The following is a 72,089-nucleotide window of genomic DNA, read 5'->3' as shown; positions in this document are numbered from 1 at the left end:
AAAATACAACGTCTGTCCAACGTTGGGTTCTGACGTCAATCTGACGTTGGGTTCTGACGTCAACCCGATTTTCATTTTCAACCAAAATACAACGTCTGTCCAACGTCGGAGATTGACGTCAATCTGACGTTGGGTTCTGACATCAATCTGACGTTGGGTTCTGACGTCAACCTGATTTTCATTTTCAACCAAAATACAACGTCTGTCCAACGTTGGGTTCTGACGTCAATCTGACGTTGGGTTCTGACGTCAACCCGATTTTCATTTTCAACCAAAATACAACGTCTGTCCAACGTCGGAGATTGACGTCAATTTGACGTTGGGTTTTGACATCAGTCTGACGTTGGATTCTGACGTCAACCCGATTTTCATTTTCAACCAAAATACAACGTCGGAGATTGACGTCAATCTGACGTTGGGTTCTGACATCATTCTGACGTTGGGTTCTGACGTCAACCCGATTTTCATTTTCAACCAAAATGCAATGTCTGTCCAACGTCGGAGATTGACGTCAATCTGACGTTGGGTTCTGACGTCAATATGACGTTGGGTTCTGACGTCAACCCGATTTTCTTTTTCAACCAAAATGCAACGTCTGTCCAACGTCGGAGATTGACGTCAACATGACGTTGGGTTCTGACGTCAACCCGATTTTCATTTTCAACCAAAATACAACGTCTGTCCAACGTTGGTTTCTGACGTCAATCTGACGTTGGGTTCTGACGTCAATCTGACGTTGGGTTCTGACGTCAATCTGACGTTGGGTTCTGACGTCAATCTGACGTTGGGTTCTGACGTCAACCCGATTTTCACTTTCAACCAAAATACAACGTCTCTCCGACGTTGGGGTCCAACGTCAATCTGACGTCATATTGACGTCCGGTGCCTGCTGGGAGGAAACAGAAATATGCTAATTAGAACTCCATTAAGACTCTTGCTACTTCTGAGCATTAACGTTATAAGTTATTTAATTATATCAGTTATAATTCAACAGATCAGATCAATAAACCTATTTAAACAACAAAGTGTTTGATGTAAAGAGTTTGTGTCCATGACAACCTCAGATAAATTGTTGCCAGGCTCTGTCACCATGGTTATGCTTCTCGGACACCGTACTAATTAAATGGGAAAGTTTTACACTGCTACAGCTTGTACACACACACGCACACATTTCATTAGACACAATACAAACAGTTTTTTATTCTGTTGATTCAAACGTTCCTTCTGTTTCAACTTGGATTCCATCCAGAGCAGCTGCTACACATGCGTTTACTTATCTGAAAGAGTGCATTCTGATATAATTAAATAACTTAGACTTCTATTGTTTTACTTACAGCTGATTATGACGACTGAGTGTCCCAAACCTTCTAAAGAAACATTAAAAAAAACTGAGTTAGGGAGAATGACTGCATGAACGATTGGAAGAGTGTGCAATGACGCAAGAGAAAATCAGCTTAACTTTCCAAACATGCCATTTAAAACCTAATCATTAATGATTGCTTCCGTGTGTTTAACAGAACCCCTCTTGATATTAGTGCAATTATTTATTTAATTTACACATTTAAATGGCACATTTTACAGCATTTTGGAAATGCATCATTGACTCCTAATGACTCTGAATTAGTCTGTGTTTCACACATCCAGACAGGCTCATTTAAAGTCATTATGGCTTCACTAAACGACACTGAAGCACTAATGTCTCTCAGCAGACTATTGTGTCGTACACACTGCATACTGTGCATCATGTTTATCATTCTACAACCATGATTACTAAGAATATTCACGGACAGTCAGCTGAAGCGACTGAAGGCTGCTGGGATACTCGTCCTGACCGCATTGCGGCTATCTATCTATATATCTATCGGCTCATTACCATTTTAATAGCTGCTCCACGGATACCAGCCTGCTTGTCTCCTTTTTCCCAGTCTGTCGTTTAAAAACTGCTAATTACTGCTGACCTCCGCCCGTCGGGGTCACGGGAGGGGGTTGGGAGCAGGCCGGGTGTCGGGCAGGGGGTTTTATTCTGATAGTTAGTGAGCAGTGAGGCGAAACAGAGGGAGGAGACGCATCAATCTAACGCTTGTAATCTGGGTTCAGACCCCCAAATCTCTGTCCAAAAGAGAAGTTTCTTCACACGGATCACTTTAATCAGAGTCTGGATCCCTGCTGCACTAAACTCAATAACTAGCTTTAAGAAAAAAAAAACATCTAACAGGGAATGTTCTCAATGTTCCGGCAAGGTCTTCTCTCAAAGTTTTGCTACACTTTAAATGTTAAATGTTGCTACTTGTTTCAGAGAACATTCAAAAGTAACATTCCCATAATGTTTGCAAAATTCTAAATTTGAACGTTCCCTATTAACGTTCGCATAACCAGGAAAAAACCTTTGCAAATCATTTAAAAAACTGGACGTTTCGAACACTGGAAGAACTTTCACAAATACACGTTTTCATAACTTAATGGCAACATTAGTAAAGCATTCTTAAAACCTTTTTTTTTTTTTTTTTTGCTGGGTACCTGCTTTTTATTACAACAAAGTAAAGCAATTGTTTAAATCTACATACAGGGCAATATTATTTAAAAAACGCTTTGGAAATGAAATTATTTGTGCTTGAAATTTAAGATATTATCATGGATTGTATTTCAAAATTCTGAATAAGACTTTAAAATTATAATTAATATTAAATATACATATCAAGGTTTCATTTCCAGTTGTTTTAATGTACATCTACTAATTGTCTATTAAGTCTTATAATATATATATATATGACCATCTCACTTTCTCTGTTTTATTGTTGTGGCCACTCTAAGCCCCGCCCCCACTCTGGAGCTGACGCTCTGATTGGCTGACGGGGCAGCTGTCCCGTCTCCGTCTAGACCTCAACCGGGCAGAACCCGCGCGACTGCGCCTCGGACGCACCGGAGCACGCAGAAGACACGGATCGTCACTTGTAGACAGGACTTTACGGAAGCTCGTTAGGTTTATTCCGGAACGGGACTAACGGAACACGGGGCAGTTTCACACTTTAACGGACCCTCTCGCTGTGGCACGAGACTGCGTCTGAACTCCGGGGAAAGCTCGCGCTGGATTTCCACCGATAGCGTCATGGCTCGGTTCGGTTTCGGGCTCGCGCTGCTGGCGCTCGCGGTGGGGCTCGCGCACGCGTTTGGGGACGAGGAGGAGATGAGCTGCGATCCGATCCGCATCTCCATGTGTCAGGATCTGGGGTACAATGTGACCAAGATGCCGAACCTGGTGGGAAACGTGCTGCAGTCCGACGCCGAGCTGCAACTGACCACATTCACACCGTTAATACAGTACGGCTGCTCGAGCCAGCTGAAGGTGAGAGTGCACACACACACACATCACACACACATTTTTAAATCTTGACATGATATGAAAGCAACAACATAAGAAAAACAGTAACATTATGATATTGTATTAACATTACATTATAAAAACAATAAATTACTATATATACACACTATAAATTATTATAATAAATAACTATACGTATACTATAAATTACTACAAAATAATTATTAATCATTATTGTCACAAAGGAACAATTAATTAAAATAATGATTTATAGTAGTGTGAATAATCACAATAAAATTATGATTAATCATAAATTACAAAAATGTTTTAATATTTAAAATAAATATGAAAAATTAAATTGTATCAGTTATTAGTGATTATGACGACAAGGGAAAGATTCAAATAATGATTTATAATCATATTAATCATATATATATATTTTTTTTTGTATTATTATATGTTTATGATAATAGTAATAATTATTATTATTGTTAATATTAAGGTGTCAGTAATGTTTACAAACAATAATGTAAAAGTTGATTCCAATCAAATACTTCTAATTCTGAACTTTACACACATACAGAGTACTCAGGCTCTACTTGTGACGAGCAGATTCCTGGAATTGTCCTCATAAATGCCTTAAAACGAACTTGTGCTGGTCTGCAGTCTCTGCATTAGTGAAAGGTGTTCATAAACAGGTCAAATGATCTCTTAATACACTAGCAGCTTTCTGTAAGTCTATAAATATATGAATTATCTGAAGCATAATTCCAAGTTGATTAATTCGAGGACAGTATGAAGTCCTTGTATGTGTGTGTGTGTGCGCATGTGTGTGTGTGTGTGTGTGTGTGTGTGTGTGTGTGTGTGTGTGTGTGTATATATGTGTATGTGTGTGAGCATTGAAGACAGAGGCAGTTGTTGTTTTATTGATTCAGCGCGGAGAAGAAACCTCCCACTCAGATTCCCGTGTGTATTTGCTGGAGAATCTCGTGATTAAAGCTGCCCGGTTATCACAAACATCTTAAAGCGAGAGCACTTCTGCACAAAGCTGCTCTTGAATATGAAAATGACATATTGATGCATGCTCTTCAGTCCACAATTGCTGATTTCTTGAAGTGTATGTGACCACCACAGCACAAGTCTGTAGCTTCCTCTGATGAGAGCAGTCCTGCATCACAGAATTTGCCTACTCATATACACAGCAGGCAACAGACATGCAACACATACCGTCTGCACATGCATAATGCAACAAAACAATGTTTTCTTCTCCTTTAGAGCTTCAGAAATCACGCCATACTAGAAAACAAAGTTGAAAAGCCCAAATTTGTGCTGTTTAGACATGCAACGCATGCCACCTGCACACATATAATGTGACAAACCAGTGTTTTTCTCCTTGACAGCCTCAGAAAATGTGCAATACTAGAATCATACAACAAACCAATGTTTTCTTCTCCTTTAGAGCTTCAGAAAACACGCCATACTAGAAAATAAAGTTGAAAAGCACTAAATTGTGACCCTGACATACAACACATGCCACCAGCACACATATAATGTGACAAATTGATGATTTTTCTCATTTACACCTTTGAAAAACATGCAGTACAAGAAAACACATAGAAAAGCACAAATTTGTGCCAATTAGACATGCAACACGTGTCGTCTGCAAACATAATGTGACAAAGGCAAAGCAATGTTTTTTCTCATTTAAGACTTTAGAAAACATGCAATTCTACAAAACACATTTGATGCTGCACACATGATGTGCCAAAGGCAATGTTTTTCTCCATTAGAGCGTAACAGACTCGGTTTGTTACATATGTGTAACAGTAGCTGCCTATTACAGCTACATAATTACAAACTGTAATTACAGGCTGTTCCATAACTTAGTTACATGGTAAGTACATTAACTAGGTAATTACTCTGTATTATGGACACCTTAAAATAAAGTGTTACCAAATGGGATACTCATTTGATGCTGCAAACGATTCCACAAAAGCAATGTTTTTCTCCTGTGGAGCTTCTGAAAACATGCAATACTAGAAAAACTGCAGATGGCATGTGTTGCATGTCTATAATGCGACAAACTAATGTTCTTCTCATTTAGGCCTACAGCTTCTAAAAACATGCATTACTAGAAAACAAATCTGATGCTGCACACGTGATTCAACCAACCAATGTTTTTCTCCTGTAGAGTTTCTAAAAACATGCATTACTAGAAAACACATCTGAAAAGCACAAATTCATGCACGTCTCAGACTTGAGCTGCTTATGAGGATTTAGAAGCCCTCCTGATTTTCCAAGAAAAATTTTGTGTGTTTGCAAATATCTAATCCTCTCCCTGGCTTTGCTTTCTTGCAGTTCTTCCTATGCTCTGTCTACGTTCCCATGTGTACGGAGAAGGTTCCCATCCCGATCGGCCCGTGTGGCAGCATGTGCTTATCTGTAAAGAGGAAGTGTCTTCCGGTCCTGCAGGAGTTTGGTTTTGTGTGGCCAGAGCTCTTGAACTGCAGCCTGTTCCCACCCACCAACGACCAGAACCACATGTGCATGGAGGGTCCGGGCGACGAGGACCCACTGTTTCACGCCGTCCGGCCAATGCCGCCGCAGGAGGAGGAGTGCATGGCGCTGGGAGACGGCGTGGAGAAGTATGTATGGGTGAAGCGCAGCGGCAGCTGCTCGCTGCAGTGTGGATACGACACGGGATTGTACCGGCGACAGTCCAAAGTCTTTACCGATGTGTGGATGGCGGTGTGGGCGGTTCTCTGCTTCATCTCCACCACGTTCACCGTCCTGACCTTCCTGGTGGACTCCTCACGGTTTTCCTATCCGGAACGACCTATTATTTTCCTTAGCATGTGCTGCAATATTTACAGCGTGGGCTACATCGTCCGGCTGACTGTCGGTCGCGAGCGCATCTCCTGTGACTTGGAAGAAGCAGCTGTACCTGTCCTAGTGCACGAGGGGTTGAAAAACACAGGCTGCGCCATCGTCTTCCTCCTCACGTATTTCTTCGGCATGGCGAGTTCAATCTGGTGGGTGATCCTGACGCTCACGTGGTTCCTGGCGGCTGGGCTGAAGTGGGGTCACGAGGCCATCGAAATGCACAGTTCGTACTTCCACATCGCGGCTTGGGCCATTCCCGCCGTCAAGACCATCGTCATCCTCATCATGCGGTTGGTGGACGCTGATGACCTTTCTGGGATGTGTTACGTGGGCAACCAGAACCTAGATGCACTCACTGGATTCGTAGTTGCTCCGCTATTTACGTACTTGGTAATCGGGACGCTGTTTATTGCCGCCGGGTTGGTTGCGCTGTTCAAGATCCGCTCGAATTTGCAAAAGGACGGGACGAAGACGGACAAGCTAGAGCGGCTGATGGTAAAAATCGGTGTGTTTTCAGTGCTCTACACGGTGCCGGCCACTTGCGTCATTGCATGCTACTTTTACGAAATCTCCAATTGGGCTGACTTTCGCCAGTCAGTGAGGGATTCGTACATGGCGGCGGAGATGCTGCGGATTTTTATGTCTCTGCTGGTGGGAATCACGTCAGGAATGTGGGTTTGGTCCGCCAAAACGCTTCACACGTGGCAGCGATGTTCCCACCGACTCGTGCACACTGGGCGAAACAATCGCGTCAAACGGACCGCCAACGGCTGGGTCAAACCGAGCAAAGGCAATGAGACGGTTGTGTGATAAAGAGACAGAGGCACCCATGCCCATGTAGCACTATCGTTCGTTCACTTTTTCGCGAAATGGTCTTAAGATGATCTTACACTGGACGGACCTGGTGCAGCAGTTTTTCCGTGTAAATATGCACTACGTCAAACTCTCACTGAAGTGCCTTCGTTTTTGTGGACGAGCTACTCAACCGATTCTGGGAAACGTAGTTCTTTACTCCTCGGCGTTCAGCGCCGTTTACCTCGCAACACATCACAGCTGCCGGAATGCTTATGAGACTCGTTAATGCTACGTTCACGTTGTGTTGGGAATGCAAAATATTGAAGCAGAAAGCAAATGTGCAATGGCATGTCAGAATTATGTGTAGAGGTTGCTAACTAACTTTAACTGTTGACATTTTGCTGTTGTTGTACGTCTTGCACGACGTCACAATGCTCAAGCGAGTTTCCGTGAATGGTTTTTACAGGTCAAACTCAACAGAACGTGAACGCATTATAAGTTATTGTGCAGAGATTACCTTCACTATTTAGTTACTGTCTATTTTTGATATGACAAAGCTATGATGGGACTTTTGTTTTGTTTTTTGCTCTCTCAGACACAAATTCACTCTGAATATGACATGTGACAATCACTGACCGTGCCATACGGGCCTCCCGTAGGGTCGATGAATGTATTGACCGATGATAAACTCTTAAACCTTTAAAAAGTGCCTCAAAAACTCACATGCAGGTGGTACAGTCCTGGATTTCATGAAGGACTTCTGGATCGATTTGTACATAAACTGATGTTTGTAGCTGTAATGTGTTATTTTTGTGTTATGAAATGCTAATTTATCTTTGTAAAAACTAAGAAACTGAACAAAAATGAATTTATTTAAGAATGCTTTTGTAACAAATGAAAAATTAAACTTTGAAAGTCAATTCCAGACTCAATGTGCATCTTTTGTTTATAGACGTATAGTTCACTATTAAAACTCCCTCTGTAGGTTTACAACTTCAGACGCCTTGTGACTCTAGTAAATCTGCACTATGTGACCAGGAATTAAAGGATTGTTTTGGGCATTAAGTAGCAAATCTCTCTTCGCAGAATTAGAGGCTTGACTCTTTTTTTTAGATCGTTTTAAAATTCCTCCACCCCGAAATGATTTGGACAAAGACTTATCCTCCAGTCCAACTTTCCCCCTCGGGGTCACCACACCCGGCTCAGGGTTTCTTGTAAGACAATGTCAGATGGTTATAGCTCTTTCGTGGGCTATTAGTCTTGAAATGCTTTAATATGCTGAGTAAATTAAATATAGATATGCATTATCAATATAGGAATTTTAAATGACCACATTTCACAGCCCAAAACAGTTGCATAGTCGGGTAAATGGCCAGTTTAGAATTAATACCTGTTTTTATCTAATGATTGTGGATTAAAAGGTTTTACAAAATATTTAGTCACATCAGCTAGTTTTCTAATATGATGCTGCTCCCTAAAGGTCATTTGAAGCACTACAGATGAACCCATCAGAGGACCTTTACAGTGATATGCAATCAAAATATTTTTTATATTTGTGTTGCATCCCATTAAAAATCATCAGATTTCGTTTTCAAATTTGTCTCTTTATATAATAAACAGCAATAAAGCTTTGAAATTTTGAGACCCTTAATAGTTGTGGTGATGGTTGTCTGATGATCAGATGCATAAATTCCAGGAAATATGCTTCAATAACAGTAAATGCTACTTTTGAAATAAAGTCAAAATGAAGTGGCATTCGCAACCTGTTTACTGTCATAATGTGAAACAAAACAAAAAGTGGGACTTATTATGTCAAACAGAGCAAAGTTTCCAAAACTGGCCCGTGATGACCTTTAATTTGACCCATCATTTCCACTTTCTTGTGGGGGGAAAATAGAAGGGAAAAACACACAATTGAAGCATATCTCTAATTTTTCATTTTGTTTATGATATAGTTGTATTTAGTAGTTCAGCCCACAGCCCTCTGTCAAGTTTGATTTTTGGCACTTTGTAGTAAAACTTATAAAAATAGAAAGTTGGCATATTACTTGCATCATACGACATGTAATGATGTTCAATCCATACATAACCATTTAGCCTAACAACCAACCAATCAAGGTTATAAACTCTTTAAATTCAACTACTACGGGGTCATTCCTGGGATTCGGTAATATTTCAGTCCCCCAGAGACTCTAAAGAGATGGTACACCAAAATGAATTGTTAGAAGCTTTTCACAATACTTCGGTATGCCCATTGTAATGTATACAAATATTTAATTTTCATATTTTTTATCTTTCTTAAACCAAGCAGTTTGTCATGTCCCTGAGGTACTTCACTGAGTTTGTACTTGGAAAATTCTTAAAATGTGCATAGCGTCTGTGATTTTTGGCAATAATTTAAGGAATTATTTGTGTTCCTTTCTTGTGAAAAATATTTAAAGTTGGGCAAAAAAGTATTTAGTCAGACACCAATTGTGCAAGTTCTCCCTCTTCAAAAGATGAGAGAGGCCTGTAATTTTCATCATAGGTTCTGGGATTTTTGCTCACCGTTCTTGTGATCATTTTGACCCCACGGGGTGAGATCTTGCGTGGAGCCCCAGATCGAGGGAGATTATCAGTGGTCTTGTATGTCTTCCATTTTCTAATAATTGCTCCCACAGTTGATTTCTTCACACCAAGCTGCTTGCCTATTGCAGAGTCAGTCTTCCCGGCCTGGTGCAGGGCTACAATTTTGTTTCTGGTGTCCTTCGACAGCTCTTTGGTCTTGGCCATAGTGGAGTTTGGAGTTCTTTTATACTGATAACGAGTTCAAACAGGTGCCATTAATACAGGTAACGAGTGGAGGACAGAGGAGCCTCTTAAAGAAGAAGTTACAGGTCTGTGAGAGCCACAAATCTTGCTTGTTTATAGGTGACCAAATACTTATTTTACAGAGGAATTTACCAATTAATTCATTAAAAATCCTACAATGTGATTTCCTGGATTCTTTCCCCCCATTCTATCTCTCATAGTTGAAGTGTACCTATGATGAAAATTACAGGCCTCTCTCATCTCTTTAAGTGGGAGAACTTGCACAATTGGTGGCTGACTAAATACTTTTTTGCCCAACTGTATCTTAAAATTTGTAAGGTATTTTATTAAAAAAACAGACTTTAAAGTCTGTTTTGAACTCAAACCCGTCACACTAACCATTGTATGCCCATAATAATTTGGACTCCACTCATATATAACATCATTTACCAGAAATTACATCATTCAGATCTCTTTAATAGTGGTGCAGAAAATGGTTAGTATTATCATACTTTTTATTCATGTTTTTGAGGCAATACTCATGGAGGGTACTGTCAAGCCTAACAACCCCATCACATAAAATTAACATGGAAAACGGTTATGTTTCAACATAGTATTTTAACTCATAAGTATATGCAATGTGTTTATTTTATTGCTCCCATATATGGTCTACTCACCTACACTACAAGAGAAGCAGTGGCTATTTTGAATGAAAAACCACAACCCCGTCACAAATACATGTATTACTTATTGTTACGGGGTTGTAACTTGTGACAGGGTTGAGATATTTACATCATTTATTAATAATTTTAATGAAATAGATATAAAATAGTCATGGTTTCAGTAAATACTTACCAAAATCATGACAACTCATATTTGTGTTATAGAGTATTTAATGTAATATGTCCACTTAAACGTTGACAAAAATCAACTGCACCCACAGATGCAGATATGTTGACCCAGAAACAAGGGGACAATATGAGAGAGAAACAAAACCATAAAATGTCCGGTCTTCAACCCCGGCACACCTTGTCACATTAATATTTTTGGATAAATATAGGGAAGACAATTAAGAATGAAAGCATTTCTTGCTGATAACCATCTGACATATTAAGAACTAAAACAATAAAATTGTGGTTTTGGTTAAATATCTAAATTAAAACTATTTTTTGCAAAAATAAAGATGGGCACAATTTGTATTTTTAGCTTCATTCCTATACAAATGTGAAAATTATGATACATTTTACATTTGTTCTCATTAAATTGCTATGAGGGACACATGAGCAGTAGGTAGATGTTTGTTTTATAACAAGTTCTGTGTAAAATCCTTTTTAAGCCAATCCCATTTTGTCTAAATCTGGAAGAAAAACAAAAACTGAAAATAATAAAAGGTCTTTAATGCCTGAGGTGCCACACAAAATATTAGCGATATGCTAATTTAAGCGTAAAAGTAGCTATACTTTGGGCTGTATACAATTGTCTTTTGAATCTTAACTAACTGAATCATAAACTAAACATCAAGAATCGTTTCTGAAAAGCTAATTTCTGAAAATTTTTAATTTGCGATGCTATTTAGGAAATCAGAGTCAGGGAACATTAACAAACAGATTTTTATTTAGTATGTTTTTTATTTCATCTTTTTTTTGAGAAATGCACAGAATAATTTAGTCATAAATTACAGCCCTCTCAAGCAGTCAAATCAAAGTGCATAATTTCCACACGGAAACAGATTCATTTGAATTGAAAATTAAATATCCTATTATTGTCACCTTGAGAACAATTTTACAGTAAAAAAAAATAAAATAAAAATTCAGCATGTCAGTAAATGTCAGTGCGTTGCTGTAGAAAAGTAAAAAGTCTGTACACATGAACAAACAGGTGCGGACATATTGGCGTACAGTAATGCGACGGTAAACATTGCATTTTGGGGAATGACCAGCAAAATCATAACAGTATTTGATTTTTAGGTATTATGTTTCTTTAGCTCATCTGAGAACTGGCTTTAAAAAATAAAGCTTCAAATAAATCAGCTTCTAGAAGCAAATGAAATGTGCCAGCGTAAGACCATTTCAACATCATATTCTTAAATGAACATAGACTACAGTCATCAAGACTGTCTCTGTTATTTAATCAACCATACAACTGGCCCAAATCAGAATATTTACTCCAGTTCAGTCTTTAAAAACGTTCTGAACTTTAAAATCCCCACTCCTTGGAATAAAGACGCACATTTTGAAACACTATATGGGATTGTGAAGTATATAGAGCAATTAAAACTTTAAATCTTTTCATAAGCACCATTACAAATCCCTCTTCCAGCAACATAAACCTAAAATGTCTGTTAATTTGCCCACCGCATCTTCAGGATGCCAAAGAAAAGATGCTCTTCCAAATGAATGACAAGGGAAAGGAAGGGAACGTTCTCAAAAGCTTGTGCCAGGACAGTCCAGCATCGCTCCGTGAAAGCATCCGTCAGGGCCTGCTTCTATACAGAAGTGAAGCCCCTTTAAAGAAACAATGTTCAGCTGGACAATCTGCCTTATTTGTCCGTCTGTAGCCAGAGCTCTGGGTGCTGAAGCACTTCCGCTTGACAGAACGGAGAAAATCTCGTCGCATGTCCTCAGCGCTTCGTCGTCACCTCTAAGACGTGCTGACGCTGTGAATGGCAGTCGCTGGTTAGAAATACAGGAATTCCATTGGTTATTCTTGGCATCAACGTTACATGACATCACTTGTGTATGAAAGGAACAGTTCACCCAAAAATCAACCAAACATAATTTTTTTAAATTACTTTTACTTGCAAATTCAAATGTCTTAGTGGCTATTTTCCAAGCAAAAACAATGCCACGACTTTCAGTGAGTCTGTCTGCATCTCACACAAAGTTATCAAATGACTTGTGGAATATAGTGCATTTAAGCTGTATGGACTAGTTGAGATACTTGTTTTTTTATATTTTGAATTTATTTTTATATTCTCATTTTAAATTTTGATTACATTTTTTGTCATTTTGTCATGTCTATATAATTATTTTTTTTTTTTCAGTATTAGTTATTTTATTACATCAAGTTAAACAAAATGAAAATGAGAAATATTGCCTTGTCAGTGAGCTGAAATAAATATGCTTAATTGTTTTCTCAGTTAAGGTCTATTTTATTTTTGATTTAGCTATAATTATCCTGGTGTGGATGATTTCTATGGTGCTTTTATGAGTTTCAGAACATGTTCATTGTAATTGCAGCAATAGAGCATGTATTTGCCAGATTTCGAAGATGAGAGTAAATGTAAAGTAATTTTTGGGTGAACTACTGCTTTGGTGATATGAGAACGTAGTGAGAAGATACCTACGCTAAAGGAATGTCAACTCCGTCAGCTCGATCTTCTGTGGAAGAGAGAAATGCAAAACATATTCAGATGTTTGATGAAGATTTGAAGGGTTACTAATAACTCATGTAGTGTGGTGTCTCCTGATTATTCAGTGTGTGTGTTCTTGTGTACCTGAGGTTGGTGGTCTTCTACAGCAGCACTTCATCACCACGACAAGAATAAGTAACAGGACAAACACGAGCACGATGATGATAGCTGTGATCACTACACGTGGGAAAGATTCTGTTTCACCTGCAAAAAACAACAAAAAAACATTTGTTCATTTAACTTTTCCTTTTTAAAGAAATATTTGTGACACACTTGTTACTGGGGTTTCCAAAATGTGAAAAGTAAAAAAAAAACAGTAGAAAAACAATTAAAAATTGGATTAAAATAAATAAGAAATAAATTAGATGAAAAAAAAGAGATGCAAACAAATAAATAACAAAACCTGGTTTAAAATAAATAAGTAAACAATACAAATTAGATAAATAATAATACATAAATATATAATAGAAAATAAATAATACATCTAACAGTACAGTACTACAGTGAGTAGGAGAACAAAATTATATGTATTCTCCGAATAATAGTTTAAATTGGTATAGTATAAATGATACTAATTAAATTCGAATACTAATAATTGGGTTTTTTATACAGGAAAATGTATAGCCTTTTCAATTTTAGGATGGGGTCCCTCGCATGAGGATGGCACCGGAACAGTTTGCCCAAAAATGTCCACTATTTATTCACCCACACATATGTATAACCTCATTAATATTCACGAGGTAAATTTTAGAGCAGCAAAGGGAAGGATTACAAGTGAACAACTACTTCAAATTCAGTCTGTTCAATTGCAAAACCTCAAAAGACTTGGAATATAGCGTATAGACTACTTGTTTGTGCTTTTTGGAGATGTGGCCACTATAAATCATTATTTTATGCAATAATGAGATTCAACAACTTAACAACACACTTACATATGCTGATGGTGTCTGAAACAGCGCCCCCTACAGCACAGCTGATATTAGTAGGCTGGTCGCAGATGTACATGATGGTTTGGTTGATGGTCCAGGTTTTGGACTCGTTATCTGTTGAACTCCAGTTGTAAAAGATGTTAGTCAGACTTTGATTAAGCCCAGGCCATCTGACAGTGCTCTGCGGGTATCCACCCGCCGCCGAGCAGCTTAACTGACAGCTCATTACTGCGCCTCCATAGCCGTGTTTACGCTCACTGCAGTCTGTCGTGATTGTGGGAACGCTGTACTCAGCTGTTAAAAGGAGAGAACAGTGGAATAAGTGACATTTTAGAGATCCGGAGAGGTTCCCCCCTTCGGTGTTTCACTTCCCCAAAACCCACGTCAGTGCAAGTATCCCAGAATCCTTAGTCAGCAGTGAGTTTCCAATGCGTACAAGCATGAGCGCCTCCGCAGACAGACTTACATACGCAAATAAACCAACAGACGTATACACACACACACACACACAAATAGCCTACATACGCATATTCAAATGATATTTCACAGAATGGCTTCATTACACACAAACACACTGTGGGAGTTTATCAAGGTTATGCATCATACTGAATTGAAATGAGAAGGCCTCAAAAACCGAATTGCATTTGAATTTAAGTACCTAATGGGGTACACCAAAATTCAGGATGTAAAAGAAAATTAAAAGTGTCGTTTTTAAGAATGCATTTCATATTTCAGTATGAATTATATATAAACATATTCTCATACATAGCATTTTGAGGAATTTACAGAAATAAATTTACTAATTTGCAAAAATCCTCTAATTTCCTCAATATACATTCAACTTTTACATTAATATAATTTTTTATAAAATGATCTGGAAATTTGTGTGGCCAAAAAAAAGATTAATTAAAAATAATTTTCTACTGACTGCTGTAATTGTTTTTGAACTCTAAAAAAAACGGTGGTTCTTGGCTCGTAATCATAGGGGAACCTCTTTTGGTGCTATACAGCACCATATCTTTAAAGGTGCTATACAGCACCTTTGTCAAATGGTGCTATGTAGAACATAAGAGGTGCCATATTGCATTGCATTTCTTCAACAAAAAGGGTGCTAAACAGCACCAGCAGTGGTTCTTTGGCTAGTAAATAACCTTTAAAGGGGCTTAACAGGTTCTTTGTACGACAGTGGTGCTATATAGTGCTTTAATCACCCCAAAGAACCACTGAAGAACCATACAGGAACTTAACAGGTTCTGTATATGGTAGCGGTGCTGAAGCACCTAGATATACAGCACCAAAAGTGGTTCCCCTATGATTACGAGCCAAAGAACCACTTTTAGTGCTATATAGTACCGTTTTTTTTAGAGTGATAGAACTTAGTTTAAAGGAATATCTGATTATTTGAGATAAAATATAATCTACATATCAGGTAATAAATAGGCATAGTTAGCCAAAATTAATAATGTAATTATTTTTGTATTGTCTTTTTGAAATTACTGTTATTTTGAATTTCTTTTAATTGCATTAAAATGTATCTTTCTTTCATTCTGATTCAAATTCTAATTCAATTCCTGTCTGGTCGATTTGATTCAAATTAACTCTCATAAACTGAATATGAGCCGATTCTTCAAATCTGAATTTAACTCAAACTATTTGTCTGTATCTTGTGTCATACCTGTGACTTTGAGGAGAATCTGTGAGATTTCATGTTTGCCGTTGACGAAAACAACACAATTATACAGTCCTTCATCAGAGACTGAGATGTTTCTCATCTCCATGCTGAGGTCTGTTTCATTCACTTTGGTTCTGTCCTGGTACTCAGGCGACACGTCCATCACACGGCCTTTATAAAACCCATTGATGAACTCAACCACTTTATCATTTTTATCTCTCTGTATGTACAAGCCTTCAACAGAACTGCTGTGTGTCGAAGGACATCTGAATGTAATGCTGTGACCCAAAACAGCCGTGATGGTCGTCACTACATCGCTGTCACCTACACAAACACACAACAACAGAAACAACATTTCAGTCGACACTGATTATTATAGCTGATTATAATATGGCAGGTATACTTCAGTCTAAATAGTAGCATGTTCTGTGGAAATTGTTTACAAAAACAAATTAGCATTATATTCTTTTTGCACTGTGAATAGCATTTTGCTACTATGTGGATAATTACACAATTGATCATTTCCAAGCAAAAGCAGTAAAACTCTATAAGACCTGTAATTCAACAGTTGCTAAAATATATATATTATTTTTCACATTTTATTTTTGCTTCCCTTTTAAACAAGGAAAACTTTGATAGCAGTGACAATGTGTTTATTTTTTAAGTTTTAAGTTTATTTAGATTTAATCAAAGTCTCTGGTATATTACCATGTAGCTAAACATGTGTGTTTGTTTCAATCAGGGTGATTCTCTATGACTTATTTCAGTGGTTTATGAGTCCTTTTCTTACTGTCCGAGTTTTGCTTCCTTGTTCTTTTAACTTAGTGTGGAGGTGCATTCCCCAACTCCTACGGCTTCTACTAATTCATCCCTACATCCAAACTTATCCAACCTCCCATAACATTTCTCTTTCAATCTCTACATGTAGCACATTATTTTGATCGCTAGTCCTGTTCAAATCACTAGTAGCTGTTTACAAAGGTGGCTGGTTGTTTGGCCTTTCAGACAAATTACCATAAAACACTGACAGGTGAAAATGTGAAATTCTGCTAAATGTCATTCTTACCAGATGTAGCTGTTAACAGCAGCAAGGTCACGACCAAGGCCAAGCTAAAAAAAACACACAAGCAAGAGCAACGATCACAAACATGAACACTCACAATCATGTGAATTTGTATATTCCTCAAAAAAAATTCCCATGACTCACTTCACAATGCTTAAACAAAAATAACTGCAGCATCGGGCCTTAATCACCAAACAACAGACTTGTCCGTTGGGTCGATTACTGATCTCCACTCTTAAAATAGCATTCTTTATTTGCATCGATGGTTTCATGAAGAACCTTTAACATTCATGAAATCATTCTAAGTTCTTTGGAATGTTCTTCAAACCAATAAAAAAGAACTGCTCATAGAAATGTTCTTTTTGGAACCCAAAATGTCTCTGCAAAAAAAAACATTTTGGAAGCTTTATATTTAAGAGTGCATGTGTGCAACTCTTGCCGCGTGCGGTCAGGTTTATAAAAACTAAGCAAATGGTTCAGCATCTCACTTCCTCATAAGTAAGCATACTTTGTCGCATAAACTAATACTGTGAGTAATTGAAAGAGGCTCATATCTCGTGCAGCAGAGATGGATTAACTGTTTCTGGTCTGTGGACTTTGCGGATGCAACATTATTAAATGACGTATAAATCAACGTCAGTATGGCTGAATGTTGAACTGAAACAGGAGATCTGAATATCTGGCAGTAGTTTGGCAAAAATATTTAATCATTTAGACTGATGTGTTCACGAACCTGAAAGCACCTGAGCGCATTTTTAAGATACAATGACCAGGAACAAAATCCCTCTAAAACAAAAAACTGCAGCACAATGCAATGCAAGCAGGGAAAAAAAAGAAAAATGATTTCCTGGTGTTCTTGGACTGATCTAATTATGCAAATGCAAACACATCAGACACACAAGCTGCCACACTCTGAAGTGTACTTCCCTCTTAGTTCAATAAATAAGCAACCCATAAACAGCTAACACACTCTCTTTTATACACAAATGAAAAAAGAGACATCTTCCATTAATTTCTATTAGATTAATGATATTTATCTCTTAAATCAACCCTCAGAAATCTGTGCACAGCATTAAATTTAAAGACAAACATCATCTGGATCAACTATGAGCCTTTAAAACTAATGATAAGACACACAGAGAGAGAGAGAGAGAGCTGTATCTGTACCTGTGAGTGTATAAGCAGCGCAGTTGTAAACTCATGCTGATGGATGTGTGAACAGCAGAACAGGCTTCATGTCCTCCTCATCTGTCTCAACAGTAAGCATAGACTCTCGAAACAGGAACTAAACGCCTACACAGAGAGCAAGGGAGAGAGTTGATATCATTTGCTCATATCGATACTGTCAGAGGGAATTCCACAAAAACACACCCTCTGTCAGACGACTAAACATTGCCCAACTAAAGAGAGTGAGACAAACAGAACAGAGGGAGAGAAAGGAAACCGATTGTCCTGTTGTGCTGTAGACAGAAAATCAACTAAAGTAATGGTGCTGCTTCAGAATGCATTAAACCAAAACAAAGCTGCTTGTACCGTTTCATTGCAGAGAGAGCGTAGCTAAACTAAACTGATAGTTCTGCTTTACTGCAAATGCCATCTAAACCAAAGCTTGTTGTGCCATTATTTACGACACTAAACTTGACATTATTTACTACATCGAAATAGAGTCAAATAAATTAAATGCGTTGTTTCACCTACCCTTACAAACAAGAAGTTTATTTAAGTGTGCAATTAGTAGGCCTACACTTTAACAAAATAAGAAATAATCTACTTTTTATGTACTTCATAGTTGTGTACCCAAAGTTTTCTACTGTTGCACTTAAAGTATGCTTATAAGTATACGTTTAAATACCAAAAAGTGGGTCAATTTAGTCCCAAGTAGTATTAAAAAGCACACTTGCTAAGTATTCTACTAGTACACTGATATAAGTATATGTACTACCAGTATAATTAAAATATACTTAAACTTATTCTTAAGTATACTTAATAAAAGTAAGGATAAACTAAACTGATAATGCTGCTATACTTCAGATGACATTAATTTAAACTAAACTAAAACTAATTGTTTTGTCTACAATAAACTAGACTAAACTAAACGTGCCATTTTATTGTACATATTATTTTAACTAAACTAGACTAACTGGGCTGCTTTACTTTAGAACTCAACTAAACTAAATCAAGCTAAAAAAACCTAAACTAATTGTGTTGTTTTAACACAGAAGACATTAAACTGAAATAAACTGACTGTGCCATTTTATTACATAGACAGGACATCTAACTAAAGACTGAACTAACAGAGAATTCATCTAAACTGGTGCTAAACCTCCTGTGATGATTGTGCAGATCTGCTGCAGATAGTTCAGAGTTCACGTGTGACACATTTACAGTGAAATCAAAGAGATTCATAAATGATCCACATTAAACTGGAACTGATCAAAGGAAATAAAAGCTTCTGTGGGCTGATCACAGACACAGCGTTAACAAAAGGGAAGAGAAATAAAGAGAAACGCCAGCATAACTACTCTTTACCCAGCATATATGTGTGTGAGAGATCAAACCAGACACGCTTCACAGCACAGAGTCACATCCACAGAAGCCTTCAGAAACCCTCGCTCAGATCCAGCCGCACGCCAGTGAAGGTCAAGTGTGTGTGGAGCAAGAGTGATGAAATGATCAAATGTGTCTGTAAAGAAGAGGATAAAATAAGAGAGCACTTACTAAGTTTCACAGGTTTTTCCTCCAGTGTGCAAGAGATGAAATGAAACACACACAGATAACAGTTCCTTAACATGACAGAGAGTGAGTGAGCAAGTGAGAGAAAGAGAGAGAGAGAGGGGAAGTGCTCTTTATAAATGAGTAACTTCACATCAAGTTTAAGAGAACTGATACGCGTACTGCTGAAGCTGAACTTTAATAACATAAGTTTATTAAGAACTGCCTGAAGCTGTAGAGAAAAACTGGACTAATGTAAATGTTAAGGGAAAATTACACACACAAAACATAATGGCCCGGTTTCACCAGTAGCCCCTCACTGCAGAACAAAGATCCAGGGGGCAGGGCTGGATCCACATCTAGGGGGGTGGAGAGTTGTAGGTTTAGGGGTGGAGAAATATGCCGTGTGCATCTTAAGACAGAACAATGGAACTGATATATTTTAAGATATGCCAGAGCAAGATATTTTCAGTTGAGACAGCTCAAACATGCATTTTAAGGGAAAGGGAAGTGGTGTGTGGCCAAGTACGATGACCCATACTCAGAATCTTGTTGGTTATTCACTCCTCCACCTACAATCCCTGCCGGATCTGAGGCTTGAACCCACAACCTTCAGGTTACAAGTCAGACTCTCTAACCATTAGGCCACGATTTTAGTCTGGGACTAGCCTTAAGCCATGTCTGTGGAACCGATGAAGAATGCTGGTAACCAAATGATTTGGGGTGCCAGTGACTTCAATAGTATTGACAAAACACAATGGAAGTCAATAGGAGCCAAAACGGTTTGGTACAAAATGATGACAGAATCATCATTTTTGGGTGAAAAATAAAAAAAATGTAAATGTAAAATGTATCATTATATTACATTTATTAAATTAGGTGTACAAGTCATTTCAATTTAAAATATTAATCTGAAGGATTGTTTTAATTTATTTATATTCATTAGCCAATCATGTAGTTTATCATTTGATCATAATCTTTTTTTTATGTTTGTATATTTTATATTTCTCATTAATTTCTTTGCTTATATTGCTTTTCTATCATTGCCTAATGTTTATGAGAGAGGTTTTGTTGTCGAAAGTGTGGGGACGTACCTTAAGGTCCCCTGAAGAAATACAGTTAACATGTTGTTTTACATTATAATTTAGTTAATTGAATAACAATAAATGTCACTGGGAAATTCCTGCATGAAATGTAAACAAATGTTTGTGTGCATTCAGGTGGGACGGATTCATGGCAAGCTCATTCACAGATGTGCCGTCACATGACATGCCTGAGCGATGATTATTTATGTTTTCACACCTGACTGAATTATGACAACAGTTCAATGATCACACACATCTCATTATCATCTCCTGATTTCACAAGAATTTCATGAATTCAGCCTGAATCCACCCACACTATACTGAACCGAGAAACTGGAAAACAACTAACGCAATGTGACACGGGATGCAAGTTTAAATATTTTACCCAGATTTTATTCATGCATTCATCAGATACTTTGGTCTAAAGTGACTACATTGCATTCCATCAGAATCAAATCCCGACCTTGGCGTTGCAAGGGTCATGCTCTACAGTTTGAACTACAGTAAAAAAGTCCTAAAACTATGGAGCAGCTCAGATCATTTGATTTTGTGAGAATTTAAAGAGAAATGTTTGAGTTGATATTGAGAACCGCTGATTTCAGATGTATTTTCAGTGCAAATAATGGTTTGGTGTTTTTTTTTTTCCATGCAGCACAAATATCAAAATATTCTTAAATCAAGATTCAATTACCTGAGAAGCAAAATTACATACAATATTGAGATTTCTTTTCTGAGAAAATGTATAAAAATGAAGTGAGTTTTTGCTTAAAAATTACAACAACAAAAAAATGCCAATGGGGTCATAAAATGACTGTTTTCGCTTTGAATTAAGTTTGTTTTTCTGACCCCATTGGCAGGTTTTTCCTTTTAAGCATTTTAAACCTCTCATCTCGATTCTCAAGTAAACTGATCTTGAATGTTTGGATATTTGTACTGGAAAACAACAAAAAATACTAAATAAGTAAAACATTTTTTTGAAGTGTTATTACATTTAAGCACATTTTGAAACAGAGGAGACACGTGGGATCTTTATGCCTGTAGAATCATCTCAAAACTTCAGACTTCAGTGAAAATGTCCATTCAGTTTTACAGCCTACAAGGAGAAGTGGCTGAGTTACAGTAACGTCACGAATGTCAGACCTGCTCACAGTCACAGACTTTCTGTTCGTCCTTCTCTTACGGGATGTGTTGTTGTGTGATTTTACTTCCTGCTGTATGATATCCAGAGGTATTTGAGAATGTCACTGTGGTTGGGACATCAGCGAGTGGAGGAATGCGGTCACGGCTCGATGTGAAAACCTGGTTAATAGATCTAGTGAGCGCATTCACATAATGTTGAGCTGAGGAACATGAACTCATTTGTTTATTTCCCACCTGATTTGCTTCTATTCTTAATATCTCTAAATGTCTAGTAATATTATCTAAGGAATTCATTTACTTAATACGCACTCCTCATAATCTTTCCACAAACAATTTAAATGAATAACTTGCCCAAAATAACTACTTTGTCATTTTGTATACATGTCATGTCACTGCAAACCCATATGACTGAATGTCCAGGCTGCTCTTTTCCATACAACAAAAGGAGTGACCAGGATCTGTAAAGTTCCAAAATAGTCAATATAAGTTATGGGGCTTGTCAGGGTGTTGCTATGCAGTTGCTAAGGTATTCTTAACTGTGGTTAGGGAGTTTAGTAGCTAATGTGTTTTTGAGTGGTCGCTAGGGTCTTCTAAGTGGTTGTTAGGGCTGCTATGCGGTCACTGCATGTTCCGAGTGGTCGCTAGGGGTTTTGGGGGGGTTGTTAGGGTGTTGCTATGCAGTTGCTAAGGTATTCTAATAGTGGTTAGGGAGTTTAGTAGCTAATGTGTTTTTGAGTGGTCGCTAGGGTCTTCTAAGCAGTTGAAAGGACATTGCTATGCGGTCACTGAGTGTTCTGAGTGGTTGCTAGGGAGTTTTGGGGGGTTGTCAGGGCATTGCTATGCAGTTGCTAAGTTCTTCTAGGGAAAGGGAAAGGGAAGTGGTGTGTGGCCAAGTATGGTGACCCATACTCTGAATTTGTGCTCTGCATTTAACCCATCCAAGTGTACACACACCCGGAGCAGTGGGCAGCCAATGCTGCGGTGCCCGGGGAGCAGTTGGGGGTTCGGTGCCTTGCTCAAGGGTTCTAAGAAGTTGCTAGGGAATATTAGGAGTTGTCAGGGTGTTGCTATGCAGTTGCTGAGGTGTTCTCATATCTGCGGTGTTCTAAATGGTTGCTTAAGGTGTTCCGAATGGTAGCTAGGGTGTTCTGGGTGGTTGTCAGGGCGTTGATATGCAGTCACTGGGTGTTCTGAGTGGTAGCTAGGGTGTTTTGGGGGGTTGTCAGGGCGTTGCTATGCAGTTTCTGAGGTGTTCTTATATCTGGGGTGTTCTAAATGGTTGAAGTGAAGTGAAGTGAAGTGACATTCAGCCAAGTATGGTGACCCATACTCGGAATTCGTGCTCTGCATTTAACCCATCCAACGTGCACACACACACCGTGAACACACACCCGGAGCAGTGAGCAGCCATTTTATGCTGCAGCGCCCGGGGAGCAGTTGGGGGTTCGGTGCCTTGCTCAAGGGCACCTCAGTCGTGGTATTGAGGGTGAAGAGAGCGCTGGACATTCACTCCCCCCACCTACAATTCCTGCCGGCCGGAGACTCGAACCCACAACCTTTGGATTACGAATCCGACTCTCTAACCATTAGGCCACGACTTCCTAAGGATGCTAAGGTGTTCTGAATGAGGGACTTCTGTGTGGTTCTATGTGGCTAGTAAGATGTTCTGAGTGAATGCTAGATTGTTCTAAGTGGTTGCCAAGGCATTGCGATGTTGTTGCTAAAGTATTTTGAGTGGTTGCCAGGTCATTTCTACAAGTTTGCTGAGGAATTCCATTGATTTCTAGGTGGTTTCTTAATATTTAAAGTGAAAACTTAAACCCCTGAGATGTTCCACTCTCTAGATCACTAATGCTAGTTATAACCATATTACATTCTGGAGTAATTATATCCATGATAATAGAGACATTTACCTCAGTTAACATCACTAAAGGTTTCAGGTTGCCCAGAAAGTCAAAGTCATGTTACCAACAACATGACAGGAGGCAGAGGCTCCTCACCTGGTCACATGATTAGTCACCAGCACCAGGACGACACACTTTACTGGAACACAGGGATTTTAGGGCATTTCCAACTCACTTCTTTTCTTGGTCGCTCACTTTCTATTCTCACTCCGCCTTTCTCCATAACCCTCCTTTCCTGCTTCCATCAATCCTACAGCACGGTTCTTGTTATCAGTCACTTATTTTATCAGGGTTTATGACTCAATAAGCTTTGACTGAGTGTTTGTACTCACTATTTCACACACACATTTTCCCTCCCCCAACACACACAAATACGGAATGACATCAAATGTAGTTGATGTGTGTGTGTGCTCACCATTTCTCATATCATGAATATTTTAGGGAAATTCTTCCTGAACTCCTTTAGAGCTGTCAGTGATAAGCCTTCATATAGAAAAAGGAAGTAAAAAGAACTCAAAAGAGGGATTTTTAAGAATTACCGATGGCCGGCACACCCTGATATTTGAAGAAAAGTAACGATGAAAATCAGCTTGCGATGTGCCTGTTTGTTGTTTTGTTTTTTAATAAGTTTTACTTCCTGATACTCAATAAACATGACATCAGGCAGGACGGCTTTCCAGAGAACTGTTAAATAACAACCACAACACACACCCATGTCTGCAGATGAGTGTTAGTAAAGCAGTACTGTCCTGAGTGGCCTTCTGCCACTGAAAGTGCCTTGAAACCAAACCACACTATCATGCACAAGGGCACAAATTCTGGGAAGAACCTGCCCTCTAGTGGCCAGATGGAGCAAAGGCTTTGTTTGAAATGGCATACTAGCATACTACAGGTACTATTTCTTCAGTATATAGAGTGCATACTGTGCACAGCAAACACTTTTGACTAAATTTTAAAACGTACTGTATTCAGCAAGACACAATGCAACAACTTGAACTGAGTGGTATTTTAAAATGTTCAAATATGCCATATATTTTTAACATCTGTTTTGGACCGTCAAAATGTTCTTTTTATAGCTGCACATATTTCATATTTTTCATTATATTATGTTATGTTATATGTTGTTATGTTATATGTTATGTTATGTTATGTTATGTTATGTTATGTTATATGTTGTTATGTTATATGTTATGTTATGTTATGTTATGTTATGTTATGTTATGTTATGTTATGTTATATTTTGTTATGTTATGTTATGTTATATGTTGTTTTGTTATATGTTGTTATGTTATGTTATGTTATGTTATATGTTGTTATGTTATATGTTATGTTATGTTATGTTATATGTTGTTATGTTATATGTTATGTTATGTTATGTTATATTTTGTTATGTTATATGTTGTTATGTTATATGTTATGTTATATGTTGTTATGTTATATGTTATATTATGTTATATTTTGTTATGTTATATGTTGTTATGTTATATGTTGTTATGTTATGTTATGTTATATTTTGTTATGTTATATGTTGTTATGTTATGTTATGTTATGTTATGTTATGGTATGGTATGGTATGGTATGTTATATATTGGGCAGGGTGAGAAATTAGCCAGGGATTGGGTTAAATGCCACCAAATTTCAAAATGATGAGAATATTTATTTATTTACATACTTACTTAGTACATACAAATCTGTATTCTTTTAACATTTGAAGTATTTCTTAAAATGCTATTTTGGGCTTAGTTATTGTTCTAATTCAATATGCAGGAAGCTACGAACTATTGTAAAGATTTTTTAAACATTCAATATATTTGAATATATTGAATAATTACATATTAATTGTTCAGATTGCCAGAAGTTAAAACATTTAAATTATTATTATTATTTATTATTAATTTATCACCAACCAGTGGGTAGCACAAAAAAACATATTACAAATCAAAATCAGGACAAAAAAGCCAATAATAACGATAGTAACAACAAAAACAGTAACAAAAACATGCCAAAAGAAAAAAAATTTGAAAAAAGGAGGAAAAATACATGCAGAATATTCACCATAACTCATAAATAAAAATAATAGAATTTTTTATATATAAAAAGTGTCTGTATTTATTTTTGGATTCTGTTTTACAACTGCATGCAACTTGTCGTATTAAACATGCAACATATTTAGTTCATGTAAAAATGTTTTAGCATAGTACTTAATTATTGTTTCACATACTTTGGTATTTTTTTTTTAAATAGTTGGGCTTTATTTTTATTTTATATTGTTTTCTTTGCCATGTCTGATGTCTTAAAATATTATTCTAAGCCTAGATAATTATTCTAATTCATTAGATATAAATGAACTGAAGCAATTGGCACTTTTGTGTTTAGAATAGCATATCATACATTTTTGATAGTATACGTAGCATACAGTATTTAAAGAGTATGCAAAATGTTTGCAGAAATATAGTAAGTGCAATATAGACAACCAGACCTCAATGCATGGACAGCATACTGTAAAACATTTCAGACCTCCCAACTCAAACTTTTCTAGTGACTGATTACATCTACATTTTTCTGTTGGCTCAACATATTATTTCTCATTGAGCCGATGTTAAAAGACTGTTGCCACAATTGATACAATTCAGTTAGATGAAATTCAATTGGGCCAATGGAAAAATTTAGATTTATTCAGTCACTAGAAAATTTTGAGTTGGGAGGTCTGAAATTTTTTACAGTGAACTGTTCGAAACATTAGTTGCAGACTGCATTGCACACTATTTTTTAAATAGCATACAGTATACAGTATATAGCCTACTGTACTGTGCAGTATGCAGTATGCCAGTGAAAAATAAATCTCATTAGTCTCAGGTTAAAGGTCTGATTTTATTCAGTCTCTATTTACATATCACCTGAAAGTGAATGTGATTTACATGTTTCATTCATAATATTCGCTTGTTGTCCGGCAGTGTGCGTCAACAGTGTGTGGTTTGTAGCTCATTTGTCTGGTTGTTGTTGATTGGTTCACAAGGACAGAGGTTGTTGCCGGGGTCGTTGCCGGGTTCAGTTTAGGAGTTGTGCGTGGCGTGAGGTTGCCGGCTGATTTTCAGCAAATGATCAGTTTTGGGTGAACTCTTCCTTTGAACTATTCCTTTAAAGTAATGACAAGCAGCATTGTGGTATATATATGAATGCCTTTTGAACTTTCTGAATTGCCAATGGAAAAAATTCCAACCAAAAAGAAAGCAGCTGGAAACTTGTGTGTTCACGGTTTCAATGCATTTAGACGTTTGTGGGGTTTTTCCTTTCCAGAGAATCAGAACGGAGCTGATCTGGCTTCTCCAGACCTTGAGAAACACGCACAAAACCACATTCATTGGGGCAAGACGGCATGTGATGGTTTTTTTTTTATTCCTCCATTCACTGACGTCTGAAGGGAAACACTTATGTAAACATTTCATCATCCATGATCATGAGTGAAATAATGAACACCGGACTTCAGTTGCTGTCATGGGATGATCAGATTCAGTGTGAAATCATCTTGATGTGAGTAATGAAATGAATCAATGAAACTGATGTAAATGCAAAAATAAACTTTTATTTATCAAATCAGTTTAAAAAATGTGATCACAGAACATACTGGACATGACATGGTCATATAAGATGAACACAGGGATGCATGACAATGACAAAAACATACAGAGAATCAAATGCAACTGAATAAAAACAGCTGGAAGTTTGTTGTGCAGCATGAAAGAGGGAATGAAACCTCAAAGAACTCATTCAAAACAAGACCAGCATTGATTGCAGCAGGATTCTGCCCTCTTGTGGTTGATGCTCAGCAACACACTTCACTCCTCTGATCTGAACTGAGCCTTCATCAGCAAATATCAGACAAGCATTTTCTACTGTAAGTCTATGGAGAAAGCAACAGTGTCCAAAATGCTTTTTCAGGTGTTGGACATCGACAGAAGTGGCGTTTGAAGATGATCTAGTGCAGTGGTTCCCAAACCTGGTCCTGGAGGCACCCCAGCACTGCACATTTTGCATGTCTCCTTTCTCTGACACACCAATTTCAGGTATTGGAGTCTCTACTAATGAGCTGATGACCTGAATCAGGTGTGTTTGATTAAGGAGACATACAAAATGTGCAGTGTTGGGGTGCCTCCAGGACCAGGGTTGGGAACCACTGATCTAGTGTACTAGATAATGCACTACAGCAGGGTTTCACACCCCCTGTGAGTTCTTGAGGGAACTGCAGAGGGTTTAAGAGTGAATAAGAAGCTAATAAATCATTTTCATAACATTAAAATAAATAAAATATTATGTATTTTTAATGTGTTTAAGTGCATGTTATTTGATCACTAACGGACATCAGAGAATGATGAATATGCAATGTGTTGGTAAATTATTGAAATATTAACTTCTTGAAATATTAACATTAAAATCTCAGAGGGACTTCACGTGAATATTTTAGCTGAAAGGAGTTTGGCTGACAAAAAAAAAAAAAGTTTGGGAATTCCCAGTATTGTAATTGTTAACTAAAACTATTCAAAACCATTTTTGTGAACTAAAATGCAGAGCTAGCGCTGCACAGACTCACAACCAGCACCAGTCTGCAGCTCTGACCCACAAATCTCAGCGTATCTGTTATAGCTACACACAGATACTCGTTAATACACTCACACACACACACACACATGCAGCACTCTACCCAAGTAATTCACAAGAACCTCATCAAACAGTTTAACTTATTCTGCATGACAGTATCTGATCAACACTTCATGCTGTTGTATCATTATATACAATATCATTATCATATAGTATCATTTAAATTTATATACAATTATATTTTTTAGTAATATTTAGAATTTGTTTTTATTTCTATATTTTCAGTTTTTTAAATGTCTTTAAATGTCTTTTTTATACCATTTGCATTTAATTTATTTTTTTTATTCAGTTTTTAGTTCTTTTTGGCATTTTATTTTATTTTTATATTTTCAGTTTTCAAACAATAAAGTAGTACAATAATAATAATAATAATAATAATAGTTGTAGTTTAGTATGCAAATTTGCGTCTGTGTTCACGTACTTGCGTAGAGCAGGTATTTCGAAACTTTTCCCAAAAGTTAATATTTCAAGAGTGTAACATCACCTTCAAATTTTCACAATTCTCTTATGTTGGTTAATAATAATAATAAGTTTAGTTTATATAGCGCCTTTCTGCAAACTCAAGGTCGCTTTACAATATCAAAACAGATAAACATGGCAGACAGAAAACAAAATAAACATAAACATGAAATCCATGGCAAGAATCAGATCATACAGTCAGGGATCAGATAAACAAGAAAGGAAAAGATAAGTTTTAAGATGGGTATTGAAATCCTGTAAATGAAGAAAGATCACAAATGTGTTTGGGAATATAATTCCAGAGTGTGGGGGCAGAGATATAAAATGCTCATGCACCAAACAATGCTAACCTGTGGCGTGGGATAAACATTAAACCAGTATCTGAAGAGTGAAGTGTGCAAACTGGGGAGTAAGAATGAATGAGATCAGAAATATATGGGGGAGGCGAGACCATGAAGTGCTTTGAAGGTGATGAGGTGAATCTTGTATTGAATATGAAACGAACGGGTAGCCAATGAAGTCTGTGTAGAATGGGAGTAATGTGAGAAGATTTCTTGGAAAAAGTGAGAAACCTAGCTGCAGTTCTGGATCTATTTGAGCTTATTTATGTTTGTGTTTGGTAGGCAATAGAAAAGAGAATTACAGTAGTCGAGCAGAGAAGCAATGAAGGCATGGACCAGTGTCTCAGCATCACTGATATTTAAGAAGGGACATAAACGAGCAATGTTACGGAGAAGAAAGAAGGCAGATTTACTGAGTGAAGAAATGTGAGGTAGGAAGGAGAGAGGGGAGTCAAAGATTATACCCAGGTTTTTAACGGTGGTGGAAGGTCGAATCAAGATTCCAGCAATGTTAACATTTTTGACAGAAAGGAGCAACGTTTTTTGGTGAACCAACAAGTAGTAGATCTGCTTTATCAGTGTTGAGTTTGAGACACTGATGAGTTTGAGATAAGCTGATATGGAGTTGGCAGGGAAAGGAGAGTTCTGTTGAGAACTGATATGCTGGGTGTCATCTGCATTGCAATGGAAGTTGAAGCCATGATGACGGATAATATTACCTAAATGGAGCAAATGGAGATGATGAAGAGTAAAGGCCCAAGAACAGAACCCTGAGGAACACCGTGAGAGACAGGAGCAGTAGAGGACTTAAACTGACCAAAAAAATGATTAAAAAAACTAAATAGACATGTTAAAATTAATAAAAGGACTAATACAAAAAAAAAATGAAAACACAAAAAGCAACTATTAAAACTAATAAAAACCCTAATGTTTAAGATCAACATCTCCTTTATAGTGATAAGTGATTTAAGAAACATAAAACTATCAATGTAGGTCAGATATGCCATTCAGCTTAATGAATGTTGACATCTGTTTCTCTGTAGTTATGCAGGTCTGATCTGTTTCAGAGTCTTACATTGGCCTCTAGACAGTTCACACGCAACATTAACGTCATAGATGTTGGTACGATTTTCTTATCTTCTCTCATCTAATTTCTGTGGTAGCTTATTTCCACCAGTGAATTAAAAAAAAAGTAACTGCAACTTTTAATCCTTCTGTGTGAGAGAGTCACCGCAGTCTCCACCAACAACATTTCTGATCACCGCCACCTGTCAGCACTAATCAGCAGCACTATGTCCCTGCACTCCTCCCGTTCACTCACTGTCTGGTCTCAAACTTTCCATGTTGACTAACCTGACCCACTTACTTTTTGTCTACTTACCAGTTGCTCCACTGCTCCAGTTCTCCACCGTCTCCACTGTTACCTCCGGATCCCCTGGATAAGGAAAAAGGACATTCACACTCAGATAAGCACCTAGAGACATTTCCATTTCCCGCCTACTTACCTGGACATTCTGCTCATCTCATTCCCCTCTGCTACTACTCTATAAACCTGCTGATTGTATTGCACTTACCTCTGTGTCCTGTATCTATCTGATGACATTCTGACCTTTTTACTCAGAACTGCAAGTTTATACCAATTCGGACTTTGGAAATTGCGAGTTTATATTTCATAATTATGACTTTTCTCAGATTTTCTTGTCTACCTTGCAAAAAATGAATACAAAATTAAATATATATACAAAAACAAAGAAATTAAAAGAGAAAATAATAAAAACGAATTTTAGTTAACACTGACATCATCTCTTTGTAATTTGGTTTTCTTGCAAATGCAAGTTTATGTATCCTAATTATGACTTTCTTTTTTTTTTTTTGCGATTGTAAGTTTATATCTCATAATATTGAGTTGATATCTTGCAACTGACCTTTTTTAATAATCCTGATTTTTTTTCTTGAAGTTGTGAGTTTTCTCGGATTTTCCTGTTGCCTATCATCTCATTTCTGTGAAAGCTCATTTCTACCAGTATATTAAAAAACTAAAACGAAAAATTAAAATGAAAATAGAAAATATAACAATAAAAACTAATTTAAAATATTAATAAAACTTTTCATAGTTAACACTGAAATAACACTGACATCATTGCTATTTATATCACACAATTTACTTTTTTCTCCTCACAATTCCGAATTTGTTTTCTGGCAATTCTGAGTTTATACGTTACAATATTCCTGACTAGTAGCTACATCACTGCTGTTTACGTCACACTGTATATATATATATATATATATATATATATATATATATATATATATATATATATATTTACTGTATGTGTGTGTGTATATTTCCCCTACCTAAGTTGAATTAAGTACAAGACCGCACGTTGACATGACCTGTGAAATGCAGTAGGAAGAAGCCAGATAAAAATAGAGGCATGGGTTGTGGTTTTACATCCGTTATGTTCAGATATCATCTTGTAAAAAACAACTCTTGGAAAAAAACATCTACTATTACGAGAAACGAAAAGACATATTTAGCAAAACATCCTTGGATATAAAATATTTTGCAGTGAATAAGTTTCCAACATCCTGTCCAATCATCTTTTAATCATAATGAGATGTAACTTTATATGTCAAATCAAGAAGAAAATACTACATCAATGGAATATGAGTATAAATAGAATTAATAATAATAAAGAGAATAAATTAATAATACTTGAGTATATGAGTAACAAAAAACAGTAACATGAATATAATTGTGGAATAATGAATATAATGTGGAATTTACTGCATAAATATGAAAAATAACAACATTGGACATTTTTATACACCACTCTCATTTGTAACAGTGTAGAGATGATGTAAATAAAAGCTTCATTGTCATGTTTCTAAAATTATATATGGATGAATGTAGGCTGTTATATATGAGCTATACATGCTTTTAAAATATATATTATAAATATAATAATATACACGTCCATTCAAAAGGGATTCAGTAACATTTGTTTTAGTTTAGAAAGAAATCTCTTCTGTTCAACAAGGCTGCATTTATTTGTTCAAAAATACAGTAAATATGCTATTTGAAAGAACTAGTTTCTATTTGAAAATGTATTTATCCTGTCATGCTTAAGCTTCATTAGCTACCCCAGCTTTCAGTGTCACATGATCCTTCAGAAATCAGGCCGATTGCTGCTCAAAAAACATTTATTATTATTATTATTATTATTATAGCTGTTATATATAACTGAATGTTATGCTGCTCAATAAAATGTGTGGAGGTGTTTCCATTTTTTGATGAACAGAAAGGTTGAAATATAGAAAATGGAAAATAGAAAAGTGAATTATTTGAAATCATTTAAAACAGATTTTTTTATGGCACATTTTGCACATGTACAATGCAAGACAGGGAACATATCAACACCACTGACATACAAAAAAGCGAGATTTGAAATTGATGCATAACTACAATAAAGATATAAGTTAGGACATCACTAAAACAGTATTTATTTTGGCAAAGAGGGGCATACGTTTCCCATCTTTCTACTTCAAATACTTTGTTGAAGCATTTGAAAGCAAACCTTGAAATATTCTCACAAAATCATGAAGATATATAGAAAAGGAGGATTTAGCTTTCTTCCATTTACATATGTAAATGTAATATTTATCAACAGGTCAGAAAACAGGGAATTCAATATATCCATAAAAACAGGGTATTTCCTTTAACAAAGGGATACATATTATGTTTTACTGAAAGTTAATTGAAAACATCCAGGTAAATCGCAGCAGTAAAACGGGTGTTCAAGTGTTCCAGGAAATGAAGAACAAACTGAAGTCTCCCCTGTGTGTATGTTCTCAGGAATTATTGAACAAGTCTCATTAACCTTTGGGGCAACAAGGTGTGTCAGACAGAGTGTGAAAGAAACCACAACATGCCAAAGCGGTATTACTGAAAATCACCAACATGCTTAAAAACTCTGTAAATAATTGTTATTACACTTATGGTCAAGTTAATTACAGTTTTTTTTATCCTTGAATTAAAGTATACATTTCTTAATATCGTAATGACACCCATCATTTGAACAGTAATGTAAATATAATAGTCATCATTATAAACACAAAATAATTATCAAAGACAATTAGATCTGATGAAGAGCGGTAAGGGACCTGGATAAAGGGTAGGGGGCGCTGGCCCAAAACGGTTGAGTATCACTGGCATACAGACTACTTTTTTATACTTTTAGGAGATGTGGCCACTATAAATCGTCATTGTAAGCAATACTGAGATTCAACAACAGCTTTTGAGTTAGTTATGGAGTAACATCCAAAAACACACTCACATATGTTGATAATGTCAGAAACAGCGGCCCCTACGGCACAGCTGATATTAGTAGGCTGGTCGCAGTTGTACATGATGGTTTGGCTGATGGTCCATGTTTTGGTCTCATTATCTGCTGAACTCCCGTTGCAAACTATGCTCGTCAGGCTTGGATTAAGCCCAGCCCATCTGACGGTGCTCCGCGGATATCCACCCACCGCCGAGCAGTTCAACTGACAGCTCATTCCAGTGCCACCATCGTCACGTTCAGGTTCACTGCAGTCTGTCGTGATTGTGAGAACGCTGTACTTGGCTGAAAAAAAGGAGAGAGCCGTGGAATAAGTGACATTAAAATGAAAAACCCTCATTGTTTCACTTCCCCAAAACCCACATCAATACAAGCATCCCAGAATCCTTAAGCATCGTTCAGGCTGTCAGCCCAAATCAGAGTTTTTGCATATCTGATTGGAATCTGATATAGATGACTGACTGTCCACACAGTCTTTGAGTTTCCAATGCGTACAAGCATGCGTGCCCCTGCGGACAGACATACGCAAATAAACTAACAGACACACACACACACACACACAAATAGGCTATATGCGCATATTCAAATGATATTTCACAGAATGGCTTCATCACACACACACACACACACACACACACAAACAAAACACACTGTAGGAGTATAAAAACATTATGCTGAACTGGGAATGGCTCAAAATCTGAATTGCAGTTGAATTTAAGTACCTAGGCGTGCATCAAAATTCAAGAAGTAAAAGAAAATGAAAAGTATAATTTTTAACAATGCATTTCAATTTGAATTACATATAAACATATATTCTCATGCATAACATACTGAGTATTTACAGAAATAATATGTACTAATTTGCCAGAATGCTCTAATTTCCTTAATAAAATTCAAATTTTTGCCTATGTTAATATTATTATCTTTTTTTTTTTAATCTGGAAACAGAGTGGTGGATATTGTGTTGCAAATACATAAATAAATTAAAAATTGTAGTGTACTGATAGCTATTAATTGTTTTGACAGTACTGAAATTAGTTTAGAGGAATATCTGATCATTTGACATGAAATATAATCTACATATCAGGTAATAAACAGGCATAATTAGCCAACATTAATATGTAATTATTTTTGTATTGTCGTTTTGAAATTTCTGTTATCAGGTTAAATTTCTTTTAATTGCACTTTATTACATTTCTCTTTCTTTCATTCAGATTCAAATTCTAATTCAATTCCTGTCTGGTCGATTTGATTAAAATTTACTCTCATAAACTAAATATAAGCCGATTCTTCAATTCTGCATTTAACTCAACCCTGTTGTCATACCTGTGACTTTGAGGAGAATCTGTGAGATTTCATGTTTGCCGTTGACGAAAACAACACAATTATACAGTCCTTCATCAGAGACTGAGATGTTTCTCATCTCCATGCTGAGGTCTGTTTCATTCACTTTGGTTCTGTCCTGGTACTCAGGCGACACTTCCATCACACGGCCTTTATAAAACCCATTGATGAACTCAACCACTTTATCATTTTTATCTCTCTGTATGTACAAGCCTTCAACAGAACTGCTGTGTGTCGAAGGACATCTGAATGTAATGCTGTGACCCAAAACAGCCGTGATGGTCGTCACTACATCGCTGTCACCTACACAAACACACAACAACAGAAACAACATTTCAGTCGACACTGATTATTATAGCTGATTATAATATGGCAGGTATACTTCAGTCTAAATAGTAGCATGTTCTGTGGAAATTGTATATAAAAACAAATTTGAACTCTGGTGTGAATAGCATTATGCTGCTGTTTGGATAATTACACAGACAAAAGATTTATAATTTCCAAGCAAAACAGTCAAACTCTAATTAAACCATTGCTTAATCGCAATAAATCGTTTGACAGCACTAATATATATATATATATACAGTGGTGTGAAAAAGTGTTGGCCCCCTTCATGGTAATGTGGGTTTGGATTTTGTTTTCCCTTCATAATAAAAAACTTCATTCAAAAACTGCATGTTGTGTTTACTTGTGTTATCTTTGATTAATATTTAAATTTGTTTGATGATCTGAAACATTAAAATGTGAAAAACATTCAAAAAAATTCAAAATCAGGAAGGGGGCCAACACTTTTTCACACCACTGTATAGTGCCTTGCAAAAGTATTCATACCCCTTCATTTTTTTCATCTACATTCCATACATTATAATAGTAAAGCAAAAAACAAGTTTTTAACATCTTTGCAAATTTATTACAAATAAAAAACTTAATAAAAAAATGATTCCATTGCATAAGTATTCATACCCTTATCTCGGACTGTTGAAATTTAGCTCAGGAACACTCGTATTGCTTGTAGATGTTACTACACTACTACACAATCTGTGGCAAATTCAACTGAATGGGTATAATTTGGAAAGGCACACTTCTTAATAAAAGGTCTAACAGCTGATAATCAGAGCAAAAAAGCAAGCCCTGAGGTCAAAAGAACTGCTTGTAGAGCTCAGAAACCGGTTTAGGTCAAGCCACACATCTGGGGAAAATTTCATAAAAATTTTCTGCAGCATTGAAGTTTCACAGAAGCATGTAGTCTTAATGTTACTCTTAATGGAAGAAGTTTGAAACAACCAGGGTCCGTATTCATAAAACATTTTATCTTACCACTAAGAGTTCTCCTACATAGCAGTAAAAGTTTTCAGTAAGAGTTTTCTCTTAAAACCTATTCACAAATCTGCTGAGACAAACTTTTACTAAGGAATAGAGAGACGTCTTAAGCTAAGAGTAAGGGCAGGGTTGACCTCCTTGCTATGGATCATGCGCATTAACTATGCACACAGTGATTGGCTGATAGGAGAGGGGAGGGGTCACTGTCAAAGATATATTCATAGAAATATTGTAGAGCACGATATTATGTTGCCATATCCAAATAAGGGTTTAAAATAATGTTCATTGCCACATTCAAATAAAGATTTTAACATGCAGGCTAAGTGTCACTAATTAAACAAATATATGTTCAGCTAATTGTCAGTCTCTTACATGTACGCTTCTTGTAGCGGATGCATATAAACCGCCTTTTAATTAACAGAGTAGAATAATCATGACTGGTAGTAAGACATGCAAACGTAAAAGAAAACCAAACTGGACGCAACTGGTTGCCCAACTGGTTAATGAAAAGGATATAATCAAAGGAAAATTTGGAGTTGGGACAACAAGCCATTTTAGGATAGCTGTGAGTTGGTCTTAGTGACTTAGGAGTCCTCTTCACTATTCCTAACGTTTCACAGATTTAGGACCTAGTTGTAGCGCTAAAAAGCTATGTGAAATACTCTTAGAGCAAAAATTTTGGAGTCATAAAATTAGGACTGACACGCCCACTATTTTTAAGATTTTCTCCTAAATCGGTGAGTTAGGAGCTACTTTTAGCCTTAAGATGTTTTGTGAATACGGGCCCAGGTCTGCTCATCACCTGCAGAGTACCATCCCAAAAGTAAAGTGTGCTGGAAGCAGCCTCATGCTTTGGGACTGTTTTTCAGCGGCAGGGACTGAGGGACTCATCAGAGTAGAAGAAAAGCTCAATGCACCAAAATATTGAGATAGTCTTAATGAAAACCTAGTCCAGAGCATTCAGAACCTCAGACTGGGCAGAAGGTTCACCTTCCAACAGGACAATGACCCTAAGCACACAGCAAGAGTGGTTTATAGACAACTCTGTGAATGTCCTTGAGTGGCCCAGCCACAGCCTGGGATTGAACCCAATCAAATATTTCTGGAGAAACCTGAAAATGTGCGTCTGCCCCCATCCAACCTGACAGAGCTTGAGAGGTGAAGAGGTGAGGAGAAGAATGGCAGATAATTGCCAAATGATAATAAGCAAAACTTGTCACATCAAAACAAAAAAACAAAAAAAAACTTGAGACTGTAAAGGTGCTTCAGCTAAATATCTAGTTAAGGGTATGAATACTTATTAAATGTACTTATTTCATTTTTGTGACAATTCTGTTTTTGCTTTGTCAATATGGTGTATGGAGTGTAGATTGATGTGGAAAAAAACTAATTTAAAGCATATACACTTAAGTCCATATATATTTGGATATATATCACAGGCACAATTTTTTATTATATTAGCTGCTGACCAAACCATATTCAAGTTACAATATTCTCATCGAAATTGGAGGAAAGGTAATGCAATTATAGCTCTTTAATTTTTACCTTCCCCCCTTTTTTAAGGGACCATAAGTAATTGGACAATTGACTCAAAAGCTGTTTCATGGACAGGCGTGGGCTATTCCTTCGTTATTTCTACATCAACTAAGCAGGTAAAAGTTCTGGAGTTGATTCTAAGTGTGTCATTTGCATTTGGAAGCTGTTGCTGTGAACCACATCATGTGGTCAAAGGAGCTCTCCATACAAGAGAAACAGACAATTGTTAGGCTTCAAAATCAAAATAAATCCATCAGAGAGATAGCAGGAATATTAGGAGCGGCCAAATCAACAGTTTGGTACATTCTGAGAAAAAAAGGAGGCACTGGTGAGCTCCGAAACATGAAAAGGCCTGGACGTCCACGGAGGACAACAGTAGTGGATGATCAGAGGATTCTCTCCATGGTAAAGAAAAACCCTTTCACAACATCCAGCCAAGAGAAGAACACTCTCCTGGAGGCAGACGTGTCTCTGTCAAAGTCTACAATCAAGAGAAGACTTCACCAGAGCAAATACAGAGGTTTTACCAGAAGCTGCAAACAAGACCAGATTAGACTTTGACAAAAAACATCTAAAAAAGCCAGAGCACTTCTGGAAAAGCATTCTTTGAACGGCTGAAATTAAGATCAACCTGTACCAGAATGATGGGAAGACAAATGTATGGAGAAGGCTTGGAACAGCTCATGATCCAAAGCACACAGAATCATCTGTGAAACATGGAGCAGTGTGATGCATGAGCATGGCTTCCAGTGGCACTGGGTTACTGGTGTTTGGTGATGATGAGACAGAAGACAGAAGCAGCCTGATCAATTCTGAAGTGTATAGGGACATACTCTCTGCCCAGATTCAGCCAAATGCAGCAAAGTTGTTTGGACGGTGCTTCATAGTACAAATGGATTATGACCCAAAACATACTGCAAAAGCAACCTTCAGAGTCAATCTCCTGATCTCAACCCGATTGAGCAGCATTTCACTTGCTGAAGACAAAACTAAAGGCAGAAAGAGCCACAAACAAACAACAACTGAAGTCAGCTGCAGTAAAGGCCTGGCAAAGCATCTCAAAGGAGGAACCCCAATCTCTGCTGATGTCCATGAGTTCTAGACTTAAGGCAGTCATTGCCTGCAAAGGATTCTCAACAAAATATTAAAAATTAATGTTTTACTTATGATTATAATTATTTTTCCAATTACATTTGAGCTCCTGAAAATAGGGGGCTGTGTATAAAAATGGTTGTAATTCCTAAGCATTTTGTTATATTTTTGTTCAATCCCTTGTAATAATGCTGAAAGTCTGCACTTCAGTTTCATCTTGATTGTTTTATTTTTAATTCTGTTCTGGTGGCATACAGACTTGAAAATATGAAAACTGTGTCAGTGACCAAATATATATGGACCTAACTGTTCGTATGTATGCATGCGTATATATATTATAGCATCGGTGCTGGTGTGCTCACGTCGACCCGAGTTAAATTCCCTTCTCTAGGTCCTTTGCCGGGCCCGCCCCCCTCTCCCAATACTCCAAATACTTTCCTGTCTGCACTCCACTGTCCTAGCTAATAATAAAAAAATGCATAAAAGCCCCCCCACCCAAAAAAGAACAATATATATATATATATATATATATATATATATATATATATATATATATATATATATATACGTATATATACATATATATATATACACACACACACAACCCGAATTCAGGAAATGCTGGGATGTTTTTTTTTATTTGAATAAAATTAAAACTAAAAGACTTTCAAATCACATGAGTCAATATTTTATTCACAATAGAACATAGAGAACATAACAAATGTTATAAATAGAGAAATATAACATCATCAAAAGTTTCAGAGAAACTGGAGAAATCTCTGTGCGTAAGGGACAAGGCCGAAGACCTTTGTTGGATGCCCGTGGTCTTGGGGCCCTCAGACGACACTGCATCACTCATCGGCATGATTCTGTCATTGACATTACTAAATGGGCCCAGGAATACTTCCAGAAACCACTGTTGGTAAACACAATATGCCATGCCATCTGCAGATGCCAACTAAAGCTCTATCATGCCAAAAGGAAGCCATATGTGAACATGGTCCAGAAGCGCCGTCGTGTCCTGTGGGCCAAGGCTCATTTAAAATGGACTGTTTCAAAGTGGAAAAGTGTTCTATGGTCAGACGAGTCCAAATTTGACATTCTTGTTGGAAATCACGGACGCCGTGACCTCCAGGCTAAAGAGGAGGGAGACCTTCCAGCTGATTCCGTGTCATCAGCGTTCAGTTCAAAAGCAAGCATCTCTGATGGTATGGGGGGGCATAAGTGCATACGGTATGGGCAGCTTGCATGCTTTGGAAGACTCGTAACCTCGATTCCCAGATGTCTTCAAACTGTTTTGAAAAGAAGAGGAGATACTACACCATGGTAAACATGCCCCCGTCCCAACTATTCTGAGACCTGTAGCAAGCATCAAATTTGAAATGAGCTCATTTTGTGCATAAAATTGTAAACTTTCTCAGTTTAAACAGTTATGTTATCTATGTTCTATTGTGAATAAAATGTTGGCTCATGTGATTTGAAATTCTTTTAGTTTTCATTTTATTCAAATTTAAAAAAACGTCCCAACATTTCCGGAATTCAGGTTGTATATATATATATATACTGTAAAATCGCTAGTACTGTTCAAATCACTCGTAGCTGTTTACAAGGTTGGCTGGTTGTCTGGATTTTCAAACAAATTACCATTAAACACTGACAAGTGAAAATATGAAATTCTGCAAAATGTCATTCTTACCAGATGTAGCTGTTAGCAGCAGCAAGGTAACGATCAAGGCCAAGCTAAAGAAACACACAAGCAAGAGCAACGATTAGTGACACAAACATGAACACTCACAATCATGTGAATTTGTATATTCCTCAAAAAAATTCCCATGACTCACTTCATAATGCTTAAACAAAAATAACTGCAGCATCAGGCCATCAAAGACTTGTACTTGCTGTTGATTACTGAACTTCACTCTTTAAAAACATTCTTTATTGCATCAATTATTTCATGAAACGTCTTTCCAAGTTTCTTTAGAGTTGAAAAAGGTTCCTTGGAATGTTCTTCAGACTAAGAAAAAAGAACTGCTCACTTAAATGTTCTTTTTGGAACCCAAAATCTAACAAAAGCAAACCTCTATTGCATCTTTTTTCATTTTCGATTTCGCATCATCTCACAATTAGTGTCCTGCTCAGTAAACTTAGTCATGTAACATAAGTTATGGCTGGCTTGATTTATGTATTGTGACACACAGTTAGGTCCATATATATATATATTTGCATGACACAATTTTCATAATGTCGGCTCTGTATGCCACCAGAATAAAATTAAAATGAAACAATCAAGATGAAATCTTAATTTCTGATCTTAATATTTCAGCCGTTCAAAGAATGCTTTTCCAGAAGTGCTCTGGCTTTTTTAGATGTTTTTTGTCAAAGTCTAATCTGGTCTTGTTTGCAGCTTCTGGTAAAACCTCTGTATTTGCTCTGGTGAAGTCTTCTCTTGATTGTAGACTTTGACAGAGACACGTCTGCCTCCAGGAGAGTGTTCTTCTCTTGGCTGGATGTTGTGAAAGGGTTTTTCTTTAACATGGAGAGAATCCTCCGATAATCCACTACTGTTGTCCTCCGTGGACGTCCAGGCCTTTTCATGTTTCGGAGCTCACCAGTGCCTCCTTTTTTTCTCAGAATGTACCAAACTGTTGATTTGGCCGCTCCTAATATTCCTGCTATCTCTCTGATGGATTTATTTTGATTTTGAAGCCTAACAATTGTCTGTTTCTCTTGTATGGAGAGCTCCTTTGACCACATGATGTGGTTCACAGCAACAGCTTCCAAATGCAAATGACACACTTAGAATCAACTCCAGAACTTTTACCTGCTTAGTTGATGTAGAAATAACGAAAGAATAGCCCACGCCTGTCCATGAAACAGCTTTTGAGTCAATTGTCCAATTACTTATGGTCCCTTAAAAAAAGGGGGAGGTACAAATTAAAGAGCTATAATTCCATAACCTGTCCTCCAATTTTGATGTGAATACTTTCAAATTAAAGCTCAGAGTTTGAACTTTAAGCCCATATTTATTATATAACTAACATGAATATATTTTGGTCAGCAGCTAAAATATTAAAAATTGTGCCTGTGTCCAAATATAGAAGTGCATCTCAAAAAATTTTAATATCGTGAAAAAGTTCTTTTTTTTTCTTGTAACTTATTTCAAAAAGTGAAACTTTCATATATTTTAGATTCATTACATGTAAAGTAAAACATTTCAAAAGTTTTTGTGTTTTAATTTTGATGATTAGAGTTTACAGCTCATGAAAGTCAAAAATCAGTATCTCAAAATATTAGAATATTTACATTTGAGTTTCAATTAATGACCATCTCTACAGTATAAATTCAGGGTATCTCTTGTTCTTTGAAACCACAATAATGGAGAAGACTGCTGACTTGGCAATGATCCAGAAGATGAACATTGACGCCCTCCACAAAGAGGGTAAGTCACAGAGGGTCATTACTGAAAGCTGTGGCTGTTTACAGAGTGCTCTATCAAAGCATATTAAATGCAAAGTTGACTGGAAGGAAGAATTTGGGTAGGAAAAGGTGCACAAGCAACAGGGATGACTGCAAGCTTGAGAATACTGTCAAGCAAAGCTGATTCAAACACTTGGGAGAGCTTCACAAGGAGTGGACTGAAGCTGGAGTCAGTGCATCAAGAGTCTCCACGCTCAGACGTCTTCAGGAAAAGGGCTACCAAGCCACTTCTGAACCAGAGACAACGTCAGAAGCATCTTACCTGGGCTGTGGAGGAAAAGAACTGGACTGTTGCTCAGTGGTCCAAAGTCCTCTTTTCAGATGAAATTAAATTTTACATTTAATTTGGAAATCAAGGTCCCAGAGTCTGGAGCAAGAGTGGAGAGGCACAGAATCCATGTTGCTTGAAGTCCAGAGTGAAGTTTCCACAGTCAGTGATGATTTGGGCTGCCATGTCATCTGCTGGTGTTGGTCCACTGTGTTTTATCAAGTCCACAGTCAACACAGCCATCTACCAGGACATTTTAGAGCACTTCTTGCTTCCTTCTGCTGACAAGCTTTATGGAGATGCTGATTACATTTTCCAGCTGGACTTGGCACCTGCCCACACTGCCAAAGGTACCAAAAGCTGGTTCAATGACCATGGTGTTACTGTGCTTGATTGGCCTGCAAACTCGCCTGACCTGAGCCCCATAGAGAATCTCTGAGGTATTGTCAAGAGGAAGATGAGAGACACCAGACCCAACAATGCAGATGACCTGAAGGCCGCTATCAAAGCAATCTGGGCTTCCATTACACCTGAGCAGTGCCACAGGCTGATCACCTCCATGCCGCTCCGCATTGATGCAGTAATTCATGCAAAAGGAGGCCCAACCAAGTATTGAGTGCATAGAAATGACCATACTTTTCAGAAGCCTGACATTTCTGTTTAAAATATCCTTTTTTTTATTGATCTTATGTAATATTCAAATTTTCTGAGACACTGAATTTTGGGTTTTCATTATCTGTAAGCCATAATCATCAAAATTTCAAGAAATAAATGAGATGAGAAATGAGTGACAAAAAATATTGACCTTTTTCATGATATACAATTTTTTTTTAGATGTACCTTTTTCTTTTTCTTTATTTATAGAGCACATTTCACGCAACTCAAGGTTGACCCAAAGTACTGTACAAAGAGCTATAGTCAACAATACACAACACAACATTACACCCTTACATCAAAACAGGAACTATGCCTCATTAAAGGCTACAGAAAAAAATGTGTTCTTTAAGTAATTGCTTAAAATATGACAAGGAAGATACAGTTCTGATAGAAGCAGGCAAATTGTTCCTAATATTGGGGCCTGCAACAGCGAAGGCTCGATCACCTCTACGTTGTAGCCTTGTTCTTGTAACAATAAGGAGGCCAGAACTACAAGATCTTAAGGCTCTGGTAGGATTGTAGTTTAAACAGGCTTCTGTAAGATAGGTTGGGGCCAGATTGTGTAATGATTTAAAAACAAAAGTTAGAACTTTAAAAATGATTCTATACTTGACTGGTAGCCAGTTTAAAAAGATTAAAATGGGCATGGCATGATCGAACCTTCGCCTACCGGTCAGCAGCCTAGCAGCAGCATTTTGAACCACCTGTAAACGCTTCAGACAAGACTGGCTAATACTGTAATATAAGGTGTTACAGTAATCAAGACGAGAAAGAATAAATAGATGGATAATCTGTTTCAAAATGTTTTGTTGAAAGAAAAGACTACAATTTTGCAACACGTCGCAAATGAAAAAAGATTGATTTAACCACAGCATTAACTTCTCGAACGTCAGGCTTCTAGGATTCTAGTTTATGTCGAATATTGTTTGTTACTGTTCCACATGTTTAACCCCTCATTACTCCATTGTGAAGACACGTAAAGCTTTTCACTGTAGTAGACCGTCTCTGAAACCAGACCAAACAAAAAATAGCTTGAGCCTTAGTTGTAGCAGTATGAAAATTGTTGTATTTTTATCTATCTATGATTTGTTTGTGCTGTTCTGAAGCACGGTTTCATCGTATTGTATTGTCGTGTGTGATTGTAAAAGTTTTGTGTGCGAGTGTCTCATGTTCTTTGTCAGGAAAAGCCATGCTGCTTTTGCATTTTGCAAACAGTACTGCTGTAACGTTAGTGAGCTCTTTGCGTTCTTGGCTTCTCTGTTCATATATATCAGTATTTGAATTTGCTTAATTTAATAAAGTATTTAACAAAAAAAAAGGGCAATTTGTGTGAATAAAGACTGCAGCGCAAGGATCTTTGAAAATATTTTATCTTGAAATATCCATGTAACACTCGGAATCATTTAAAATAATAATACAATTAACAGTAAAATTTTTTCAAGAGATGTGAATGCGAGTTCTCGGCTGATTTGTACATTATTAAGTTAAAAATTCTATTAGAGGTCCTCATGAACTGAAGGTGTAAACACAAATACTGTGCAACAGCGTACTTTGATTTACCAACAAGATAATTTAATGCTTTGCTTTCAAGAAAAAAAAATTGAGGTAATTTATGAGATAACAATCTTGCTGAACGTGTCAAAGCATCTGATGTTTTATGACTATTGAAGGTGTCACATCCTGGTTTGTTTCACACCTATGGAGTCCTACCTATATTCACAATTTGGTATTTAAATAAGGTTTTGGTGGCACATAGTTAGCCACAGAATTCATTCTGCATTCTCCTGTTACAATGGCTGCCGCTGTTCCAAACAATCAATCAATCAATCAATCAATTTTGACAGATAGTCCCTCATATTTTCTTCTGGCCTGAATAAAAAATGAATCGTTCTTTGCAAACAAAGTAATATACTTGGAACAATGGCCAAGGTCAAAAGCATGATCATCATGAGGTTTTAAACCAAACATAATAATTTCTGTTTTGTTATCATTTAACACCAAAACATTTTTGATTGAGCAAATTTTGTAATTCAGCTAGGCAAGCCAATAATGGTCCAATGGACCCTTTATTTTATACTGTAATGGAAAATATAATTGTGTATCATCCGCATAGAGGTGGAACGACACTCCATGCTTTTCAAAAGTATATGTATATGGACCTAGATTAAGTGTATAGCGTTAGTTCTGGCAGGTCACGTGAGTCAAGCTTGCATTTAGACGGCATTTAGAATTTTTTTGTTGATGAAAATGAGGCTGTGAGTGATAGACCTAGGGCCAGATTTACTAACAGCTTGCAACAGCACAAACCGTCTTTGGCATTAAAATAGTACTGTCAGGATTTACTAAAGATGCGCAGTGACGAATTAGCGCTGAAAAGGTGTGGACACAGTTCTTTTTGCACCTGACCTTATTGAATATGCATTTGTAGGAGTTTCAGATGCAAAATTTATGAGAGGAAAGTATTAAAATGAATTGCTCAATGCGATTTATGTTTGCGCTCGTCAAATTATACAGAAATATTTTATCATTAGACTGATGTGTTCACGGCCCGGATCACCGGATCACATTTTTAAGATGCAATGACCAGGAACAAAATCCCTCTAAAATAAAAAACTGCAGCACAATGCAATGCAAGCAGGGAAAAAATGCCTGAAGAAAAATTATTTCCTGGTGTTCTTGGACTGATCTAAACAGGGTTATCCTTAGCTGATGCAGGGTCTGTTCGCCGCGGGGCCCCCTCAAAGTGCAGGCACAAAGAACGTCCCTGGATCTAAATATAGAAGTGCAAATGCAAACACACAAGCAGCCACACTCTGAAGTGTACTTCCCTCTTAGTTTAAGAAACAAGCGACTAATACACACTCTCTTTTGTACACAAATAAAAAGACAGATCTTACAAACATGAGGACATCGTCTATTATTTGTTTTTTATATTAATGATATTTATCTCCTAATCCCTTACACCAACCCTCAGAAATCTGTGCACATCATCTCGATCATCTATGAGCCTTTAAAACTATTGACAACACTTGTTATCCACACGCACACACAGAGAGAGAGAGAGAGCTGTATCTGTACCTGTGAGTAACGCAGTTATAAACTCATGCTGATGGATGTGTGAACAGCAGAAACACTTACAGAGAGCAGACTGGCTTCATGTCCTCCTCATCTGTCTCAGCAGTAAGCAGACTCTTGAAATAGGAACTACACAAAGAGAAAGGGAGAAAAGTGATGCCATCCGCTTGACTGCTTCATAAAACCGATTGTCCTGTTGTGCCGTAGACAAAGAACATGAACTAAAATAATTGGGTTGTTTCACTGGAGAATGCATTAAACCAAAATAAACTAAGCTGCTTGTACCATTTTATTGCAGAGTGAGTGTAAACTAAAGTTTACTTTACTGCAAATGGCATTCATTCTAAACTAAACTAAAAACAAATTGTGTTGTTTTACTGCAAAGCGCATTAAACTAAACTAAAGCTGGTTGTGCCATTATTTACTACACTAAACTTGACATTAAACGAGAAAAAAATTAACTAAAGGTTGCTTTAGAGAGGACACTATACTAAACTAAACTACCCTTACAAACAAGAAGTTTATTCAAGTGTACTATGTGTTTTTTTTGTTTTAATAAAGTATATTTTCAATTTATGTACTTCTCAGAAATGTACATTATGTACTTTGAAGTTGTAAACTAGTTGTGTACTCAAAGTTTACTACTGCAAGAATGCTAGGATGCTTTTATAAACTAAAGTGTGGGACAATTTTCTCTCAAGTAATATTAAAAAAGTACATTTACTACCAATACATCGATATTAGTTTATTTACTATACTTAAAATATACTTAAACTTTACTTAAGTATACTTAATAAAATGAACTTTAAATATACTTATTTTTGTAAGGATAAATAAACTGAACTAAACTAAACTGATAATGCTGGTGAATTACCGCTTTGCAATAAACTAAACCAAACTACTGCAAAGAGCATTAAACTAAACTAAGCTAAAAACTAAACTAAACAAAACTAATCTAATTGTGTTGTTTTACCACAGAGGGTATTAAACTAAACTAGACTAAACCAAACTTGTTGTGCAATTTTATTATTAGTATTATATCATTTTATATACATATTATTTTAAATCAACTAAACTAAATGGGCTGGTTTACTGCAGAGAGAATTCAACTAAATAAAGCAACACAATTAGTTTAGTTTTTTGCGTTAGAGAGCATTAGAAATAAACTAAACTGGTTGTGCGGTTTTATTGCATAGGGCTGCAGTAAACTAGACTGAATTAAATATGTTAGAGAGAACTCATCTAAACCAAACTAAACTGGTGCTGAACCTCCTGTGATGATTGTGCAGATCTGCCGCAGATAGTTCAGAGTTCACGTGTGACACATTTACAGTGAAATCAAAGAGATTCATAAATGATCCACATTAAACTGGAACTGATCAAAGGAAATTAAAGCTTCTGTGGGCTGATTATAGACACACACCGTTAACAAAAGGGAAGAGAAATAAAGAGAAATGCCAGCATAACTATTTATCCAGAATATGTGTGTGTGAGAGAGAGGATAAAATAAGAGAGCACTTACTAAGGTTTGCGGGTTTTCCTCCAGTGCGCAAGAGATGAAATGAAACACACATATATAACAGTTCCTTAAGCTGAATTATTGTTTATGTAGTAGCTAACGGAGGTATAAGTTCACTGCGCCACCTCCTAATAAAGGCAGGAGGAGCCTCACCAAATCCCCAAATCACAATACTTTAACAGAACGATCAAACTCAAAATGTAGAAAAAATATAACAACTTTATTGTCCTAGCATGGACCATCAAAATTAAAACATCTGTGTGTCGATGAATATAAAGTCATACAGGGCAGTCGTATAAATAGCACGCCAAAATAAAAACGAAAACTCGTGGTAATGATATGCAAAAATGGACTTTGGCTTATACATGACACGCGTGTGTTTGGCGTGCATATGATACGCATCTACCCCACAACCCTATCGCATTGCATACGAGTTTTCGTTTTTATTTGGCGTACTATTTATACGCACATTCATAAAAGAACTCTCCAAAAAGGGTCAGGCTTACTTGCATACACCACCTGTAGGGGAGAGGAAAGAAAACCCACAGCATGCACTGCAAACCAAAAAATCTTGTATTCACCACAGTGTCAACCGTCTAATACCACACACAAAACGTACATATTTAGACGTAAATTAAAACGGCCCAATACGTATATTCCTTTACGTATTTACAGTGCCTTTTACGTATTATCTGGACGAAATTTCAGGTTCGATACGTATCTAAATTTACGTAAAAACAACTCAAAATACGTACAGATAGAGCGTGCTTTGGCCAGTCAGTTATAACAAGAAATGTGCTTATGAAAACGCTTTTATTTGCGTATCTGCTTAATTTACTTTGTTTGCTGAGAAGTGTTATGAAATATGAGCTTCAAACATTGTTATTCCGTTGTTTTGATTTAAAATTATAATAATCTGGAGAAGCCAGAGAGCGCGTTTCCGACCGGATTTATTTCAGAGTTGCAACAGCATCAGAATCGCTGCAGTGCTTAATGTTAACGTAGCCTACTCGTTTTTCAAGGTGAGGACATTTATTTACATTTGTGATCTGTTTTACGGCATAAATTCTTAAGTAGGTAGGGTAATTGTTGCTTTTTGTCTGGTAATAGAAAAAGTGCATTGACTGAAATTATGCTAGGTTTTGTTAGCATTGGGTAGCAATTAATGATTCGTGTTTATTATTAGTCTGGTGTAAATTAATAATTGTTTGATGCATTTGTTGTAGTTGTTCTTAGGTCACACTTTATTATGGCTGCAAGGTGAGAGAGGGTTCATGTGAGGGATCCACTGGTGTAAGGAATAGTGTAACAATATCCTTTCTGCCAGTGCTGTCACTGGGACCATCCTCATTGTGAAAGACTGTAGTATCTACTCCATCGCTGACAGCACAATCTTCACCGCTGGATGACATGCTTTGGTTACTCTCAACTCCACTGTCCAGGGCAGAATATTTCACTGTAAAATAAGCAGAGCAAGAGCTGTGAAATCAACAGCTGGACAAGTGTATATTTCTACAGTAAAACAAGCCTGATTTTGGCATGACCTAAATGGCTGCTCTGTAAGAAAGAAAGAAAGGAGCCATTGCTCCAAACGTCATACCTACAGCTAATTTCACTACCATACATTGAGTGGCTGGCATTAAATTTGTTACACTAAGGTATGGTTAAATCTGCAACATGGAAAATCTTTAGACAGTTACCTTTTAGAAGACTTGAAAAAATGTTCTTTATTGTTTCTATGGACACTTTATCCTCTGGGGATAAAAAGGAATTATCTGTGATTATGTCAGTTTTGAAACACCCTGACACATTTCTCTTCTCCAGGACTCAGGAGAAGAAGAGGATATGTTCCTAATGCGTGCATTTTGTGCATCTGTAATCACAAGGGAAAAAACAGTTGGAGAACAATAGGAAAATGCTGAATGTAAAATATTACTTTTAATAAAATTAAGGCAGTGTAAATGTTTTTTTTTTTGAATAAGCAATTGTAAGTAAAATAAGCTGTATTTGTTTAATCTCCCATCTGACTACATCTATATATTTGTGGTTGTGCTATAAATGTGGTTGAAAAATATCACAGATAAGTTCATAAAACACAATTTTATACACAACACACTTGATCAATCCATTGATCAATCCACTGAGCCAGACACAGCAACTCTGTGTTTGTATAACCAGTGGAAGATGGGAGATTTCTGGAATCTTTTTGAAAACTGGTTACTTCACATTTCAGCTTTACATGAGGACACACACACACACTCACACGCATGTTGGTTTTTGTGGTTTATGGGGACTCTCCATAGGTGTAATGGTTTTTATACTGAACAAACTGTGTGTGCTATTGCCCTACACCAACCCTACACCTAAACTTAGCCCTCACAGGAGACGTTGTGCATTTTTATATTTTCAAAAAAACACCATTTAGTATGTTTTTTAAGCCTTTTGAATTACGGGGACATAGGCAGTGTCCTCATAAACCACCTTCATATTGTAATACCTCTGTCCTACCCATGTCATTATACAAATTTGTGTCCTCATAAATCACATAAACATGCACACACACACACACATATCCTCTCTCACACACAAATAGACACAAATGCATTGGGCGACACCACTTATTTTATTTTCGATCAGACTTTGCCTCTTTTTTCACAGACAAAACTAGAACAATCAGTAACCAGTTCTCAACTCCACAGGACCTCCGATCAACCGCATCCACTGCTCTAACTCCCATCTTCTCCTTCTGTCCCCTCACCGAGGCAGACGTATCCAAACTTCTCCTCTCCAGCCATCCTACAACATGTCCTCTCGACCCGATCCCCTCACACCTTCTCCAAACAATCTCTCCCACACTATTACCGGCACTCACACACATTATTAACACATCTCTCCTCACAGGCATCTTCCCCACAGCATTCAAGCAGGCTCAGGTAACACCACTGATCAAAAAACCTACATTAAACGCTTCTCTTTTAGATAACTACAGACCTGTCTCTCTCCTTCCATTCATAGGGAAAACACTTGAACGAGTTGTCTTCAACCAGCTCTCGCGGTTTCTTTCACAGTACAACAAACTGGATGCTAAACAGTCAGGTTTCAGGAGTGGCCATTCAACAGAGTCTGCGCTACTCTCAGTCACTGAAGCCCTGCGAACTGCAAAGGCTGATTCCAAATCATCAGTCCTCATTCTGCTGGATCTTTCTGCTGCTTTTGACACTGTCAATCATCAGATTCTCCTGTCTACACTCTCTTCACTGGGCATCACTGGGATTCCACTTCGCTGGTTTGAATCCTATCTCACCGGTAGATCCTTCAGGGTGGCCTGGAGAGGGGAGGTATCCAAACCACATCAACTGATCACTGGAGTTCCTCAGGGATCGGTTCTTGGACCCCTCCTCTTCTCCACATACACTACATCGCTGGGTCCCATCATACATGCACATGGCTTCTCCTATCACTGCTATGCAGATGACACACAGCTCTATCTCTCTTTTCAACCAGATGACCCAACGGTAGCTGCACGGATCTCAGGCTGCCTGGCGGACATCTCGGCATGGATGAAAGAACATCACCTACAGCTCAATCTGGCAAAGACGGAACTTCTGGTCTTCCCTGCCACTCCGACTCTACAGCATGACTTCACGATTCAGTTAGGCTCATCAATGATTACCCCATCAACTTCGGTCAGAAATCTTGGTGTAATCTTTGATGACCAGCTGACCTTCAAAGAGCACATTGCAAAGACTGCTCGATCCTGCAGGTTTGCGCTACACAACATCAGAAAGATCAGGCCCTTTCTGACAGAGCATGCTGCGCAACTTCTTGTCCAGGCCCTTGTTGTTTCTAGACTGGACTACTGCAATGCTCTTCTGGCTGGTCTGCCATCAAACACAATCAAACCTCTACAAATGATTCAGAATGCAGCGGCACGACTGATCTTCAACGAGCCCAAAAGAGCGCATGTTACACCTCTCTTCATCTCCTTGCACTGGCTACCAGTGGCAGCTTGCATCCAGTTCAAGACACTGATGCTTGCGTATAGAACGACCACAGGCTCAGCACCCTCCTACTTCCACTCACTATTACGAACCTACATCCCCTCCAGAAGTTTGAGATCTGCTAGTGAGCGACGCCTTGTGGTACCATCACAGAGAGGCTCAAAATCACTCTCCAGAACATTCTCGTTCATCATTTCTGGCTGGTGGAATAATCTTCCCACCCCTATCCGGAACGCCGGATCCCTGGCAATCTTCAAGCAACAACTGAAAAATCATCTCTTTCGGCAGTACTTGACTTCATCCTAAAAAAAAACAAAAAAAACAACCTCTTTTCCTCTATCTTTCTTTCCGCTTACTAGCTTGTGCTTATTTGAACAATGACTGAGACTTGGTGTTACGAGCACTTCCTCTGTCTGATTGCCTCTTCAAGATTAATCGCTTTTTGTATTCCCCAATTGTAAGTCGCTTTGGTTAAAAGCGTCTGCCAAATGACTAAATGTAAATGTAGAATTAATTTTATACATAGTAACAATGATATGTAATGTAATGATGTGGCAATGTTTTATAAAGATCTACTTATGCTTCTGATGCTTTTGGGAAACATAGCTCTATTTGAACAAACACTGTGACTGAGCCATGAGTCACGCTGTCTGTGATTGATTGGTTTTGTCTGTCAGCATTTGCGTTCCGATCGAGCAGGAGAAATCACTCTAACACAATTAGACTAACACTTAAAAGCTTATTTATGCACAGAATGTCTTAATAAAATTAGTGGTTTAAAAAAATGCACTTTAGAATCAATATTTTTATGTGAGGATCGATCCTTTCGATACAACATCAGTATCGAAAGTATCGATACTTTAGGATCGATCCGCCCATCACTAATGCACACATTTAATAAAGTACATCATTCTTCATGCTTCAAAGGCCAAATTTAACATTTAAATGTATTTAATATAGTGACTTACCAGAACATTTGCAGAATTTTCAAGTTTACAGAAGTTATTTGCACCTTTCATATTTCTGACCCATCGTTTATTTATTTTTTGTTTGGCAGCTTTTACAGCTTTTTTCATTTCTTGCTTTTGGCCGCACTGTTTACAGGTTTTGCAAGCCACAGAAATGTAGACATTGCATGAACTGCATTTTTTGAATGTGGACCCAGGCTGTCACAACACTGAGGCGGAAGCAAAGATGCAGGTGAGTATATTTATTAATTGTCAGATGACACAAACACAACACAGTCTCTTGGATGGGATGGTGGCGCAGGGACCAGATGAACAGCGTGCAGGTGAAGAGTGGCGAGGGTGAATCCAGTGCTGGTGATAATCCGGGTGAGATGAAGACTCTTGACAACACTCAGACACGAACAGGAAGTCGACGATACACTATGAAAACACTGACTGGGAACACATCCAAGAGAGAGAAGAGTGCAGTGAGGCTTTATAGATGAGTGAATTGGCAGCAGCTGGTGCGGGGAATGAGATCAGCTGGCGCGCTGATCACGCAACGAGGGGAACTGCCCACTCGCACACAATACACAGGCACAGACAACAATACACGAGACATGAAGAAGGCAGTAGATTCATATGCCGTGACACAGGCATCCTGTGATAAACAAAAAACAGACATTTTAACATTAGCATCCATGTATCACGTTATCCACTGAATTGTTACATTGTTAATAGCTTCTAAAAACAGCATAGAACAAAATTTCCATGCTGGTTATTAACACTGCTGGTATGGTGCTGTGTTTTGAAACATGTCATAAATTGGTTATCAACAGGTTGAAGTTGGTCCAAGCTGTTTCAAGCTTGTCATAAACTGATCAAAGCTGGTCCAAACAGGAAATGAGTTGATCTAAACTAATGCAAGCCTGGACCAGCTAGTCAGTGGAAGATGAACTCAGACTCCCATCAAAAATCTTAAACCGCGCCAGCCATGTTCCAAATACAGCATCACCTCCCCCACCCACCAACCCCATTTGTACAGTATAACAATATCCAATATCTCTGGCCTAATCTGAGCTCATAAAACATCATCTTAATTACTGACCGCGTTAGAGATTGTTTATGCTGCATCATGCTGATTTGGATAACATTAGCACATCTATGCAGAAACATTTTGATACATCTTTGAATTTGAAAGTTTTGAACAGTTCGTTAAATGAGAAATAACATATCAAGTGAAAACCATTACATAATAACTAATATAGAAATATTAATATATACTCTAGTTAACTTTTAATATAATGTCAGGTAACAAGTAATAAAAAAGAAGGACGCTTACCTGTACAACTAATTTCCTTTGCACGACGAAATGCGCGGGAGATTATGCAAAACGAGAAACACCGGAAGTGGTCCGAGCAAAGCGAAAAGATTATTTTCGCACCTAAACACAGCACGTTTAAAAGTACAACATAAAAATATATGCAGATTTGTGTACTACTCTGCAATAACGATATATATATATATATAGCAAAGTCTGGGAGCACTTATTAGATCGAACCTAAAGGGCTCTTTAGCGTCGGCGATTAAAAGATGTCTTCTGTAGCCTTCACATTAAAGGAACGTGATTTGAACGCCAATTAATGTATTTATTATTATTAGTAGTAGTAGTAGTATTAGTATGAGTCCTCGCTATATTGATTATTAATATCCTTGATTATTACTATGAAATTAGAATCAAACTGCTGTCTGGCCAGAGGAGAACGGAACACCGCTTCTTTATTTCCCTGTTTAATACTGTAAAGCTGCTTTGACACAATCGGCATTGTAAAAAGCGATATATAAATAACAGTGACTTAACTTGACTATTATTATTATTATTAAAAGATGTTACAAGGCGCAATCGTATATTTATCATATCTTTTGTTTGTCACAATCTTGCCACGCTCTGCCTATCCACTCTAAAGTATGCAGTAGGTTATACGTAAGCATTTATACGTTAATTATATGAAAATATGTAAGACCCTTTACGTTTTTGAAGCCCAAAGACATGTATATAGTACGTATAGGCGTCTGTTTAAACATCACATGCATACGTTTTCCGTGGACAAATTTTACGTACAAATAGATACGTATTTTCATGAGATCACGTTGCTAATACACACCACACAGCCTGTGCCACACCACCAAGATCACCTACACCAGAAGAGAAGAAGTGGAGGAGAAGTGTTGATGCAGGCCCGGCCCTGTACAAAACCACAAAACTCTCTGTAACAAGTAAATTGAGGGGGGAAACCACACAGAAAATCTAAATAACACAAACTAAATTTAATCAAATGTAATGGGGTGATCCCCTTTGGTGGGTTTTCCGTTCTGTGTGGGTGGATGGATGGAATTGAGTGGAAGTCAAGTTTACGGGCCTTTTAAAAAGCTCAGAGATTTCCCTTTACTTCCGTTTTCCTCCGGCATGGTATACTGGCAGCGTGTAAAAAAGTAAAGAGTGTAAAGACCATCGACTCTACCGTGCGACTCCACCGGGCAGGGACACCGGCAAGGGATAGTAGTAGCTTTTTATTTAATTTTTTCATTGATATGTTTATTATTGAAATGTTGTTGTTATATGCATGTGTTAATTTGATTTAATTTCTTTATTTTCTTAAATATGTGGGTAGATAGTATTTATAGAGTTGTAACTTTTTAGTTTTAGTTACTTTTTCTTATTTGTAAGTCGCTTTGGACAAAAGCGTCTGCTAAATGACAAAAGTAAAAAGTAAAAGTAAGTGTTGATCGTGTTGTAAAAACTATTTGATGTGCGTCAAGCATTGAGCCTGTAGTAAACACAGTAACCTGTATAAGATTGGAATTCTTCTCTAACTCTGCGCGTGGGCCTGAGGGTGTTCAACCGCATCAATGCATTTCAGGCTTGATCCAGGCAGGATTGGTGGATCGTTCACCACTCGTATTGAGAGCCAGTTAATTGTGCTGCAGAAATTTGTTCGTTGCTGTTTTGCTGCTGTGTGGCGGAGAAGTAGTTGGCCTTCCTTCAAGGGCACTTGACTGTGTGTGTGTTCAAGTCGTATTATAGAGAATTAATTGTGCGTTTGTGTGAGTGTGTGTTTGTATGTTGGTGTGAGTGCATGGTTGTTGCTCTGTGTGTGTGTGTTAAGATTAACCGGTGGTGTGTTTTGTGTTTTATTTTGATTGATTTAATTGTATTTTTTTTTTATTTTGTGTTTTGTTTTGTTGTGAGAATTGTGAGAAGCTATTGTTATCTTTGATTTTCAATTCCCTTATAAACAACAAGGGCTATCATCTGTGGGGAGGGTTCACTGTTTTCTTTTGTTTTGTTTGCTTGTGTGGTTTTGGTTATTCATTTTGAGTGAGGGTCATTTTATTTTGCTTTATTGGTTTATGGGGAAGTGTGAGTTTTTGAGGGTTCTGTTCGTATTGAATTTACTGTGGTTTTCTGTTTTTTTTCCCTTTTCCTTCCCAAATGTTGACTTATCCCAAGGGATACTGATGTTGTCAAGTCAAGATACATCACTACAGGTGGCCACTGAATACTATTTTTATGTAAAAACTGTATTAATTTTGTGATTTGTGTTTTTCTAACGAATTGTGTGTTTTGAATGATTATATTTTTAAGTATATTTAAGTGTCAAATGAAGAAGATTGTTGTGCACCTCTCTGCTTGTTCCTTCCATTTGTTTGGGAAAACCTGTAGTTGTGAAACAACATCTACATTATATGTAACATCTTAAGTGGCATTAGCCCTTGCCACACAAGGAAACAAAACGTAAATACACAAGAAACAGTGGCTGGTCTGTCCTTTAACAAAAGTCCACTGCAGTAAACCACGGTTACCAAATCTCGGTGCTCAATCTTACAACCAAACTCCGAATACAGAAGGAATGCGGTTATTCAGCACTCATACTCAGCCGTCAGCCCATAGGAAGTACCGCAACAGTAAATACTTTCTGCCCCACTTTCCCCACCACCAATAAATAACCCTGTATGAAAAGGGAGAAAAGGCTGCACATTAAGCATAACTTCGGTAACAAACCAAACTCACCGTACGTCGCCGCGACCACTATTTATTTATGCCTTCTTAGTCATTTGACTAGCTACCCACACCTGAAACTCATTACACCAGCTATCCCCCTCCCACATTTATAATATTGGCCTCCATCATACTATCCGACTCTCTGACACTGCTTTGAGTTGGTTCCAGTCCTACTTGTCTGGAAGAACAGAGTATGTTTCTTTGGGAGGTCTCAGACGCATACAGTCACATGCGGTGTCCCTCAAGGGTCGGTTCTCGGCCCGATTCTGTTCACCATCTATACTCTTCCCCTTGGCCACATAATCAACAGGCATGGAATATCATTTCATTGCTATGCGGATGACACTCAGCTGTATATAAAAACCAACTTCATCCCATCTACAGCCACTCTGTCATCATTGAGCTCTTGCCTTGAGGAGATTGAGGCATGGATGAAGGTAAACTTTTTACAGCTAAATAGCTCCAGAACAGAAGCTATTTTAGTTGGTACACCACACCAGGTCCAGTCATCATCTATAACCCACATCTCTTTCTCTGGTCAAAAAATTCCACTATCATCGACAGTCACCAACCTGAGCGTAAGATTTGATGCTCAACTCACATTTGACGCCCACATAAAACATCTATGTAAGACCTCCTATCACCTAAGGAACATTGCTAAACTCTGTCCCACACTTGGTCTGTCAGATGCTGAAAAACTTGTCCATGCTTTTGTATCCTCGAGGCTGGACTACAGCAACGCTCTCCTCTTTGGGATTCCTGGCAAAAGCCTTCAAAAACTACAATACATTCAGAATAGTGCTGCAAGGATCCTAATGAGGATAAGGAAACATGACCATATCACTCCCATCCTTCACTCACTCCACTGTCTTCCTGTCTCATACAGGATTAACTATAAAATCATTCTACTTACTCATCAATGCATTCACGGCAATGCACCCCCCTACTTAAAGGAACTACTCACAAAACAAAACTCTTCACGCAACCTCCGCTCTGGAAACAAAGCCCTTCTTCAACCACCCAGAACTAAGCTCTGCACTATGGGGGATCGAGCCTTCTGCTCAGCCGCACCGCGTCTTTGGAATTCCCTTCCAAAAAACCTAAGGGCTCCTCAAGCCATAGACTCTTTTAAGAAAGGACTAAAAACCTATCTTTTTAAGCAAGCATTTTTTACTTCTTGCTAATTTTTTTTTTTTTTTACTCTGTAGCACTTTGGGATTGTTTTTAACTATGAAAAGTGCTTTACAAATAAAATATATTATTATTATTATTGGTACATTATAACATTACGCTTTATGTCTGTATTATTTCTGAATGTTGTAAAATGTGACTTAGGCTCTTTGTTGAAAAAAACAGCATATGCTAGTTAGGTGTGTTTTGAAGCATGACTGCTGGTTTGAGCTGGTTCTTAGCTGGTCGTGCTGGTCCTAAATTGGGTAATAAGCTGCTTAGGACCAGCATAGGACCAGCACGACCAACTTAAACTCACCGTCATTGGATGGTGTACGCAGTGGTTCTTTTGTGCTCACAATTTCTATATTATGAATATTTTAGGTAAATTCTTCTGAGAGTAAGAGAACCGGTGTACATGTAAGAACACAGATGAAGGAGAGACTCCAGCAGAAGAAACACCAATGAGAATGAACCAGGATGTCTCGGAATGGTTATTTGATACATTTATGTGCTTGTAGAGTTTTCACAGCCCATTTGTAATCATGGATGAGCAACACACATAGACACAAAATACTTTGATAAATTTCACTTTGCGCTTTAACGAAACAACACATGCACACAAATGGAAATGAATGCAGGTCTGTCAGTCAGCGGCCGTGGGTGGGGCCTGAGCAGTGTCACATTCCACAAACTGTGTAGAATACTGTATCTCAATATGCAAGAAATTGAACCAAGTAATATTTTAAAATATTTTCTAATATGCAATATATTTTTAACATCTTTTGTTTTGGACTGTCAAAATGTTGTTGTTGTTTTTTTTAAGCTGCACATATTTTGGATATTTGATTATATTTTATATTAAATTATATATTGTATTATATTATATTATAGAAATTAGTCAGGGCTTGGCGTAAAATGCCACCAAAATTCTAAATGATAAGATGAATTAATTATTGATTGATTGTACATCCAAATCTTTAATCTTTTAACATTCAAAGTATTTCTTAAAATGCTATTTTTGGGCTTAGATAATTGTTCTGATTCAACATGCATGAAGATACGAACTGATGTAAAGAATTTTTAAACATTCAATATATTTAAATATATTGAATAATTAAAGATAAATTGTTCAGACGTTAAAACATTTAAATTAATAATAATAAAAAAGTGTCTATTCATTTTTATATTCAATTTTACAACTGGATATAACTTGTCATATTAAACGTGCAACATATTTAGGCCATGTGACAATGCTTTAGCATAGTACATAAATATTGTTTCACATACCTAGCACTATTTTTTATGTAGTGGGGACTATTATTATTTACAGGGTTTTTTTTCACATCTGACAATAATGTTGTTCTAAGCCTAGATAATTATTCTAATTCACTAGATGTAAATGAACTGAAACATTTGCCACTTTTATGTTCAGCATATCATCCCTTTTTGATAGTATACATGGTATACATTATATATAGAATATAATATAGAATATAATGTTTGCAGAAATATAGTAAGTGCAATACAGACAACCAGACCTCAATGCATGAAATACCATAATGCAATGCAGAATGCTATGGGTTCGAAACATTAGATGCAGACTGCATTGCATACTATTTTAAAGCATGCAGTATACAGTGTATTACGGTGGCCGAGAGAGCTCAACGCGCTGCAACTTCAGAAAACACATGCAAATAGACAAAACACCAGCAAATCAAGAAAACATCATCATTTTGACAACACATGCAAATTGAGAAACGCTGCAAATGCTCACAACACATGCAAATTGAGAAACGCTGCAAATGCTCACAACACATGCAAATTGAGAAACGCTGCAAATCCTCACAACACATGCAAATTGAGAAACGCTGCAAATCCTCACAACACATGCAAATTGAGAAACGCTGCAAATCCTCACAACACATGCAAATGTCCTTTCTTTCATTAGCCTACTAAAAGGGCCTGAATAAATTTTAAAATATTATTCTTACTGACATTTTTATTTTGACCTGGTTTTAACAATTAATAAAGCATTGCGAATTTATTTTCATTAACCTTGAAATTATATTTAGTTCAGGATAAGTTAGCCATCTTACATAATAACGTTAATCGTGTAATTTGTCATTATTAATCTAATAATATCCAAAATACAAAGAAATCATGCAATCAGGGTGTTAAAATAAACAACAACAACAACAAAAAAACACTCACCTTTCAGTTCACCAACAACTCAATCAATAGCCACTGCACAATAAGCAAATCCCAGCTGGTCCGTCACTTTTTTTGGGTCCCCTTGAAACATTTCCATTGTGGTCCATGCAGCGCGTTTTTGTGAGGATTTGCAGCGTTTCTTAATTTGCATGTGTTTGAGGATTTGCAGTGTTTCTCAATTTGCATGTGTTTCTTAATTTGCATGTGTTGTGAGCATTTGCAGCGTTTCTTAATTTGCATGTGTTGTGAGCATTTGCAGCGTTTCTCAATTTGCATGTGTTGTGAGCATTTGCAGCGTTTCTCAATTTGCATGTGTTGTGAGCATTTGCAGCGTTTCTCAATTTGCATGTGTTGTGAGCATTTGCAGCGCATGTGTTGTCAAAATGATCAAGATGTTTTCTTGATTTGCTGGTGTTTTGTCTATTTGCATGTGTTTTCTGAAGTTGCAGCGCGTTGAGCTCTCTCGGCCACCGTAGTATATACTGTACTGTGCAGTATGCCAGTGAAAATAAAGCTCATTAGTCTCAGGTCAAAGGTCAGCTTGATTTTATTCAGTTTATTGAATTCATGGTCTCTATTTACGTATCACCTGAAAGTTATTGTGATTTACACATTTCGTTCATAATATTCACTGGTGCGTTGTCCGGCAGTGTGCATCAACAGTGTGTGGTTTGTAGCTCATTTGTCTGGTTGTTGTTGATTGGTTCACAAGGGCAGAGGTCGTTGCCGGGGTCGGTGTTGGAGTTGTGTATGGTGTGAGGTATCGTCCCATTGGCTACCGGCTGATGCAGGTGTGTGTTCCACTGAGTAGCGATAACTCCGCCCCAAATTAGACGACTTTCCTGAAAACTCACGCAGATTGCGCAGCCACGCCCCTTTTGCTCGCAGCCCCGCCCGCTTCGGTCCCGTACGCCCAGGTGTCTCACTCCGCCCCGCCCCTCTTTGCTACGCCGACTGAGCGAGACGGTCTGCGCATGCGTGTAACGCGTCGCCACAGACGCCAGGTCCGAATGGGAGGAAGTGCTATCGATGAGTCTTTTCCCGAGCGCGAGCGGTCGCAGAGGCAGCGCGAGCCGCAGAAGCTTCCAGAAGCGCGAGTTGGTTCGCTCGGAGCGCGCGTCGTGCCAGCGGATGGAGGTGGAGCTGTTGCGCAGTTGCGCGATGTCGCCGCAGGGGGCGCTAAACGCCCGTCGTCTCACTGTGATAACGGGAACACGCGACGCGTGATGAAGGTACAAGCACAGACGACACTCCAGCAGACTGATGCTCTTCTCACACAAACAATCCGAGCTCAACACCAGCAGCAGCCGCCGACACGCCTGCATACACCTGAGAACCGCCTCCATCAGATCTGAGAGACACAACAAGCATGCATTCAAATAATCACAGGTGCCAGCAAAGACATGCATAATGTTGCAAAAGATTTCTATTTCAAATAAATGCTGTTCTTTTGAACTTTCTATTCATCAAAGAATCCTGAAAATAATGCATCACGGTTTCCACAAAAATAAAACTTTTCAACATTGATAATAATCATAAATGTGTCTTAAGCAGTAAATCAGTATATTAGAATGATTTCTGAAGATCATGTGACACTGAAGACTGGAGTAATGATGCTGAAAATACAGCTTTGTATAATATGAAATTTAAAATATATCACAACAGACAACAGCTACTTTAAATTGTAACAATATTTCACAATATTACAGGTTTTATTGCATTTTTGATCAAATTAATGCAGCTTTGGTGAGCAGAAGAGACTCCTTTAAAAAACATAAAAAAATCTTACCAACCCCAAACTTTTGAACGCTATCATTCACTACATTCATGTGTTAATTAGCACAAAGTTGGTACTCTTTGCACACAAATATACAGTATGTGATCTATAACCTCACTGTAAGTGTGACTTCTCAAGAGGAGGTCTTATAATCTGAGCTTTAACTAGAGTCCTTTGTTTTGGGTTGATCATAAACTCAATGTTTTTTAAGCTTTGCATATACATATTTTAGAAATTAACCATTCAATCAACAAAATTAAAGTAATCCACACCACATCATTCCAGTCCATCGGTTAACATCTGGAGAAGACAAAAGCTGTGTTTGTAAAAAACAAATCCATCATTAGGATGTTTTAACTTCAAACCATTGCTTCCAGCTAAAATATGAGTCCATAATCCATAATAACACTTCCTCCAGTGAAAAAGTGCATCTCCTGTTGTCTCTCACATCAAAATCCATCCTCATTTGTTTAGAGCTGTTTTGGATTGTAAAGGCTGCTTGATCTGTGCAGGTTTCTCTCCTGATTCAGACCAGAACATTTTCACTGGAGGAAGTGTTATTATGGATTATTGTCTTCTCGTGATGTTTTTATCAGCTGTTTGGACTCTCATTCTGACGGCACCCATTCACTGCAGAGCATCTATTGCTGAGACACTGATGCAATGCTACATTTCTCCAAATCTGATGAAGAATCAAACTCATTCTAGGTAGCATGAGGGTGAGGACATTTTCAGCTAATTTACATTTTTAGGTAAAGTATTCCTTTAAAATTATGGCAAGCAGCATTGTGGTATATATATGAATGCCTTTCTGAATAGCCAAATACTGCCAATACGAAAGTGTCTGGAAACGTCTGTGTTCACGGTATTTAGACGTTTGTGGGGTTTTTCTTTCCAGAGAATCAGAACGGAGCTGATCTGGCTTGTCCAGACCTTGAGAAACACGCACAAAACCACATTCATTGGGGCAAGACGGCATGTGATGGGTTGAGGGTTTTTTTCACTTCCTCCATTCATTGACGACTGAAGGGAAACACTTATGCAACATTTCATGATCTATGATCATGAGTGAAATAATGAACACGGACTTCAGTTGCTGTCATGGGATGATCAGATTCAGTGTGAAATCATCTTGACATGAGTAATGAAATGAATCAATGAAACTGATGTAAATGCAAAAATAAACTTTTATTTATCAAATCAGTTTAAAAAATGTGATCACAGAACATACTGGACATGACATGGTCATATAAGATGAACACAGGGATGCATGACAATGACAAAAACATACAGAGAATCAAATGCAACTGAATAAAAACAGCTGGAAGTTTGTTGTGCAGCATGAAAGAGGGAATGAAACCTCAAAGAACTCATTCAAAACAAGACCAGCATTGATTGCAGCAGGATTCTGCCCTCTTGTGGCTGATGCTCAGCAACACACTTCAATCCTCTGATCTGAACTGAGCCTTCATCAGCAAATATCAGACAAGCATTTTCTACTGTAAGTCTATGGAGAAAGCAACAGTGTCCTGCTATAGTTCACTATTTCAGCTGTCAGACAGAAGTGGAGTTTGTAAGTAGATAAGTGCACTACAATCCAAACACACTAGAACAGGGTTTCACACCCACTGTGGGGTCTTAAGGGAATGGCAGAGGGTTTAAGAGTCGATAAGAAGCAAATAAATCACAATCATAACATCAAAATAACTTTATAATAAAAACCAAAAATATATATATATTTTATGTTTTTACGTGCATGTTATGTGATCATTAACGGACATCAGAGAACGGTGAATATACAGTATGTCGATAAATAATTAAAATACTAACCTAAAATCTCAGAGGGACTTCAAGTGAATATTTTAGCTCAAAGGAGTTTGGCTGACAAAAAAAAAAGTTTGGGAATCCCCAGTATTCTTACTGTTAACTAAAATGGTTCAAAACCATTTTTGTTAACTAAAAGTTTAAACAAAATATAAATATTACATGAAAACGAATACTACAATAGCTTAAAAATACTAAATTAACACCGCGAATCCTTAATGAAAGCTTAATAACAAGTTAAACTTAAATGGAAATGAGATAATGTTGCCTCGGCAGCTAACGGCAATACAATAAATTGAAATACTAAATCTGAAAAAAAAAATTTGCGTGTGTGGATATATATACATCTATAAATGAAGAGTTTATTTGCAAAAACAGATAACTCCGTTATTTTTTAACCCAATCAAAATAACCCAACTGCAGTTTGATTGGAATGCACAATGAAAAAAATAGATTTTTGAAAATTTTTAAAAATTTTATCTATAAAAATGAGTTATCTGTTTTTGCAAATGAACTCTTCATTTATATTTCTTCTGTTTTGATGCTTGAAAACCACATTTTATATATGGGTCAAATACAAAAATGTGGTTTCCAAGCATCAAAACATTCAATTATATATATATATATATATATATATTGTAATCATATATATATATATATATAGTAATATATATATATATATATATATATATATATATATATATGTATATATATTAATTGTTGTGTAGTTTTGTCATTTTCATTATTTACTAATATATATATATATATATATATATATATATATATATATATATATATATATATATATAGTAAAAACACACACACAAAACAACCAAAACTAAACACTACAATGGAAACTTATAAAAATATAAAATATCACTAAATACCATAATAGTACAAATGTAATACGTAATCTACACTGAAAATTCTATATGACATCTACTATTTATTTTTTTCTGTAAAGCTGTTTTGAAATGATGCATATTGTGAAAAGCGCAATACTAATAAAGTGAGCGAGGGCACATACAGTGGGGATCGAAAGTTTGGGAACCCCTTGCAGAATCTGTGAAAATGTGGATAATTTTACCAAAATAAGAGAGATCATACAAAATGCATGTTATTTTTTATTTAGTTGCATTAAGAGCCGGGGGTGAAAACTTTTTGAATTTGAAGATCAAGGTAAATTGTACTTCATTTGTCTTCCAGGAAACATGCAAGTATCTTCTGTCGCGTCAGAAGGGCAGTACTAAATGGAAAAATATGATATTTCAACAAAATAAGAAAAATTTGGACATCTTCATCCTGTTCAAAAGTTTTCACCCCCTGGCTCTTAATGCATCGTGTTTCCTTCAGGAGCATCAGTGAATGTTTGAACCTTTTTTAATTGTTGTGTTTGAGTCCCTCAATCATCCTCAGCGTGAAAAGGTGGATCTCAAAATCATACAGTTACTGCTGGAAAGGGTTCAAATATGCAAAAGATGCTGGAAAACTGAAGATTCTGCAGGACCTGGAGGATTTTTCTGAAGAACAGTGCTCAGTTGAACTGTTCAGAACAAACAAGGGACTCATGAACAACCATCACAAAACAAAAAAACAGTCGTAGATCATCCAGGTAACCACACACAGTATTAAGAACCAAGGGTTCCCAAACTTTTGAATGGGGTTATTTTAATAATTTCAGCTATTTTTTTGTCTTGTGGACTATATGTAAACATCTTTTATGGAAAATATCTTACTCAGGACAGTACTAAATAAAAAATAACATGCATTTTGTATGATCTCTCTGTATGATTTTCACAGATTCTGCAAGGGGTTCCCAAACTTTCGCATGCCACTGTATGCTGGTTGTGTCTATAAGGCACTCGTAGAATAAGAATTAAGGATCGATGAGTTTCTCTTCTGCCTGACGTGTGTTTTGTGTGTGTGTGTCGGGTGTGTGTTGTGTGATATCTGGTAGCTGGGTTTGTGTGTGTTGTGTGTTCCTCCTCATGGGCAGCTCGAGCTGCAGCTGTTTCCAGAAGCGTGAGGACAGAGGGGCCGATTTCTCGCCCTTCCAGCGTATGAGCGTCAGCGCCAGCCGGGCCCTGCGCAGCTCTTTGACCCAGCTCTTCCTCTGGACCGCTTTGAACTGGATCAGAACCACCCTGAGGCTGCCGCCGTGCAGCATGCTGGTCAGTCCGGCCTGCAGCTCGAGCAGAGCCTGTGTCCCGCGAACAGCGCTGCACGGACTCACAACCACCACCAGCCTGCGGCTCTGACTCACAAACCTCAGCGTATCGTCTGTTATAGCTACACACAGATACACGTTAATACACTCGTACACACACTCATACACACACCACACAAGTCAAACACAAGTACGTCATCAAACAATTTTAACTAACTTGTTCTGCATGACAGTATCTGATCAACACTTCATGTTAACTTATGTTAGAATAATTTATATTAACTTATAGTTTTCAGTAATATTTAGAATTATTATTATTATTTTGTTAAATCTTCCTTTGTGTTCAGCAGAACAAAGACATTCATACAGTGTTGGAACTACTTGAGGGTGAGTAAATGATGACAGAATTTTAATTTTTGGGTGAACTATCCCTTTAATGGCTGTTGTCATTTTTATCAATTGAATTTTTTTAATACTACGTTACATTTATTTTTCATTTTTAGATTAGTTTTAGTTTTCATTTCTTTTTGTCTTATTTTATTTAGCTTTTATTTTGATATCTTCAGTTTTGTTTTTAATTTAGTTAAAATTTTAGTCACTTTGTGCTTTTGTCATTTTTTACATTTAATTTATTTTAGTTTTAGTTCAATCTTGGTTTTTATTTCATTGTCTTTTTATTTAAATATGACCATTTAGGTTTCATTTATTTTTATTTAAGTTTTACTAGTGCTGTCAAATGATTAATCACGATTAATCGCATTCAAAATAAAAGTTTGTTTATGTAATATATGTGTGTGTGCTGTGTATATTTATGATGTATATATAAATACACACATACAGTATATATTTGGAAATATTTACATATATTTATATTATATATAACTATATTTAATATACAAATATATTTTTTATTAAATATATACATGCATGTGTTACATAATAAATATGCACACACACACATTATGTAAACAAAAACTTTTATTTTGAATGCGATTAATCACGATTAATCGTTTGACAGCAATAGTTTTTATTAATTTTTTTTTTAAATATTACTATTTGAAGGTAAATACATTTTATTTCAGTTTTATTTCTAATTTCCATTTAGTTTGTTGTTCATTTAATATTTTTATTTTGTTGTATTTAAGCATTGTGACAATTAATATTACATTTGAATGGTTTTAGTTATAATAACACTGACACATACTTGCATTTTATCATGAACTGCAAATTTGTCTATAATCACGTACTTGTGTACAGCAGGAATTCCCAAATTTTTTATATTTCCATAATTTAACATCACATTTGGATTTTCATGGTTCACTGATGTTGCTTAATAATTTTCTTTTACGCTTTTAGTTATAACACTAATATTTATGTAGGAAATTCTTCAATTTCAAATGTTCAAACCCTCCAATTTTAAACATTTCTAATAAATCTTCAAGCTTTCATTTTGGCAGAATATCTGTAACATGCTGTTACACAAAAAGAGAGCAATTTTGTGAATGAAGTAGATGGAAGCGTTCCCAAATGCATGTTAAACTCGCAGCACATGCAGAGATGGAGTTTGCAGCTTGTTTACAGTGAATTTCGCCGCTTTGGTGAACCGCTGTTTGGGAAGCCCTGCTGTACAGTACGTTTGGAGTTATGTGATACTCACTTCCTCCAGGAAGACTGTCCCGGTCGAAGATGCAAACAGAGTAACCGAACTCAGTCTCCAGAACTCGACGCAGCGTGGACAGAACGAACTCCTCCTCCTCACTGTTGCGAGCGTATGAGATATACACGTCATACTGCTTATCATCTGCAGACACAGACAGAGTTCAGTCAATATTAGTGTTTAACTCCAGTCTGAACTTTGATACTGCTGCTAGAGTTACTGGTGAAGCTCACTAAGCTTACTGTTACACATACTAATAGCTGACATGCAAGTTATTCCTGAACATGTACGTAGGTAGTTACACTATAAATGTTTTTTACTATATTAAATTTATGACAATAATATATTTAAGATAAATGCAATACTATGCACTTTCTTTGCAATCAGAGAGTGATAGTTCACTTAAACCATAAAAAAGTTGAAAACCATTAAAAATGTGTTACTTAAAGGGGTCATATGATGCGATTTCAAGTTTTCCTTTCTCTTTGCAGTGATACAAGCTGTTTGTGCATAGATAAGATCCCTGAAGTTGCAAAGACTAAAGTCTCAAAACCAAAGAGATATTCTTTATAAAAGTTAAGACTCAACCATGCCCCCCTAAAACGGCTCATTCAAACACACCCCCACATGTCAACATCACGGTGTGGGAAGATTTGCATACACCGCCCAAATGCATACGCAATGAAAGGCGGCAGAACTATTATTCTCACTGTAGTGTTGTTGTGTATGTCGTGGAGACGCTGTGTTTCGTTGTGAAAGCGAAAGGACTTTGTTTGGGTTTCCAAAAGAGGACACAACTAGAAATCAGTGTTTAAGTTGTATTTACAACACTGTTCCAGAACAGTTCAACCCAAATATTAGAGTGTGTGCAGCGCATTTTACGGAGGACTATTTCCTGAACCTGGAAGAGTAACGTTAGCCTACAGTGCTGGCTTGCACAAAGACTGTTTCTATAAAGTGGGGCAATTCCAACTTTGCAAGGACAGTCTGACGCTTCACAGCCTGTAAGTATGTTTCTGCTACTGACTATTCAAACTCGAGTTTTGAGCTGTGTAGAGTAGTGCTTGTTGTTTGTCATTTCTGCGATCACAAATGCAGACATGGTAATGTTTACGCGGCGCGATGCAACGCATAAAAAGACAGTATGAGTCATTATAATCATTTATAATGGGTTTTATTGTTTTTGTGTCGTCGCACCGGGACACTGCATCACAATACGGTAAGGGGCGTAACATTTCCGTCTGACGCTTGAGGTATTCGGCTAATCACGCACCGGATAGCTGGCCAATCAGAGCACACCTCGCTTCTCAGAACGATGAGCTTTGTACAAATCGACGCGTTTCAGGAAGGTGGAGCATAGAGGAGCAACAATAATGTACAGTATGTGGTAAATAATGTGTTTTTTGAACGTTAAACCGCATAAACCCATTGCATTACACCAAATACACAACATAATTTTTTTAGCAACATCATATGACCCCTTTAAACATTAACTAAAATTATGTATATATCTACACTACCAGTCAAAAGTTTTTAAACAGTAAGATTTTTCGTTTTTTAAAAGAACTCTCCTCTGCTCCCCAAGCCTGCATTTAATTGACCCAAAACAGACAACATTTTACTGCTTTTGTAATAAATGAGAGTAAATCAGTATATTAGGATGATTTCTGAAGATCATGTGACGCTGAAGACTGGAGTAATGATGCTGAAAATACAGCTGCAGATCAGAGGAACAAATTACATTTTAAAATATATCAAATAGAAAGTTATTAAAGTTATATTTTAAAAAGTAAAAAAAAAAATCTAAATGTTACTGTTTTTTGCATCAAATAAATGCAGGCTTGGTCAGCAGAAAAGACTTCTTTAATAAAAATCTTACTGTTCAAAAACATTTGACTGGTAGTGTGTGTGTGTGTGTGTGTGTGTGTGTGTGTGTGTGTGTGTGTGTGTGTGTGTAAAATAAATTAAACTTATTTTAGCTACTTTCTCATGTTCATTTAGTTTAACGTACTAAAACAACTAAAACTGATATAAAAATTATAGGTAATATGTAAGATATACAAATACATAAGTACATTGGCATATAGACAAAAAACTAACTAATACAAATAACAAAAAACAACAAAATGAGAAACATTAATTCAAAATACTCAGTGATACTAAAATACTGATCTGTCACAGAAACAATTATGTTGATTGCATTAAATGTTACAATTAAATATAACTTAACTAGAAACATTAGACTAAAGTGATAAACATGCATTTTCAATAAAAATGGCTCGTAGGGGCTTCTGCACAAATTAATCTCATTCTTCTTTTGAAGCAGTTCAGTGAAATGAATCAGACTTCAGTGTTAGATATGAGAGAGAGAGGAGCGTCTGATTATTACTTCTGTTCACTCGGCTATAAAAGCGACTGCGCAGTGTGACGTAAACAGGAGTGATGTAGTGTTTGCTCACGCTACACTGATGCCCGCTGGAGAAACTACTGGAGCTTGTTACTGGAAAAGCCAGACTGTCTGAAAACAGCTGATCTGCTGTCTGTTAGTCGTGATACTACACAATACTGCTGCTTACTGGAAAATCTTACACTGGCATTAATGCATTGTATAAGTTTCATATATATATTATTTATTATGTAAATGTATGTTTTTTTAATATTTTAAGAAATATTTAAAGCCAGTAAATGTTCTTGATTCATCCTCATGAATGTGTGGTTAAACGTTTATTTTAGACCCCGTTCAAAAAACCTGATGACACAGACCAGCTATCAACTATGAAATACAGAGTATATTTACGGTAGGACATTTACAAAATATCTTCATGGAACATGATCTTTACTTAATATAGTTTAAGATTTTTGGCATAAAAGAAAAATCAATAATTTTGAGCCATACAATGTATTGTTGGCTATTGCTACAAATATACCTGTGCTGCTTATGACTGCTTTTGTGCTCCAGGGTCATATTTGTGTTTATGTGTATCTCTCACCTGTGTATCTCTCATCTGAACCGAACCACGAGCGATAGAGCAGCAGCAGATCGAGCCAGAACACGTGATAGATGACAAACATCATCAACATGAGCGCCAGCGTCACACCTAAACCACAGCCCAGCTCTAGAGTCGGGACGTAAGCTACACACACACACACACACAAGATTATATACACACATAGGCACACAAATATTAGTTTTCAGTGGTCAAATTTTGCTACTAAGGTTTCTATATCTCATGCTGTATGCATTAGGTCACCTATAGAAACATCTGCCAAATGCATAATTGATGTCTGCTCAAAAAAAAAAAAAAACTGATTAAAATGAATAAAGTTACTAAAAGTTTAGTCTGCATTCTAGTCAACATTTGCTGCCAAAATAAACATATGGGCATACAGGGTCCAAAACAAACATACAACAAGTGCCAAATGCATTTAAAAATGATTTTGGCAAGTATAATAAATTAATTGATTTATTGTTTTAATGCCATATCAGCAGCATTTTTATGCCAAATTTAGAGTAGAAGAAGCTAAAACTATTAAAATAACAATGAAACTTAAATAAATAAAGAAAATTATATACAATATATTTCTTACTACAATATAAATATATAGCAATTACAAAGTTCTTTTAGTTTGAAGTTTTGGTGAAAGTAAGTTACTACAGTGTAAAAGTTTTGGTTTTTTGGTGACAGTAAAGACATTTATAAAGTTACAAAAGATTTCTATTTCAAATAAATGCTGTTCTTTTGAACTTTCTATTCATCTGTGAATCCTGAAAAAAATATATATCACAGTTTCCACAAAAATATAAATGTTTTCAGCACTGATAATAATCAGAAATGCTTCTTGAGCAGCAAATCAACATATTAGAATGATTTCTGAAGATCATGTGACACTGAAGACTGAAAATTCAGCTTTGATCATAGGAATAGATGACGTGTACATATATGCATGTGTGTGTAGTTACGTTCGGACTTCAGTACGGCTCGGATGGTGTTGAACCCACGGCTGTTTCTGGCGGAGCAGTTAAACTCCCTCTGCAGGTCGTCAGCTGAAAAATCCATCACATTCAGGACTCGTTCTTTCAGCTCATCGCCGTAATCATATGACACAAGCCTACACACATACAAGAGTCAGTGAAACAGAGATAGAGACAGATCAAAGAAGTGAGACAAACACAAACGCGTCGTACGTTGCCTCAGGTGAGCTGAATCGTGGGTCGGAGAGTTGCTCCACAGTTTTGTTATCGATGGTCCACCAGATGTGCTGCTTTTCCTCGTACAGGTGAGGCAGATGCACATGACAGGACAGCTTTGCTGTATCTCCTGCAATGCGAAGACTTTCAATGAAGCATACTGCAGAAAACATGGCAAAAACAGCGAAAGATGACGACGCTCACCCAGAGTCACCGCGTAGATCTGATCGCTCGCGGGATTCAGGATGATGGGAACTTTACTGCCGACATCAGGAACTACAGGAGAAAG

General features: G+C 37.1%; 4 protein-coding genes across 5 annotated transcripts in view; 1 reads left to right on the top strand and 3 right to left on the bottom strand.

Annotated features, from left to right (window-relative positions):
* Positions 1–2,887: 2,887 nt before the first annotated feature.
* Positions 2,888–7,921, top strand: LOC306854032 (frizzled-4-like). Its single transcript, XM_079391816.1, has 2 exons — positions 2,888–3,343; positions 5,678–7,921. The coding sequence occupies exons 1-2, from the start codon at positions 3,107–3,109 to the stop codon at positions 7,010–7,012; spliced, it is 1,572 nt and encodes a 523-aa protein (XP_079247942.1). The 5' UTR covers positions 2,888–3,106; the 3' UTR covers positions 7,013–7,921.
* A 2,744-nt stretch (positions 7,922–10,665) lies between these two features.
* On the bottom strand, positions 10,666–19,623 carry cd80/86 (cluster of Differentiation 80/86). Of its 2 annotated transcripts, none has more exons than XM_079391829.1 (8): positions 19,582–19,608; positions 18,031–18,156; positions 16,867–16,910; positions 15,804–16,124; positions 14,132–14,422; positions 13,284–13,403; positions 13,134–13,167; positions 10,666–12,459 (listed from the first exon to the last, which is right to left on the bottom strand). In XM_079391829.1, exons 2-8 carry the CDS (start codon positions 18,063–18,065, stop codon positions 12,408–12,410), a joined length of 897 nt encoding a protein of 298 aa, XP_079247955.1. In that variant the 5' UTR covers positions 18,066–18,156; positions 19,582–19,608; the 3' UTR covers positions 10,666–12,407. The 2 variants fall into 2 exon arrangements, with proteins under 2 accessions (XP_079247955.1, XP_079247956.1); XM_079391830.1 differs by having other exon boundaries at positions 11,381–12,443; positions 19,582–19,623.
* A 12,884-nt stretch (positions 19,624–32,507) lies between these two features.
* LOC306854374 (T-lymphocyte activation antigen CD80-like) lies at positions 32,508–47,930 on the bottom strand. The gene is made up of 5 exons (XM_079392319.1): positions 47,795–47,930; positions 46,336–46,401; positions 40,492–40,535; positions 34,830–35,150; positions 32,508–33,788 (listed from the first exon to the last, which is right to left on the bottom strand). The coding sequence occupies exons 2-5, from the start codon at positions 46,353–46,355 to the stop codon at positions 33,424–33,426; spliced, it is 750 nt and encodes a 249-aa protein (XP_079248445.1). The 5' UTR covers positions 46,356–46,401; positions 47,795–47,930; the 3' UTR covers positions 32,508–33,423.
* A 16,760-nt stretch (positions 47,931–64,690) lies between these two features.
* LOC306854041 (interleukin-1 receptor accessory protein-like) overlaps positions 64,691–72,089 on the bottom strand; it is a 25,475-nt gene continuing 18,076 nt past the window's right edge. Inside the window, exons 8-13 of the mRNA XM_079391828.1 lie at positions 72,005–72,076; positions 71,798–71,930; positions 71,573–71,721; positions 70,602–70,745; positions 67,612–67,755; positions 64,691–66,076 (exon numbers count right to left, since the gene is read on the bottom strand). Of these exons, the coding sequence (XP_079247954.1) occupies positions 65,664–66,076; positions 67,612–67,755; positions 70,602–70,745; positions 71,573–71,721; positions 71,798–71,930; positions 72,005–72,076 (1,055 nt within the window). The 3' untranslated portion in view covers positions 64,691–65,663. The remainder of the gene's footprint in view (positions 66,077–67,611; positions 67,756–70,601; positions 70,746–71,572; positions 71,722–71,797; positions 71,931–72,004; positions 72,077–72,089) is intronic.

Source organism: Barbus barbus, assembly GCF_936440315.1.
Source record: "Barbus barbus genome assembly, chromosome: 34".
NCBI classification, from domain to species: domain Eukaryota; kingdom Metazoa; phylum Chordata; class Actinopteri; order Cypriniformes; family Cyprinidae; genus Barbus; species Barbus barbus.
This window is presented reverse-complemented; position numbering and strand designations above follow the sequence as displayed.

Excerpts from the sequence above, each read along its gene's own strand:
- LOC306854032 (XM_079391816.1), top strand. The coding sequence starts at position 3,107 with ATGGCTCGGTTCGGTTTCGGGCTCGCGCTGCTGGCGCTCGCGGTGGGG. Across the intron at positions 3,344-5,677 it reads GCTGCTCGAGCCAGCTGAAG|TTCTTCCTATGCTCTGTCTA; the intron begins GTGAGAGTGCAC and ends GCTTTCTTGCAG.
- cd80/86 (XM_079391829.1), bottom strand. The coding sequence starts at position 18,065 with ATGAGTTTACAACTGCGCTGCTTATACACTCACAG. Across the intron at positions 16,125-16,866 it reads GCTGTTAACAGCTACATCTG|GTGACAGCGATGTAGTGACG; the intron begins GTAAGAATGACA and ends GTGTTTGTGTAG. Across the intron at positions 13,168-13,283 it reads TAGAAGACCACCAACCTCAG|AAGATCGAGCTGACGGAGTT; the intron begins GTACACAAGAAC and ends TCTCTTCCACAG.
- LOC306854374 (XM_079392319.1), bottom strand. The coding sequence starts at position 46,355 with ATGAAGCCAGTCTGCTCTCT. Across the intron at positions 40,536-46,335 it reads ATGAAGCCAGTCTGCTCTCT|CTTGGCCTTGATCGTTACCT; the intron begins GTAAGTGTTTCT and ends GTGTTTCTTTAG. Across the intron at positions 33,789-34,829 it reads GATTCTCCTCAAAGTCACAG|CCAAGTACAGCGTTCTCACA; the intron begins GTATGACAACAG and ends CCTTTTTTTCAG.